The sequence below is a fragment of the Hyperoodon ampullatus genome, assembly GCF_949752795.1.
Source record: "Hyperoodon ampullatus genome assembly, chromosome: 11".
NCBI lineage: Eukaryota > Metazoa > Chordata > Mammalia > Artiodactyla > Ziphiidae > Hyperoodon > Hyperoodon ampullatus.
This window is the reverse complement of record NC_136924.1, coordinates 36,595,158-36,663,258: the sequence shown is the minus strand read 5'-3', so window position 1 is coordinate 36,663,258 and position 68,101 is coordinate 36,595,158. Positions and strand designations below refer to the sequence as shown.

General features: G+C 50.8%; 1 protein-coding gene across 1 annotated transcript; it reads right to left on the bottom strand.

Annotated features, from left to right (window-relative positions):
• Positions 1 to 21,763: 21,763 nt before the first annotated feature.
• FAM83F (family with sequence similarity 83 member F) lies at positions 21,764 to 52,299 on the bottom strand (the record flags this gene model as incomplete). Its single annotated transcript, XM_079714135.1, has 5 exons — positions 21,764 to 22,064; positions 28,153 to 28,835; positions 29,663 to 29,784; positions 30,273 to 30,440; positions 51,811 to 52,299. 5 exons carry the CDS (start codon positions 52,297 to 52,299, stop codon positions 22,015 to 22,017), a joined length of 1,512 nt encoding a protein of 503 aa, XP_079570261.1. The 3' UTR covers positions 21,764 to 22,014.
• Positions 52,300 to 68,101: the final 15,802 nt, after the last annotated feature.

The following is a 68,101-nucleotide window of genomic DNA, read 5'->3' as shown; positions in this document are numbered from 1 at the left end:
TTTGGGGGGAAGGGGCGGGGACTTCCAGGAATTGGGCCACCACCTACTTTTTGCCCTTTTATGGTCAGCCTCAGAACTGTCATGGTGCCCATGGGTGTGTCATTTAGCATGTTTTACAATGAGCGTATAATGAGGCTCAAGGGCTACTGGAAGTTGAATCTTGCTGCCATCCTGGGCCTAATCAGTTCTAACCAGTTTATGTTACATCCTCAATAGCTAAGTCCTTCTTTTAAAGGTTCTGCCCTACCCTCTTCCCTCCTGTCTCATTCCTACACCTTTTAAACAGATTTTCTATCTTACCTTAAGATATTGTGCCTTCTCAACCTCACCCTGCTTCCCATTTTCTCCTTCCTTTCTTTTCCAAACATCTTAAACTACACTCACTGCTATCACTTTCCCTACCATCCATTATCTCCTTAGCCCCTTGTAATGTAGGTCAATAAACAAACACATAGAAATTTGTAGCAATCGACACTGTAACAGGTCAATTATCATCTTGTGAATGTGAGCAGCACTACCAGAGCTTAATCACCTCTCATTCTGAAAACTATCAAGTTCTGAATATGAAAATCCGAGGAAACACTGGTTAGCCAACAAAGTACAGACATCTCACAACTGTACTTAAAAACAATAACAGAATGAAAGATAGCAAGAGCTGGGGTGAATTAGGGAAAAGGAGGCACTACTTAAGAATAACAGGGCTGAGAAAGAGGAATGGAAGGGGACATGAAAGCAAAGAGCTGTTAAACTAAAGAGGTATAAAATGAATGAAAATGGACTAAATTTCCATTCAATGAACCTTCCTTTCCTCACTTTTAGTTGAGAATCAAATTAAACTAATGCTGGTTCAGTGAACCACTTAAAGACTTATAGATAAGTAAAATTAAAACTTCAAGCTGTAGAAGTCGTCTTTCCCAGTACATGTACCTGGAGGCCCTTCTGGGTAAGCCTTTCTGATTTCATCCCTTTCACTGGTTCAGTATCTGGCCCTGTGAGGTGGATCAGCACTGGCCTCGGGCAATCTGGAGGTCATTTCCTTTACTCTCCACTCCTAGATAAGCTTAAATGAGTTACTGCTTTCTAACTCCACCTGAAATCATTTGCATGGTTACAGGTACTATACTCAAGCAACTATATTAATTAGAAGCGACAAGCATCATTCTGGTTTATGATTAGCTTCTTTGAATGGTACTTTATAATGCCTTTATGAATTCAAATGTACGGAATCACAACATTATTTCCAAGATTATTTCCAGTTCTGAAATGTAGTGTAATCTAAGAGTCTGAGTCTGACATGACACAGTTAGCCTGTAGGTCAGCTGTTGGCCCTGTACCCCAATGCCAGCTTTATAAAAGCACACCACTGTGCCATCTTCTCCATATACTAAATATGCTCCTTCGGGCCTCTGTGCAGGCTGTTCGCTCTGCCTGAAATGCCCTCTTCCTCTATGACTTACTGGAAGTGTCATCTTCCCTGGAACACTTTTCTGGACCTCCAGTTGTGTGGACAACTTTCCTTTTCACCCCTGCCCCCTCCCCATATGCCTTCTATAGCACTTATTGCACTAAATGGCACTCATTTGTGTATGTGTCTGCCTTGCCTACTTCGCTGTGCACTCCTCGGGAGCAAAGATCTCTTCTCATCCCATCCTTGTAGTCCTAGCTGCTAACCTAGCATTCAGCACACGGTGTGCACTCAAAACGTTCAGTGAAACTGTAGTCATGTGAGTCCCGACCACATAAAAAAAGTGTTTAAAGGAATTACCATTCTGATCGTTTTTACTAATAAGGATTAAAAAGGTACTCATTAAACTCTACAGTGGGGAGTTCCCTGGTGGCCTAGTGGTTAGGATTCTGGGCTTTTACTGCCATGGCCCAGGTTCAATCCCTAGTCCAGGAACTGAGATCCCACAAGCCACGCAACATGGCCAAAACAACAACAACAACAGAAAAAAACTCTACAATGACTAGATAAAATTTTCAGACAAATTAAAATTTTTCATTACAATATTCTTTCTGTAATATTAAAATGTTTACCTATTACAAGTAGAAACTAAGAAAAAAATAAAACCTGGAGACAATCTAAAATGGAAAGCCCCTCCCTGCCCCCATATATTTAATTTATTTAAACCATTAGAATGATTTTTTTAATTCTATTTTTAGTTCTCTTTCTTAATTTATTTGAAAAATATTCATTCAGAACCTACTATGTGCAATTTACAGTGCTAGATACTGGTGATAAAAATGTGAACAAAACAGACAAGGTATTTTTATTCACATATCTATTTTCTAGCAGGGAAAACAATATACAAATTAAATGATTACTTAATTACAACTATATTAAGTGCTCTGAATTTTTAAAAGCAGCACATCTCCTAATCTGGGGTGGGGATGCTTAGAAAGTCACTACAGAAGTGACATATAAACTGGGCTCTGAGGATTGAAGAGGCATCAACTAGGGTTGGGGTGGGAGGCCTCCAGACCATGCGAATAGCAAGTGCAAGGAAGAGACCTTGAGTGGGGCGGAATATGCATTTCAGGAACCAGAAGGTCGGTGTTGCAAGAGTACAGGCAACCAAGGGGAGGACAGGAAATGTGGCAGGGTCTTCCCTGGGCATTCAGTCAGCAAGACAGAACAGGTGCTTATTCTCATGAAGTTTATATTCCAGAGGGCAGATGGCAGGGTTTTGGGGACTCATTAACAGTTTTAAGTAGGGGAGAAATGTGATCAGTTACACTTGTTTTTAGTTAAATGTTGTATATTTGAGGTATAACATACATAGAACAGATATGTAGTTTTAAACGATTATTCCTGCTGCAGTTTCAACAATTCTCTGAGGCAGAGAATTCTCTACTTACAAAAGAAAAAACTAAGGTTCTGCAAAACTAATTTATTTGAGGATATTTATTCAACAAACATTTGAGTGCCTACAATATGGCAGGCACAGTACAGTGTGTGCATTCATACAGAGATGAATGCAACAGTCTTGCTCTTAAGAAACTCACAATCTGATGGGAGAGACAGATCTAGGAACACTATATAGTGTAGTCCATGCTAGAAATGAGGAAAGTATAAGGGAGCAGAGAGGAATTCAATCTTCCTAGGAAGAATGAATCATTTCATCTCTGTGTTAAAGCTGCATTTTTTTCATACTATTAGTTTTTGAATTCTCAATCATTCCTGTGCTTGGAACACAGTAGGTACTCAAGCATATGTCTATGATACAAACCAACCCAGGTTTTCAACTTCTAGTTCAGTGCCTTTCCAGTAACTAAATATGCCCCTAACTGGAAGAGTATGCATTAATTCCAAGGAGTTCTTCTTTTGAAGCTGCTTTTGAAGCCAGCTTACAAACCACAAAAGAAAGTATCATTAAATTAAAGTCAAACCTCATTTTTTGACCCAGCCTGAAAACCCATAACAATATCTAAACATAGTTTTTTTTGTTGTTGTTATTTAGTTATATAGTTATTTTTTTTAAAGCAAATCTTCATTCAGAAGAAATTCTCCTATGAAGACAATCAAGAAACTGCCATCTAGTCCTTCGTAATTCATGATCTCTGTCCTCAAAGAACTTATATTTTGGTTTCTAATTGGAAAGATAAAACGTAGCACATAGAAAGAATAAAACAAAATACAAGGTAGCATTTGTTCATTGATTTAACATATTTACAGACTGCTTGATACAGGCCAGGTAAGGAGCCATCTTAGGGATGCAAAAATGAGCAGGACAAAAGCCTGCCTTCAAGGAACTCAGTCTTATGGAGGAAGCCAAGAATAACACAGCCCAGGACAGTAAGAGTTGTAATTCAGCAGGTACGCACAGATGAGAACGCAGTTGCCATTGGTTCTAATTCATCAGGCACCTATACCTATGCCTTATCAGTTATTAAATATTTTAACACTACCTCTGATTATAATACAAATTGATAAATAAATAATTGCTATATGAAAAAACAATGACACAAAAAAATTAACATTAAAATGGCTCAGAGGAGATGGTGAGAACTGAAGTTTAGTGATGGTCTTAGGATCCTCCGGGTTTCTCAGCAAGGAAGGTTAGCATATTTGGATAAGGAGCTGGTTGTAGGGAAGGGGAACAGAGTTACCAAAAGGCCAGTGGTGGCAACTACCCAGGTATAGCCCTCCATCTGTGTTGAGGACATGGCTTAGAGTTGTGCTGTCCAGCATGGTAGCCACTAGCCACATGCAGCTTCTGAGCACTGGAAATGTGGTCAGTCTGAATTGAGATGTATTAAATGAAAAGTACACTCCAGATTTCAGAGTTTCACATGAAAAAAAGGATGTAAAGCACCTCAATAATTTTTTTTTTTTTACTGATTATATGTTTACGTAATATTCTGGATATACTGAAGTAAATAAAGCGTTATGAAAATCAATTTCACCCTTTTTTTCTACCTTTCTAATGTGGCTACTAGAAAATTTAAAATTACATGTGTGGCTCACATTTGCAGCTTGCATTCTATTTCTACTGCACAGTGGTAGTCCAGAGAGCTTTAAATAACAAGCTACAGAGTTTAATCCCTTGAGGCAATGAAACACTATTGAATGTTTTCAAACTTAAGTGCTTGTGGTAGATTTGGGGAGGGGACAGGAAACATAAAGCACTGTTTCAGGAAGACTAGCGTGGGGGGCAATCCCTAGCGTCAAGACACTAGAGGCAGTTGTCAATGTCAAAAGGCCAGCAAATGTCAAAGGGTAAGCAGGCTTAGCTGGAAAGTATACAAGGTCTTTAGAAGTCCCACGCTGGGTGTAGAGAGGAGGAAGAAATCAAGAGCAGGGTGAGGTGAGGGAAGAGTAACAGCTGCAAGCACTGACATGAGCCTGGATGACCAAGGTGCACTGCTCAGCGGACTAGCAAGCCCAGCCCTGGTTTAGGTTTAGGTTAGATCTCAACTGGCTCAGTGGTAAAGGCTCCCAGGCGGAGGTGCAATTCAAGAGAACAAAATCCGTGTTCTCTTTAGTGATTTCAGATCTATCTCTATGTGGCAAGACCTCCACCAGGCGGGATCAAATCCAGAGGAGTAGAAAGCAAGGCTACCGGAAACTACAAGACAGCAATAAATTATGAAAGCAAAAGCCCAGACTCACAACACTGCCAGCAAATATTTACTGAGATTTTGCTGTATGCCTGATACTTGGCTTGGCTCTGGAGGCATGGGAAGCAAAACAGACATGGTCCTGAATCACAAACTGCAGTGAGAGCTATGAAGAAAGAACAGGAGCTCTGAGACCTAATTAAGGGTGGATGGGAGTAATGGGATGAGGTCATAAAGGAAAGACTCTCTGAAGAAGAGACAATTTCATCTTAACCCTGAAGTCAGGTGGGTAAAGACTAGGGGGGAAGAACAGCCCAAGCCAGGAGAGTGGTAGGTACAAAAACCTTACAGCTGGAAAAGGCTTGGGTAATTCAAAGAATTGAAAGAAAGGCTGTGTCGTTAGAATGTCAGGAAGGCAGGTGGGCCATAAAAAGGTGAGAGAAGGCTGGAGAGGCAGGCAGAGGCCAGATCTTGCGAAGCCTCAAAGGATGAAAAATAAAATCCTAAACGGGTCTGAGCGCAATGGGAAGCCGTGAGGGGTTCTGACCAGGGAAATCCTGATGGGTTCTAAGTGTTCCAACCACCTATGCTCTGCTCAGCCTACTGAACAGAAGCCGGCTTGGCAGCAGAGGGGCAGGAGCCAGCATTTGTAGCTGAGTAGCAGGATAGCTGGTCTGGGGCAAGAGTTTAATATAAGGCCCTTCAAGTGTTCCAGGGTTACAAGGCTGGGAGAAGGATGGCACCACCAAAAAATATAGAAAAATCTGATGGAAGAGCTGGTTTGGGAGCCATTAGCTGGGAGGCAAAGTTAGGCACAATTCTAAACATACTGGGTATGAAGGACTAGGGAAGAATTCCAGCAGGTATATGGATGTTGTTTAGAGAATGGAAGAGAGATGAGGCATGGATCCTCAGGTTAATAGACAGAAGTGATAGATAGTTTAAATCCCAAAAGTAAATAACGCTTTCAAGGGGTAGAAAAAGAGAAAAAAAAAAAAAGACAACAAAAAGAGCCTGAGTTTGATCCTTAGTGTTAATTTCTCTCTGGGATGGAAGTCAGGAGAAAGGGCTCTCAAAAGGGATAGAGCACGAGGGACTCTTCTGGGAGTGATGGAACTGTTCTGTATCCTAGTTATGGTGATGGTCACATGAATCTGTACATGTACTAACATTCACAGAAACGTACACACACTAAAAGTCATTGTTATTATATGTTATTTAAAAGTAAAAAAAAAAAATTTTTAAAGGGTGGGGTAGTCAAAAGGACTGAGCTACAGGGAGACAGAACAGAACAGGATAAAGCCCGAAAGGATGCTCTGGGAAATTTAACCATTAAATTAAATGGCAACCTTGGAAAACGCCTCAGTGAGTGGTGGTGAGGTTAAAAGCCAGGCTGCAAAGGTTCAAGGATGACTAAGTAGTGAAGGGAAGCAGTCAGTATAGTCTCCTCTGTTAGAATTCTGGAGGTGAAAGGAAGAACAGAATGGCACAGGAGCTCAAACAGATAAGAAGTGGGAGATTAGCAAACTAGCAGAGCCAAACTTCCCAGACTCTATGAATTGCTCCATTTAAGTATTCTTCTAGAACATGCCTTTTGCACATGAGCTGTTCACTTTCTTATTGTCCCATTAAACTAAAACTGCTAAAATGAACCCGAAATCATGACATTTTTAACTCTGTTCCTTAGTCAACTGATATTTACTGTGCTCCTACTATACACTAAGCACCCTGCTGGATACAAAAGTGAATAACGCCTGGGCCCTGGAAGAGCACACAGGATTAATCACGACAGCAAAGGTACTGGAGTGATCTGCATGAAGGGCTCTGAAAGCCTTGACCTCTGAATTAAACACATTTTAATTTATCTTTATAAAAATTAAATAAGGAGGAAATTAAAGCAAAGCTTAGATGTAACACTAGTAAAAATGTTCCCGATTCCTAAAAACTAAGAATGACTTTAATTAATTCTTAAGTTAGGTATGGGGAACGTAATCATCAGTAGCACTTCCCTTTTCCATCCCTCTCTACTTTTCAGTGTGCTCTGCATTTCTTCCTCTGGATAACGTAGGGGGCAAAATGGAACAAGCACAGGCTTTGAAACCAAACAGACTAAGACTAAACCGATGCCCTTGAACTTCCTAGCTCTGTGGCTTTTGCAGGCTCTTTTTCTCATCCATAAAACAGTAATGATACCTACCCCGCAGGCTTAAGGTAAGAATTAGGTAAAAATATAAACAGGTTGGCATACGCAAAACACGCAAAAAATGTTAGCTTAGGGCTTCCCTGGTGGCGCAGTGGTTGAGAGTCCGCCTGCCGATGCAGGGGACACGGGTTCGTGCCCCGGTCCGGGAAGATCCCACATGCTGCGGAGCGGCTGGGCCCGTGAGCCATGGCCGCTGAGCCTGCGCGTCCGGAGCCTGTGCTCCGCAACGGGAGAGGCCACAACAGTGAGAGGCCCGCGTACCGCAAAAAAAAAAAAAAAAAAAAAAAAAAGTTAGCTTAACATTATTACTACCATTTGAAGAAATGGTATTGTTCTGATTTAAAACATTTTTAAGTGCTTCCATTTGAATGAGAAAAAAATCATCTTTTTTCCCCAAGGGCATGACATTTATGTGCTACCTTAGAAAAACAGCTTGGGAATTTCTTCTCCTTAAGTCCTATCAGGAACTATTTTGCTCAAATAATGATGTTTGGGACAAGCACTTAAAAACAGTCAACAACTAAGAAACTATAAAGGCATCATTATTATCATCACGGCATCCCAAGTGGAACAAGCCAGTCTGATTTGTGATCTGGATACTTGCCTTAGTGTATGGACCTACTACATTCACATCTCTCCTACTACCTACCCAGTGTGACACTGCACACTTGTAGAGTTGTCAATGTTCTAAAAGTTCTGCTTTTTAAGAGGCATTTACAAAACACTACCAAAAGAATAAACATAGTTTCAAAGCCAAGATGCTTCTCCAAATCAATAGGAAACTATCATCCTACTGTAATTCCCCACAACCACGAAGGAAATAGCCTCTATTGTTAAACCTGCACAAAATGCTAAGATGTAAGATTTCTATACAACTCATTTCTGTTTGCTTAACTGCTGGGGGGGGGCAGTAATTAATGACGTTTTATTCACTGACCATGGGGAAACATCTCTGGCCAATTTTGCTGTATAATTTTGCTTATATTGTAAGCAAATGGCCAACTTGAAATTCACCTTATCCCTCGCTTCAACCTCTAGCACAGACGCTAAAAAGTAATAAAACAGCTCAAAGATACATGAGAAAGCAAGGAGCCTGAAAAGACCCAGACTAGTTCTCGGTGCCCAAAGAACTGAGGATGGGCTGGTCCTTAAAGGAGCCTGACAAGAGGCTACCTTTACTGGGTGTCTTCAGCCACTATAGTGCATTTAAGCCCACTGTGGAAACCCACTAGTTTGAAACCAAAGGACGCAGGACCAGGGAATGCAGAAAACACTTCGGGCTGGTCGTCCGCTGATATTCCCCTCGCCCTCCTTTCCCCGAGGAGGTTGAATCGTCTCTCGAAGGTGGCCACACACGCAGGGCTCTGGGGTGAGGGGTGGGGGCGGGAGCGGGAGCAGGGGAACGCATTCACTCCGTCACGCAGGTCCTGCACACAAGTGGGGACCGGGAGGCTCCGAGGCCTGCCGCCCCCCTCTGCCACCGCCAGGCAGGGGCCCCGACGCGCCTCCGCGGGCCTCGGCTCTCCGCGGGGACCCCTCCCTGCCCCGAGGTCCCCCGGCGACGGGAAGCGAACTCGACTCGACCAGCCCACCCGGAAGCCCTCCCCCAGCTCACACCTGCCGGCGCGTGACGCCCGGAGTCGCGCTCGTCTGCCGGTCCCGGCCCGGCCATTCGGGGCGCCCCTTCCCCGCGAGCGGATGTCGCCCGCGTCCCTCCCAGCCCCGGGGTCAAACCCACCAGACGCCCGCCCCGCGGGGCGCGCGCCCAACGCCGCCACCCCCGCCAACCCCGCGCGCGCTCACGCCCCTCCCGGCCCTTTCCCCGCCGCGCGCGCTCACTCGCGAGGACACGCACACGCTGCGCCTCAGCTTGACAGGCCGACCCCGCGCCGCGCGCTCCCGCGGGCGTCCTCGCCCACCCGGCCGGCCAGCTCTGACTGGGCGGTGAGCGGGGGAGGGGAAGGGCGGCGGTGGCCGTCGGTCCTCACTTACCACTGAGCCGTGCCGGCTCCGAGTGCGCGGCGTTCCGCTGTGAGGCGATGCGCCGCGATGCGCGCGGTCCCCGCTTCTCTGCAGGCTATGGAGGCGACGTAGTCGAGGGACTGAGGGGCTCGAGGGGGATCACTCCCTCCCGCTTCACCTCCGAGAAACACGGGGACCCCAGAAACTAAAAACAAAATAAACAAACTTTCCCCTCCGCCTCCCTCCCCCAAAACCACAACACAAACACTCGGGGGCCCGCCCAGAGCCCCACTCCATTGGCCGCAGGGAGGATGCTGCCGGCCCTCACTGGCTGGCTTTTGTGCCCGTCAAGCTGCCGTTCCGCCCCTCCAATTTCTCGCAGCTGCCGTCGCCCCTCATTGGTCAAATGCGTTCCGTTTGACGAGCTACGATTGGCTGAGCTATCTGCGCCAATCATTCGGGGACACACCCCCTCAGCATCCCAGAGACCTTTTCCTCGGTCGCAGACTCGGAGAGGCGAAGGGGAAACTAGAGCATGATGGCGGCCGAGCTCACTTGGCGCAACCATCGTCTTTTTCCTTTTATTAGCTCATTAGTGCCTCGCCCTCGCGCTGTTTCCCCTAAGCTCCTTTCTCCATCCAGTACTGCCTAATAACGGAATCTATACGTCCCGGCTCCTTGATTTATCCCCGCCGAAGTGCTGAGTGTGGGCTGGTTGTGAATCATTGGACTGTCCGCATGTCACTCCCTAGTCAAATCTTCAAACTATTGGTGGAACAGCAAGAAAGTCCGTCCAACAACAAGGGCTAATGCCATTGGTTTGTCTCCACTGAGTTCTTTCCTGGTACCTTATTGGGCAAATAGGCTCGTCGGTCAGATCTGGATTCGCTGTGCTGTGGTTAATTGTTTGCTAGGGAGTTTGAATGACTCCCGTCATTTGGCCTGTGATTGACGATAGTAACGATTACCATTTATTGCATGCCCGCTTTGTGCCAACCATGCAGAGTTCTTTACAAGGACTATCGTTTGAGCCTGTGAGCTTTACGTTCTCTAAATTTTACAGTTAGGAAACTGAGGCTCCAGAGACGTTAGGAAATTTGCCCAAGGTCACCTAGATATAATGTAGTTGGTAGACCAGCATTTGGTCCTAGGTCTGTCTGACTCCAGAGCCTTCGCTCTTTTCACTGTACTTTAGTGCCTTTCTCTTAGCCTAGAATCATACCCATCAGCCAACCCAACATCTTCCAAAGCTTTCAATCAGAACCTAAGTTCGTCAGTTAGTTTCTGGAGGTGACATTGCTGGGGACTAAAGCTATGGAACAGGCTGTCATTGCCTCCACTGCATCCTCTTCTCCAGCACCTATTCCTCCCCACCCTGAATTAAACAGTCTTGGTGGTTCCTGACCAGAAGCCTATCTACCTTTATGTTCATTTTCTCAGCTTTATAAATAAATGGACACTTCTACCAGCCTTCTGTTTCAAGCCGACCTTCCTGACCCACACCCATCCATCTCCAGTTCACTCTCTTTTGAGAGAGTTCTCAAGAGCCAGAAACAAGAAGGGAGTCTAAGGAGAGAAAAAGAATAAATCGGTTTAGAAATAAATAATTTACTGTATGCAAACGGAACAGTCCTTCAGCTCCTGGATAGCTTCCAGAGTAGCCCCTGATGCTGTGCAAGACAAGTGCTCCTGGCTTGTGGCCATTGGATTCTTTCTCTGTGGCCGCTTTCAGCAAAGTGAATCCAACATTCCAGCCAGGGGAGGGCAGAATGCTTAGGACCCACTGCCAGAGAGCCGGCCCCAGGCTCTGGGACTGAAATGATCTCCAGGAGCACAGTGCTGGACGATAGCCTGCATTCCGTCTCGGGTAATTAACATTTTACCATCCCAAATCCCCACCCCCTGTAGCTTCAGTGGGATCACTGCCCTTGTTTCGTCTCCTGATCCAAGCTGTTGTGTAACCGCATTGGCACTGCTTTAATAGTAAAACAACCACTGTAAGACAGTAATAGCGCTCAACACTTATAGCCTTTCAGCAGAGGAAGACAAGTGTTTCACAAACATCAATTAAGATTAAATGGCAGGTATTCCTAGGGCAACTGCCAGCAGAAGGACAGAAGAAAATTCATGAGTCAAATGCTAAGAAAGGTGCTAAGAACCTGAATCCTTATAACTACATGCACATACCCCATACTAGCATTCCAATAGGGGGATTCTGAACCAGAAAACAAAAAGAATGAGAAATGGTCAGTGTCCAAAACCTTCCTTATCTTCATAGTTGGTTGTTTGTAACTCTATTTTTAACCCTTAAACTAGTGCTTGGTTTTATAGTTAATTGTTGGACATACCTGTCTCCCCAACTCAGTTTAAAGTTCCTTGAAAATAAATGATTTTTTTCATCTTTGTATGTCTCGAATTGCTCTGATTATAAAAGGTTCCCCCAATAAATAATTATTCAGTAAATATTTATGGAGCTTGTTGGCACTCTCCTAAGGTACAGAGGCTGCACAGATGAATAAAACACGTCTGCCTTTAGGAACCTCGACTTAGTGGGGGTGACCAACAGGTAAACACAGTGCAGATGGCTTGGAGGGACATGGGACTCAATCTTGGAGAGACAAAAATGGCTACCCTGAAGGTGTGACAGCTACAAGGAGAACTAAAGGATGAATTGTGATTACCTAGGCAAGAGACTGGGGATGTGCGGTGACCTGCAATGCTTGCTCTCCGGGGGCAAGGAGCAGGATAGGAATATCCAGGAGTGACCAAAGCCGGTGCTTACTATAACCTTTGCCTTTGAGGGCCTTCAGGGGTCTGTCCACTTCACCTCATTGTACTTTCCTTCCCCAGGAGAAAGCAGGAAGCCAGAAACCCTGTTGTGTTTGCCCACTTGAGAATAGGAAAATAATTTCCAAATAAGATTGCTGCTTTTCTGATCATAAAAGTAACACTGAGTAAGAATTTCAGACAATACAGAAAGTTTTAAAGTAGAAAATAAAATCTCCCTCAAATCCCACTACTAGAGCCAACCGCCATTAAGGAGAGTATCTTCCCAGACTCTTTTATGAATAGACCCACACATGGATTTCTTCCAACAAACAGTGGGGTGTGGTTTAGGGTCTTGTGTGTACTTCGATAGCTCTCACTGCTCAGAACTGCAGCTTTGGATGGAACCTGTTGTCACTTTCTATACTTGCGGGAGGACAGCCAATAAATCAACTAAATATTTATTGTGGAGGATGATGGTTTCAACTTCCTGTCGCAGCAAATGACAAATTACCACCTGTTACAGGACTTTGGGGCTTGCTCAGCCTAGTGTGGAGTTAGTGAATGGTGGGGAGGAAAGGGGTCTGCTGTACTCACTGCCCGAGGGCTAACAGGCTGCTTTGGTGGCTGTGGAGTCGATTCCTGCCCTGAAAAGGCAGCTCAGGTCAAAGAATGACATGCTAGGGTGCTCTCCTTTGCTCTCTTTCTTGTTTCTTCTCTGCATTCTACTTGCGGTAAATATTTTGTGTTTGTTTGTTACAACACACGCAGCTTTGAGAGTAAAAAGACTCGCCAAGCCCTGCACACTCGTATGCAGGCCAAGTGCAGTATGTTCTTGGAGCGCTATACTATTCTTAGAGCTCTATATGTGGTGTTCTATACAGTTGGCTTTTTGCTGGAGGGGAAGGCAGATTTAATGAGTGATAGCTGCCTTGGATGGCTACCAAAAGTGCTCTAAGCCATTCCAAGCAACAGGCCTTCCTTTCTTCCCTTGAGAGATTGTTCTGTGATCCCTGAACACATTGCATTGGCCTGGACAAAATCCAATACAAGGGGAATTTCTGCAAACAATTCTGCAATGACCCACAAGCTTGGGGTGACATAGCCAGCTGGATCGGCTCCAGCTCTGATTTCTGTGGCACAGGAGAACTCCCTTTACCCTTTGCACTGGCCTCTCATTTCTGTGAGACATTTGGAAGTGTTTATAATGCAGTCTCCAGTTCTCAAACTTATAATCATGGGAAGATTCCCTGTCAAAGAACTAACTCCAGAAGACAAGAGGACAGCTGACAGCTGATCTGGCTCACTTGGGAAGTGGGTGTGGCCACAGCCAAGGCCAATAGCACTGGGGGAGGGGAACTTTCTAGAGGGTGCTGATTACAGAGGACACGCTCATAAGAATTTATTACGTTTGGTAGCATTTATTGTGCAACAAAGCCCTTGTGACAGAAGCTGTGCTGCCTCTAAATCACCTCTTATTTATCACAACCACACTTCCTGAAAAGCTCCTAGGGAAGCAGCAAACACTGGACCCCTCCTGTGTGCTGGCCAATGCTCGACCCCCAGGAGGTTCACAGGAGAACCAGATGTGCTGTTAATAACACCTACCCTTTCGTGAACACCGATGTGTGTCAGACACTGTACTGAGGGCTTTACATGGATCATGGCGGTTAACCTTCACAACAACCATGGTTATCCCCATTTTCCAGGTAGGGAAACTGAGGCTCTGAAGGGCTGACTAACTTGCCCCAGGTCGCCACAGTTAATAACCTCACAGCTGAACCCAGGCCCTCTGACTCCAATGAGTCAGCTCTTTTCCATGCTGCTATGTTGCCCAGAGGCGTCTACATCGGATAAGCCACAGTGCCGCTGGAGAGACAACCAGCCCCCAAATGAACAGTCGCCCTCATAGCCTTTATGAGCTCAACCCCATGCTCTTTTCTCTACAGACTCAGGGAAAGAGGCGCACCTCTTCCTGGCTAAATTACTGCCTCTGATGGTCCTTCCTCTGCATCCAGTTGGGATCTGGCTCCTCTCCCACCCCCTTCAAAATAGGCTTCCTGCCTGCCTGCCTGCCCTTTTCCCCTCTTTTTCCTTTTCTCAGCGTCTTAAATAATGCCCTGTGGCCATATCCACCACTGCTGTTCCGTATCCTGGCTTCCAGCCCTAACTCTCTACTGAAACTCATTTCTCTGAGCTCACCTATGACCTCTTTGTGGCCAACATCCAAGAGACTTTCTTAGTCCTTGTTTCCATGGCTTCACCACTATGTTTTACTCTGAAAATCTTCTCTCGGTTCCTCAAAATAGCCAGCTCCCCTCCTACCTCTACAACTGTTCATGCTCTTTTTCATATCCCCTCTTTCTCTAAGCTCCTTCTAAGGAGTCTCTCTCTCTCCTCTCCTTATGTTGCCTTCCGGGGCTCTCGGGGTTGGGGGTGGGGGGTGGGGAGTGGGGGTGGAGAGCCGGGTCGTTGTCCTGCCTTCACCTCTGAGATCGTGATTTTCATTTCTCTGTCCCCAGCCTTCATTCTGCAGGCCACTTGCTGTGTGATCGTGTGCAAGTCACATAAACTGTCTGAGCTTCAGTTTCCTCATTTCTAAAATAAGTGTACTGAATCCGATTTGTTATTCTAGACTCTAAGATAATAATAAAACCTCAAGTTTGTAAGCACGTGCTCTGCCAGGCAGGCCTGGCGGCGCAAAATGAAAGCATGGGGCTCCTCGTTCCAAAATTATTAAGAACTTCAAGACAGCAACAGCAGAGCATTAAACCAAATGTGGGACCCTTTGCCTTCTGGGTGCAGGTCCCATGGGAGCCCGCAAGTTGCATGCCCATGAAGCTGGCCCTAGTGCCAGGCACTGCTGTAATTATATAGGTATTGACTTACTCAGTCCTCATAACAATCTTATGAGGTAGATACAGATGAGGACACTAGGGCAGAGGGAGGTTAAATAACTGTCCAAGGTTGCATTTTTTAATTGGTAGGGCTGAGAAAAAGTACACCTGTTGGTTGGAGTACTTGTGAGATTCATACCATGAAGGATGGTTTCCTCCCCGGGGTCCCCTCAGGAGGACTTCCTGGTGGCCTCTCAGCGGGCCCATGCCCATTGCTTCCTCAGTGAGTTTGCCGGCCCTCGGATGCCCCTTTCTCTGTCCCCTGTTCCGAGGTCTACACTCCCTTCAAAGCTCAGTTCAAGCCCCTTTTCCTCTCAGGGACTTCTGGAGCAGAGAAGCCAGACCCACATCTCCTTCCCCCTAAATTCTCTCGGTACCCTGTGTAGAGTCAGACCCAGCCCTGGCCCGGCCATGGGGGTTGTTCATAGGCATGGGTGAAAACTAACAACTCCAGAATTTGTTAGGAAGAGGGCTCAGCGGCAGCAGTCTGGTTGGGGGAGGGGTACTGGGGGAGTCCTCTTGGCAGGACAAAGTAGGGAAGTGGCAAAGTAGGGAAGGGTCCCAGGTGTGACAGTTGGGGGTTAGCGCTGGGAGCCTGGAGGAAAGTGGCCCGGGGCCAGGGGTCCAGCGGCCTTGCAGGCCAAATCCAGCCACTGCCTGTTTTTGCACAGCTCTTGAGCAAGAATGATTTTTACATTTTTTGAATGGGTGGTAAAATTAAAAGATGAGTAATATTTTGTGACACACGAAAATGAGACGAAATTCAAATTTCAGCGTCCCCAAAATTTCATTGGAACAGCCACGCCCACTCACTCGTATCGTACTGGTGGGCTTTAGCGCTGCAGCAGCAGCAGCGGTCGTGACAGACTCCGCATGTCCCCAAAGCCTAGAACATTTACTATGTGGTCATTTACAGAAAGTTTGCCGAGCCCCGGCCCCTGCCTTCTTTCTCTACTCTGAGGAGGAAAGCAAGGCGCTGCGAGCGGCCGCCAGGTGTCAGCATCGCCCCGCGTGCTCTCAGCCCCGCGCTCCGCGGGGACCCGCAGCGTCGGGCTCTGCGCCCCGACCCGCGCCGGTCCTGGGGCTCCTCCCGGTCCATCCGGGGAGATGCCGTCTGTCGTCGCCGCCGGCGAGTGCGCAGAAAGGGCTGGAAGAAAGCTGAGGAGGCTCTGGAGCCGCACGGGGTTCAGGACTGGCTCGGAAGCCCGGTGCCTTGGCGCGGGTCGGCAGGCTTTTCTGATGTGCTATTTGTTTGGTTTGGGTTTAATTTGTATTTTATATACGAAGGAGTCTCCAAACAAACAAAAATTGCTTATTGTTACCCAAAACTATCCGTCAAGAAAAGTTTGGGACTTTTGCACAACCAGATAAGGAGGTGGCCCTCTTCCAGGCCCCCTGATAACAAACCTACAGAGCTGAGGAGGGGCCGCGGGGGTGAGAGGGCACCGGCGTAACTCAGACCCTGCTGAGCTGAGGGCTCACAAGTGGCATCTCTGGAAAATTTCTCCATCTTTCTTTCAAAACCAGGGCCTTGAAACTTCTTCCAGGTGGATGAGCATTTAGGCCGGTGTGCCAAGTACTGGACATGAAAGTGTCAATTTTCCCGGGAGGGAGCAGGGGAGAGAATCCAGGAGAGAATGTCCCAAGAGGGAAGTGATAACCCCCCATATAACACAGCGGAGGCTTCAGCCTTTACAGAGCTCCTCTTCTACATCAGCCACTGTGCTGAGTGCTTTACTCCCCAGGGCCTCTTGAGGGTGTACCAGGATTATCCCCATTTTACTTGGAGGGATGTGGAGCAGCGTGCAGGGTCATTTAGCTAACATGTGGCGGAGTGGGGAATCCAACCCGAGCCTGCCCGTCTGCACTGTCCTCTTGCTGCCACAAGCCTCAGCTAAGATCACAGCAAGCAGGATGCCTGCCTCCCTGCCCCCACCCCCCGCCGCTGCCCTAAATCCGAGACGGCCTGCCTCACTGTTCATCCCCAGGCCTAGTGCACAGTAAATATCTGCAGTGCCTCTCCTTGTTCAATCGCCCAACTTCCAACGCCTTCCAGGAGACCAGCCAGGGTGTCCAAGCCGCACTCAGGAAATAAGGGTCACCAGGCACGGTTCTTGGCTCAGCACAGGATGGGATGTGCTTTTCCCTTGCTTGTGCAAAGAGGACCATAGCCTCTGCAGGCATACTGCCTGTCTTGCCCTTTCCTCCCTTCCTCTTCCAGGCTCCCCACGCACTTACTGGCTTCCGTGGCAGGTCCTAGTTGGTCCCTGTGACATGGACATCTGTTCCTAGAGCTGCTTTCTAGTGGCTGCAGACAGTGCCTCACTTCTAGCCACTTTTCTGATGCAAACTTGTCTCCAGCTGGCTGTCACTTGGAGAGGCCACATGATGCAGTGACAGTGCCCCTCTAGAGGGTCCGGATAACCAGGTTCTAGCCCTTCTCATGACTTGCTGAGTGACTTTGGACAGGTTTCCTCACCTCAAGGCCCATCTCCTCCTCCCCTGCTTTCGTGCTGGTCTTTGAAAGAAGCATGCAGACAGGGTCATCCGTGAACAGCCAGAGGCCTGGAGACCCGGGTGACTGGGAAATGAAGACTGTCTGCTGAGGACATGTGCTGAAAGGAGAAGCCTTCCTGGAGGAAAGGATTTGATAAGGAAGGACTTCAAAGTCCTTAAGAAATGAAATCCTGTTTGGCTTCCATGTACAATTTCAGGAGTCAGGAACAAAAGTGAAAGGGTCATGATCAATTGCAGAGCCTCTGACACCGTCCACATTGATTAGCCTGACTTATTCTCTGTATCACACGGTTGTCAAGTGTTCAATCATTTAACGAATCGTTATTAAGCAGATACTGTGGATACGATAGTGAGGTGGAAAGACAGTGTCCTGGTCTCCAGGCACAGAATGGGTATCTGTCGTGGAGACAGCAGCATAAGCTGTCAGAAGCAGGGCCTTCCTCAGTTCAGAGCTGGGCAGGCAGAAGCTTCGCAGAGGAGGGGTGAGAAGTTCAGGCCCGCCTAACTTTTCAAAGCCTTCTGGCTGATCCAACGATGACTCACCCTGAGAACACCCTCACATCTGCACCTGCCACCTCTCAACCTTTCCCAAGGTGCGAATCCTCTCAACCTTGGTCTGGCTCAGCTTGCTGAGCCCGAGGTGCCTGTTCTGCACCAGACCTCCTGCCACTGGAACAGCAGTGCAATCACAGTGACAGCCGCTGGGTCCTCCAGGGAGGGAGGAATGACGGTGGTGCACAGCCAGGTGATAAACTATATGCACAGTGCATGGCAGGGCTCAATAGCTGCTAAAGGGGCTTTGTCAGAACGGAACGTGGTTGTGGTACCCCAAGTAGCGATCCCCACCTGGCCTGCGTTGAGGAGCGTGGAAGTCTCCCTACTGTCGGCCCTGGCTGCCTTTTGAGGTGGGGACACTGCTGGGCATACATGGGTATGTCCAAGGGTACTCTCTGTGTAGGACTTTAACTGAGACCGAAGGAACAGAACAGATTGGGAGGGAACGTGGCAGGGCTCTGGGTGGAGTAAGACAGATGTGTGCACATAAACATACCTGTTCCGCAGGTCCAAGGCAGGCAAGAGCTAAGCAAGGTAACCAGAACAAAGATGGAAGATGCCATTGTGTCAGTCACAGAAAGCAAAATCTTTGGCAAGTCAGCCAGCCTCTCTGGGCCAAAGAGATCTGTCAAAGAGAACTGTTTTGCAGGATGTAAGCACAGAAAGCAGCTCAGGGAGGAGCCCATGGCCCTTCAGGGCTCCATGCAAAGAGCTCTTTCTCAACTGGGGCGATTCAACCCCAGGGATCTCGATCTCAACCCGCAGGGACACTTGTCAATGCCTGGAGACATTTTTGGCGGTCTCATCTGAAGGGGTGCTACCGGTAGTTGGTAGGTAGAGGCCGGAGGCGCTGCTAAACATTCTACCACGTGTAGGACAGCCTCTCCTCCCACAGAGAATTTTGTGTCCGAAGTGTCGCTGGCGTTGAAGGCAGGAAACCCTGAGTTGGAGGGGCAGGCTAGACCTGCACTTTATGTGCTGTGGGATTTGGGGAGAACAATGCACCTCCTCATCTGAAAAACGGGGGTGGTAAGACCCAAGCTGCTCATCACACAACTTTGTGAGGCTCAATCTCCAAATACACAGGAGAACTTTTTGTTAACTTTGTAAAGGGCCTTTTCCTGAGCTTTTCTTAGTTTGAAACCTGCAGGTGACTGAGGAAGGCATCTAGCACGGTGACTAGCATATAGTAGGTGTTCAATAAATTAAAAAGAGGAAAGCGTCATAGTAAAAAAAAAAAAAAGTCCCCCCCGTAACCCCTCCCCTCCCCCCGGGCCCGTTTCCTCCATATCTCAAGGCTGCCTTTGTGGTCCAGCCTTTCCATTAGGGTCCAAACAGGCACGGGGTAGTGCTGTTGGCAGAGGCAGTCTCAGAAGCACCCCTGAAGGATCAGGGCTAGGGCTAACCGTACCCCAAGGACTGCTGACAATGAGACTGGGAAGTTTTGCCAATGTCAAGGGAAAGCCTCCCAGCTCCGTCCAGGGATCCTGGGCTTCCGGCTCCTACGGGGCGAGGTCTAGGGTGGCAGCAGCCCTGGGGTCTCAGCTCTCAAGTGCCTCTGCTCATCTGAGGTCGGCCTCTCAAGGAGCTGTGCCATTTGTTGGCACTCAACCTACAGAGGCCGTACTCAGAAAGTGGGCAGCTTGGCAGTGGGGTGAGATGGGGCCAGAGAAGCCAGGCCCCGCATCTGTTCCTCCTGGAGCCCTTCTGATGTTACCAGCCTTGCGGAAGCTGCTGCAGAGGGACCAAGGGCATGATCTATCCTTGAACTTGCCATCCAACTGGGAAGGCCAGGTGTCCCCTCGAGATTTGACGACAGAGAGACTATTTCACAAAGCATGTGCAAAGTGCTGGAACAGAGGGCAGACACACTTAAAAGTGAGAAGCCAAAAGGCAGAACGGAGGGGCTGGAGTTTAGGCAGACAAGCTGCATTTTAGGTCTTCAGGATCCTCAGCCACCTTTGAACTCTCGTCTCTTCCCGAGCACCTTAGAGCTGGAGGGGGTCAGAGGCCATCTCGCCGAAACCTCTGTAAGGAAGGGGAGAGGTGTCCCACCTCAAAGGCCGGCACTCTTCCCGTGACACTGCGTTGCTTCCTTTTTAACACATGGTCTCCCATCCTGCTTGGTTTCTCTGAAGAGAGTGAGAATGACGCCACGCTGGTGCAGGGAGAAGCCGGGGCAGGACAGACAGCCAGGCTCAAGGCTGCAGCGACTTGGAACTTCCAGTCCAGAGCCTCCTGCATGTGAAGGCAGGGGAGGAACCGGGCTTGCTCTGGGTCAGGAGATGGGAAAGGGATTCCGTGGGCCTGCTTCTCTCGCAGGGGAGGCACAATTGCTTAGGAGCTTGTCCCCGCCTCTGGCCTCCCCCGGCCCCGTGCCCCAGAGGTGTTCACTCTGCTCACCAAGAGTGCTCTCTCCACCCAAACACTTCGAGCTGAGGTGTAACCCCTGCCCCTGGTTTTCCTCCCCCCTCTCCCTTCCCCTCCAGAACAAGCAGGGCCACATCGCCAGGCCTTGGTGCATAAGGAAGCACCTCCCAGCAAGGGTTTAATCCTCACAGATGCTCACAGAGGTGGGTCAGGGTCCCTCACCCCCCAAGAACCAGGTTCACCCTTCCTTCCTGCCCCTCCCACCACCCACCGGGGAGGCCAGGCTCCTCTCGGGGTGCTTGCTGGTCCCCTTGCTCCCTCTCCCGTCAGGTGCTAGCAGGCACCGGGGCCCCTTGCCAAGGTGCTGCTGGTGCCCCAGGGTTTTGCAGAAGGAAAGATGTGAGGACGAGAGTTTGGCTCAGAAGTAGGAGGCTGAGAGAGGCTGAGCGTGGTGCTTTCTCAGGCGCTGCAGTGCCCGGCTCTCCAGGCCTCCAGCACCCGGCCGGAAGCAAGGCCAGCCACAGAGCCTGCGGTTTGGCAGTTTCTCTGTTGTCCATTCAAGATCTCTCTCCGCAGGTCCTCTCAGTCACATGCATGACGAGGGGGTGGTGTGTGATTTTCAGCTGGTCTTCCTGGCCTGGCATCATGGCAATTAGGCCAGGTCCCTAAGAAGCCAGGGAGGCTGAGGCTCCTCAATACAGTCTGACTTCGGCAGGAGGCCAAGGCTGGTCTTTGGCTGACATATAACTAGAGAAGGCACGTAAGTCCTGGCTGGTGAAGGGACTGAGGGCCATCTCTGAGGTGGGAGGAGGGCAAACGCTCCTGGTGACACAGGGCCCAGCCTCCAGCACCATCAGAACATCAGCCAGGCTCTCTCTCCCTACTTTGGGCTGCAAATCAAGGCAAAAAAACGGGAGGGAGCCGCCTCAGGTAAAGGCACTAGCAGAACTGCCAGATGGGCTTGCAGCAGGCAATAGCCAAGGAGGCCCGGACCACTCAGGGCAGAGCCTGCCAGGATGGTGCTGGGGGAGGGAAAGGAGACTTCAGCACAAGGGCTCTCAAAATGGCAGGGTCAAATTCTGCCCTCATTCCATTCAGAGTCCACTGCAGCAGTCTGAGGGACAGGCCAGGAAGGCCACAGCAGCCAGCCCCCAGCCGTCCTCGCTGCATCTTCCACCTTGACTTCAGAAGCTCAAGCAAGACTGGATCCCGGGCTCAGAGCCCTGTCCTTGTCCCTTCTGTTCCACCAAACCTCTTGGGGGACCAGCAGCACCAGGAAGCCCAGGGAAGGAGAAGCCAGGGGGCTGGGGCTGCCCCGGAGACCCCATCACATTAAGGTATAAAGACATCGACTCACCCCATCTGGGGGCCTGCAGGGCAAGGCTGGCCCAGTGGAGGGAGGGGGCTGGGCATAAAGGAGACCGGACACTAGTCAAGCTTCCACTTCATGTAAACAAAGGGTGATCCCCTGCCCGGCCACGACAGTCTTGTGGAGGCGTGTGATTGTCTTGAGATGCTGCAGACCCTCACACCTGGGATACAGGGTCCCTGAGGCCAGGATGGAGGCTGCAGGGGCAGGAGGCCAGTAGGTGTCCGATGTGCAAATTGGTGCAGGGTTTGACCTGTGTCTCCACAGGACAGGATGGGGGCATCCACAGGTCCTGCCAACAGCTGGCCCGCAGCTCACAAAATCACACAATTGCTGGCCTTGGCAGGAATGGAACTTGTTTTACCTGCAGAGACAAGGGACACAGGTGAGGGAGGATGTAGGTAAAATGCTCCCTGGGCTAGCCTCCAGCCCCTCTACTATGCACCGCCCACACCGCAAACTTGGGTGCTAGGGTCACTGTCTCCCTCCCAAGCTGCTGAAACCAGGTCAGCAGGTCCTCAGAAGAGCAAAAGTAAAGATTCTCCCTGTCCTGACGGCCTCAGCAAGACCACCACTGGTTGGGGCATCAGGGATCTGCCATCTTCTGACCTCAGCGGTGCGATTCACCAGTTGCTAATACCCTATGCTGCGTCACAGCTCACAAACGCGACCGCAGTCACTGTCAGTGACCCTCAGCGTGGCCCTGCCGCAAGGGGGCATCCTCGGCCTGACCTGACAGTGGGGGGCAGAGGGGCCAGTAGCCCCCAGAGCCGGGCAGCGCCTGCGCCAGTACCCGCTCTGCCGAGCCCCATCTCAGCTCTTCCCACCACTCAGGCCGCTGACGTGGAAGGGGCAAAGCGGTGCCTCAGGAGGGGCCGGTAGGCTGACCGGGAGGGAGCCAGGCATGGTGGCACAGACCCCAGGCTTAGGGGCGCGGGGCACACCCTTCACAGAGAGGAAAGGGGTGGAGAGGCACAGCTCTTCTCTTCCCAGGCCCCTTCCATCCGTGTCCACTGCCTTTACACCCCAAGCAGAGGCCGGCTGTGTGTCTGCTGCAGGAGTCCTCCTGGGGCGCTGGCCGCCGTCTCCTGGGCGGCTGCTGACCTCTTTCCTGCCGGTTCCTCTCCACACCACCAGGGCCAGGGTCATCTCCTGGCACTCACACCACCTTCCCGTATCACCTCAGCTGTGAATTTCATGGAGGTGGTGTCGGCCTCCTCTCCTGGGCCATTAGCAAGAGAGACGCTGAACAGGCCTGAGTAGGGCCCTTCCCTGCCTGGCCAGCGGGACCCAGGCCTCGGGACTTGCTGCGGGACCAGCTGAGCCTCCCTGGAGGCCATTCCGAGAGCAGCTAGAGCGTCGAGGAGGTGGGAGGGGAGCCAGACGATGATGCCCACCTCCCTGTGGCTCCAAGGGCCCGGAGGTGGGTCAGCCTCCAGTCTCCTCGGGTGCTGAGGCTGCCTCCGCTGCCCTTCCTGTGCCACAGTCCCCTGGCTGCCACAGGACACGTCCGTCCCCACTTCCTGTCCTCAGCGGCTTGCTGTACTTGCTTGGCCTACTGAGCAGATGCCGAGTTTCGCCCCAGAGGCAGCAGAATTTTGGAGGCAGGTGAGAAAAGTCCTCTGGGCTCCCGAGGCCAGGGAGGAGTGGCCGCGTGGGCTGGGGGCAGCCGGGGCAGAGCAGGTTTGTGGCCAGCTCCCCACACTCCCACCCACTCTCCGAGGCTGGATGCGAGCCTGGACACGGACCTCTCACTCAGAATTCACCTCCGTGCCTCTGACGGGAGGCCGGGCTGAGGACTAAGCCCTCGAGCCCACCCCTCCCGCGGCGCACATACCGGAGCCCGCTGCCGCCTGCAGCAGACGCTGTGGCCAATCACACCTGCTCAGATGAGTGGAGGAGAATATATCAACAGCCTCACATTTCTACTTTTTACAAAGTATATGTGGCACGGGCGGCCCAAAGGAGGCTCATGAGAGAAAGTCAAACTTCAAAGGAAGAAGTGAGACTGGACATAGGGGCGGGAAGTGGAGGAGAGGCGGCCTGAAGGAAGGCCTGGAGCATCAGGACCTGGTCCGATGGTCAGGACCTGGCTGGTCCGGCTCGGCAGGCAAGAGAGGGGACAATGGTATAGACGGCCATGACAAGGACAGTGAGCTCTACCTCCCTACAGGCTTCAGGACCTCACACTCCCCTTTTCTGGAAGATTCTTCCCCTGGATGTCCACATGGTTCTCTGCTTCCCATCATTCAAGCCTCTGCTCAGATGCCCCCTTGCCAGAGAGGCCTTCCGTGATCACTCTTCAGAAGAAGGTCCTCGCCCTCCCTGTCCCCCTCCCAGTACACAAGAGCAGGGGCAAGCTCACTTTGTCCACTGCTACACCAGGAATTTAGGACAGTGCTTGGCACAAAGCAGACACTGCACAGACAGACATTTGTTGAAAACAATGAACGATCAGGCAGCAGCAAGCTACGTAAGGGTTCATACCAATCTAATAGCAAGAGCAACTGCAGTGGCATCAGTGGGCGGTGACTGGGTGACGTACGTGCCCTCCCTCACCTAGATGGTGACGGAAGCCCTGGCCAGGCCCAAGAGACCAGCAGGGCAGGGGATTTTGACATCTGCCAATGAGACTAAGGATGCCTGCCTCTTCTCTGGAGCCCAGTGGGATCAGCTCCTCAAAGGATGCCCCCTCAACTCCCCTCATCTGTGCCATGTGACCGAGACCTTGGCTGGTAACAGTGCTCATGTTTATGCAATCAGAGCACGGCCTGAGAACATCAGCTGGGGTGTGACCTCAGGGGCAACACTGAGTTTTGGAACTCCATCTTGGCAAGACAGCTGTTGAATAGGCTTACCCTGGAACTGGAGGCCCACAGGTCCCTTATGGAGCTCTGAACCCCAGCAGCACCTCCCCAGCCTTCCATCCCAGGCAAGGACCCAGACTTCCAGGAGAGAGATCTGAGACCTCCACCCCAGGGATGACACAGGCAAATCCGAAGTTCCCAAATCCAGGAGCCAGCGAGCACAGCACTGGGAGCCAGACCACACTGCCAGCCAGGGTGGCCCATCCACGCACCACTCAGGGGAACCTGGGAGAGTTCTGGCAAGGCAACCGTGGCTGCAGTCACCGCAGAGAACTCTGGGAACAGAAGCGTGGGCTCAGGGGCCCTCGGAAGGTGGTGACCCAGAGGCACTCTCCTCTTCCTCTGTATGGGGGGGGCGGGGGGCGGGGGGGAGTCATTCATGTACTCAGGCCTCTGGCCCTTCCAAACAGCCTTTAAAGACGTAGGCAGCTGGTGTCAACCCTAACCTTCCAGAGATGGCCATAACGCTCTGGCAGTCCCTGGGAGGCAGCAGAGCCCACTGCCCTTTTCTCACTCATGACCGTGGGCACAGGGCCTTGCCTCTCTGCACCTCTGGGGTCTCGTCTTGAAACAACGTCATCAGGCAGCGTGGCTGTGGGTTCTGGGTGAGAGCATTTAGCACCGTGTCTACCCAGCACATGCCAGGGGCTCAGCCAAAGTCTGTGCCTTTCTTCCTCCTCTTACCGTGCACGAGAGTGTTGGCCTTGTCCCAGGGATTTCCCCAGGGGGACCAGGAGGGGTTTCAGGACATCACCTGGAACCCCCTCCCCCAAACTGGCAGCCCCCGAGGGCAGAGCCTTGTCACCTAATCTGCTGCTCTGAGGACCCCTACGTGGGAAAACGCTCGGGGAGCTCGTTTAAAATGCAGATTCCTGAGCCCAGCCGAGCGGGACAGACTCCTCACTCTTTTGACAAGGCTCTCCAGTGACTGCTGGTCCCTGAGTTTGGATCTGTGCCCCAGAGTCCCGAGCTCCTGGCTGGGCACAGGTGGCCGGCTCAGGAAAGGCGCCAATTGCAGGAGTGAGGACTCAGCTGAGAGAAAAACCAGAAGGAGAGGGTGCTTGGCTTCCACCAGTAGGGGGAGCTGTGAGCCTTCAAACTACCTGGCCGCCCCCCGGCTGGACTGCCAGACCCAAAGGAAGGGATTTCTGAAGGTTCTCCCAAGGGCCACACTTGGGTTTGCAAAAATTTGCATGCTGTTTGACAACTATATACTTCTTATCAAGTAATTGTACAGGCTGTCAGCTCTTAGTTTTCCTATTTTTCTCTCTTTTACCCACCCTGTCATCGGCCTGGATTCTCCCTTGACAAGAGGGCAGCAGGGACAGAAAGGACAGTCAGAATCAGAGCTCAAAGGGACCTCTTGAACCCTCCCTGGATCAACCCCTCCTCTTCTCAACCAGGAAACAGCCCTGGGGAGGTGAAAAGATGTGTCCAAGGTGTGGGGAACAAGGAACTGGGAGCTGAGATCCATCCGATGGCTGTTCTGATGATGCTCTGAACCTTCACTGTAGGACAGGGATCCTTTCCCTGGATGGGGCCCTAAGGGAAGAGCTAAAGTGATTTCCTCCCAGATGACAGTTCCCAGTGTACTAGGATTGCTGGTTCCAACCTTGGGGACCCCCATGCTGCCAGGAACCTGACCCTCTGGCACACAGAGTCCTGCTGATAAGCTTCTGCTGCCTGAGAGGAGGCACTAAACCAGTCAAATATTTGGGAGGCTGGAGACCACAAAAAGGGCCTTTGGGGAGGGGAGTCTCTGCTTCTTGCCCTGCCTTCGAGGGAAGAAAGCAGCAGGGAGAGGAAAGGTCTCTTAAAGGACTTGAATTCCAGGCCCTCGGGGCTGGATGCCCATCCAGGTACACAGAGGCTGTGCTGGACGAGGCCACCCTGTGTGTTTCCTGATGACGGAGCAGGAATAGGGTGATCTTGAGGGCCATCCCTCGTGCGTGCCGCTGCACTCATGCACTTGCCCTTCTCTCTCTGTCTCTGACTCTGTCTCTCTGGGTGCCAGGCACTCAGGAGACGAGCTGGTACAGGGCACTGTCCCTGGCTGTTTGGCTGGCTCCTGGCACCCCATGCAAACACTCAGGGAGCAGCAAAAGTGTCAGTGATCTGTTCAAGTCATCCAAGCAGGGGAATCTGATGCTGAGACTCACTAAAGGAAGCAGTAAGGGATAAGACAATGGCCTTTTGTTTCTATGGAAACAGCACCTCAGGGTGAGGGGCTGAAGGAAGAGAAAGCTTCTACTTCACTTGCAGTCAGGACGTGGGAAAGAGCTCCTTTTGTGGTTGGGCTCGCCCCTCCCCCTCTCTTCCCTGCCAGGTGTTCACCATGGCAACCCTTCTTCCAAACAAGAGGTGCAGGGCAGCAGAAGCATCCGGTGCTGGGGGAGCCAGGGAGCCCAGGGGGAATGGGACGGGCCCAGCTACCCCTCCCTGACAGGACATGGGCCCTAGCCTCGGTTTGCGTCCCGGCCCCACTACCACTTACTGTGCCCTGGGACCACTTAATTCACCTCTCTGAGCTTCCATCTGCCACCTCCGTGGCCCCTGTGAGGGCCAAGTGAGAGAGAGAGCACCTAGTGAAGGACCCGGCACACAGAGGCGCTCAGTAAATGCTTCCTGGCCAAATGCAGCTATAGCCCTGGCACTGCTGCTGTGCCCAAATTCTCGGAGACTCCAGGCCTGTCCTAACTTTAAGAGGCACAGACTGAGTGCGTCAGGCTCTCTAGCAGGGCTGGGGCATCAGTGTTTGGGAAGACTTGCACTCCAGCCAATGTCAGGTCAAAGCTGGGGCCTTGAGGAACACAGGAATTCTGGAAGCACTCAGGCTGCCCAAGGTAAGTCCCTGCCATTACCTACCTGGCCAGCCAGGGAGCCCAGCCTCACCACTGCAAAGCCCCACAGCCATGGGGGGAGAAACCCCAACATGGAAACCCCTTTGACTCAGCAATGCCAACATGAGAAAAGGTGCCAGCAGTGGCCCTGGCTGTCACCACCAGCCAGAAAAGGCCACTCTGGAGACTGTCCCAGAGAAAGAGATAAAGGCAGGGATAAAGGCAGAAAGATACCACCACCAGGTACAATCTCTCCCAGAAGTAAGCAGCCTGGCAAATACCACTCATCAAATAAACACAGGGAGGAGCCACGTCAAACTATTTACAACAGAAACAAGGAAAAGTGGGCTAGGGCATTGGTGCGGCATGTTTGACCAGGTCAGATCCTGACGGCAACGGATCCAGCAAGGAACAAGGTTTGCTGGAACAAGCCCTAGAGTCAGAGCCCTAGTCTCAGGCTACTCTGTGCCCAGCACTGTTCTGAGCACTTCATATCCTCAGAACAGCTGGGCGAGGCAGGCATCACTTTCCCCTTTTAGAGAAGAGGAAACTGAAACTCCAGCCTGCAGTGGCTGGCCCCAGGCCACACGCAGGCAAAGGCCAGAGCAGGATGGGAACTGAGGACCATAGGGCCCAGAGCTGATGTGCTCTCCCTGCCAGGAGGCGGCCTTCTTGCAAAATCAGCAGTACTCCTGGACCAGGGCCAGAGGCCTGAGGAGCCCTGGGCCCGGTGGGAGGGGCTCACCTGAGACGTCGCCACTGGAGCCCTGGTTGGGCCTCTTCCCCATCATAAACTCCGCTTCGGCCAAGGCCTCAGGGGAGAGGGCGCTGGCCGTGCTCTTGGGCGCTGCGGGCCTCTTGGACCAGCGGTTGAAGAACCTACTGCTGAAGCACCTGCCTTCCTTGGCCGCAGTGGCCTCCCCATTGGCAGCTTCTCCCCTGCCACTTCGGGCAAGGGCCTCCCGGAGTCTGGGCTTCAGGTCCACACGCAGGTGGGAGACCACCCTGCCATCCTGACTCAGCTCTCCCGAGGGAACGGGCTCCACGGGGGGCAGCACCTGCTCCAGCGTGACCAGGTCGTGCAGAAAACTCTCCAGGCGCCATGCTGACTCATTGCCCTCCTCCTGCCCCTCTGCATTGCTGCTGGCCTCCCGCTGCTGCCGGGCAGCCCAGCGCATCATCTCCCCAGGTGGGTGGCGGCTGCCTGCCACCAGGGTGTACTTGGGGTTGATAAGCTTGCGAGCCACGGTGGAGGAGTAGTTGAGGCCCAGCCTGCCAGCGCCTCCTGCCAGGCCCAGCTGCTGGTACAAGTCCACCTCCTCGGAGATGGCGTACAGCTCCCGGAACTCCACGTCGAAGGGCTCCACGTTCTGCCCCGTCAGGAGGAGGAGAAGGTTCCTGTCCACATGGGAGGAACTCCAGGTGAATCTGGGAACACAGGGACAGAAAAGCAACATACATGTGCCCGGGTCTGCAGCCTCGCCCTGCCAGCCGCCCCTCGGTGAGCCCATCTCAAATCCCGCTGCCCAGCCCGACCTGCTCCACCACTGAGGCTGGATGCCTTGCTGCCTTCGTGCTGGGGTGCTCTCCCTCCACAGACCCAAATCCTCCCTTGGTCCAGGGCTTGGCCTCAAATGCAGAAAGTAGGCAGTGGGTGCAGGGCAAGGGCAAGAGAAGTCAGGCCTGGATTCAAACCTGCTTTCTGCCCTGTGTGCCTTGTCAAATGGGGCTTGTAAGGTGTACAGTCACAGAGTTGTTGTGAGGCTCAAAGTCCAATAACAAATATAAAAGGTTTCGCTCAGTACCTGGCACAAACATACATTTAATAAGTAGTACCTATAGCTGCCACTACTGTTAATGGTATTCCATTCCTTAATAGTTCTTCTCTGAATTTTTAGAGCACTTAGCGTCTGCAAAACCCCATACTTTAACCATGTAAGAGGACTGACGCCATTTATTAATTGTTTCATGTGCTCGGGTCTCTTCCAGCCTCAAAAGGCAACCAGTTGTTGTGGACCATGAAAGGCAGGCAGTGCTTAATGCTCAACAAAAGTTGACCCTCTTTCTTGAATAATCCATTAGCCAGAAAGTTTGAGGGAAGGGACTGGCCAGGAGGCTATTCTTTGCTATCAGAATAGACAAGAGCTCTTAAACTCATGATTGTGGAGGCTCTAGTCCAGCATCTTTCTGAACATGAACACTTCTGACCATGAACAAAGGCCTCCTAGGCCCTTCTCTGACCTGGCCCAACTCACCTGTAGGATCCAGTGGCTACTTTGTCACCATCTACCATTAGGAACTTGGATGACAGGGTCCCTTTGATCTTCCCCATGGGCATGTAAAAGCCAACACCTGTCACAGAGCGGACACGGATGTTCTGTTGAGAAGAGGAGAAGGGCACTGTCACTCAGGTTGGGGGCCTAGAGGCTCTAAGCTGAGTCTCTGCGTGGGTGGAGGATGAATCCTCTTGTCCATGGGACCCTGACTCTGCTTCCTATGGCCTGAGGAAGTCAGCAAATCTGGCTTTGGGCTCTGACGGGCCCAGGTGGCCCCGGTCTGCTCTGAAAGCTCTTCAGAAGAGAAACACAGCCCTGCCTTCAACCCTGACAGTGACTCTGTGGGCTGAGCGCCCGGGACTAGGCTGGAGCTGCCTCCTTAGCCTCAGCAGCCTTGGGATAAAACGTAAGCTGGGCATGTAGTTAGGGTTATCAGTTCATGAGGCAAGGTTTTAGACAGAAGGAAAGGGGTTGAGAGTGCTGTTCACCTGGGCCCCTGAACTGGGGAGCAGGCAGAGGGAGGGGCAGAGGCAGTCTCCATCCCACTTCCTTCCCCCCTCCCACCCCCAGTCCCAGTGATACAACTTACCCGAATACGGAAGTCAGCGAGCTTCAGGCCCTGACACATCTCCAGGAAATACTTCACGCCCGCCTCGTCCAGGATGATGTACACTGGCACACGGCGCTTGGAGGCAGCATCCACAATGTCCTGGAAGATCTCACCATCAGTGAAGAGGTCCATGACCACAGCAATGACCTGGACGGGGAAGGGCACTAGTGAGGCACGTGGTGACTACACACAGAGTCACACTGCGGCCCACAGAGGACCAGCTGGGCTGGGGTAAGTGCTGGCCAAGAGTCAAAAATGCCATCTGCACCACTCCTGGGTTTTGCACATCCCCACCCACCTCCGAGCACATGTGAGCAGGAGATGGGCTCCCTGCTCTGGGAAATGAAGACGGTGCAGAGGGTGCAGGCCACGCTGCTTGTACTCCATCCTTGGCAGATTCCCACTACCCACCCTGGGGATCTTCCAGCGGCTCTTCAGAAGCCATGTCAGTGGAGATCTACGAGGCTGAGGAAAGTTGGTTCTGGTGACTTCGGGAAATAAGCAGGTTCAAGGAGCTGCAGTCACTGAGAGGCATGAAATGGACCATTTCCACAAGCTGCAGATCTGCTCAGATACCACTTTCTTTGCAGACCTGGGTGCTTTGATCTCCCTGCAGCTGTGCAAAGCCCTGTGCTTCCCTGAGCACAGATTCGGGCAGAGCTCCAGTTAGCTCGGGCTCCCTTGGCCTCCAGGTGTCCAGACCATCCCACTTCATCCTCAAATCAAGGTCCCTGCCTAGGACCCTTGATTTCCAAAAGCCAGTCTTGATTATCCATCCTGGAAGGCGAGGCCTTCCACAGCCTGAGGCAGATTTGCCTTTCTGACCTCAGCCTCCTCCACTTTCCTACACAAACCTTCTGCTCCAGAGGCAGGGTTTTCTTGTTGGCCCCAAGCACTGTGCCCATGATGCAGAGGAAAGTATGTGCTTTGGGGTCAGAGAGATCTGATTATAACCACTTTCTATTTATGTAACCTTAGGCAAATCCCTTAACTTTGATGAGACTCTGTTTTCCTCATCTGCAAAGTGGGGATACTCTGTACTTGATACATTTGGCATCAGGATTAGAAATAACATCTGTAAGCATCAACAATGCCTGATATGTAGGTAAGTCTTCAATAAATGGTAACCATTTTATGGTCGAAGGAGTCTGCTTGTCGTTGCAACTGAAAGCCCGAACGCTGAAGCCAGGCAGACCAGGCCTGCTTCACTAACTCCACTGCTGACTCATCAGTGCCCCAGCTTCCTTGGCAGCAAAATCGAGCTCATAGTAGCACCTGTCTCAAAGGGTTGTTGAGAAGGCTTAGAGAAGCAAACTGGGAAAGCGTTTAGCACAGTGCCGGCACATGTTAAGCTCAATAAGTGTATCCTCCATCACCATCGTCATCATCACAATCACCATCACCTTCACGTGTGCTCTGCCATGATCTCTGCCTCTAAAGACCACCCCCCAATACCATTTACACAATATCACATAAGGCCCTTCTTACCTCCTACATTTAATACCCAGTCATTCATACAAGTAACATTTACAAAGCCCCACAGGCAGAGGGAGGATCTAAGGACAAACTATAGTCCCTAACTTCAAGGGGTTAATCCAGTTGGAATCATAAGACATTCACACAAAATAATAAGACATAAGATAAAACGAGATAAATGCCTTAAGAGATGCACAAATGATGTGTGATGTGAGTTCAAAGGAGGGTGGTAGGAAGAGAAGGAGGGACTTAGGGAGGGGGAAGATTGAAAGATTACTTTCAGCCAGGGGAGAACAGGAAAGGTTTCACCGAGGAAGCTGAAACCTGAAGAATGGGCGGCCTTGGGTGCCATGAGAAATGAGCAGGGAATAAAACCAAGCAGGGAATAAAACCAAGCAGGGAAGTGGGCAGGGCTGCCATGCATGGGTATGGAGGTTGTGCACTGCACACAGGCACTGGGCTGATGGGGGTGAGTGGGAGCTATGCCTGCCTGAGGAAGAGATGCCTTTTCCTAATCTGCACACAGGTGCCACATGGGCTACCAGGGGCCTAGGAGGTGAACATTTCAGGCAAAGAAAACAGCACAAGCAACGGCACTGAGGACAGGCATGACTGACAAAAACAGATGAGATGCAAATAAAATACTGAATGAAGAAAGAGAAATAACTACAGATATATTTACTTTTTAAGAAATTCTTACTATTTAAGATATCATCTCAGGGCTTCCCTGGTGGCACAGTGGTTGAGAGTCCACCTGCCGATGCAGGGGACGCGGGTTCGTGCCCCGGTCCGGGAAGATCCCACATGTCGCGGAGCGGCTGGGCCCGTGAGCCATGGTCGCTGAGCCTGCGTGTCCAGAGCCTGTGCTCCGCAACGGGAGAGACCACAACAGTGAGAGGCCCACATACCACCAAAAAAAAAAAAATTTAAAGGGCCTCCCTGGTGGCGCAGTGGTTGAGAGTCCGCCTGCCGATGCAGGGGATACGGGTTCGTGCCCCGGTCTGGGAGGATCCCATATGCCGCGGAGCGGCTGGGCCCGTGAGCCATGGCCGCTGAGCCTGCGCATCCGGAGCCTGTGCTCCGCAACGGGAGAGACCACGGCAGTGAGAGGCCCGCGTACCGCAAAAAAAAAAAAAAAAAAAAAAAAAAAAGATATCATCTCACACCAGTCAGAATGGCCATCATCAAAAAATCTAGAAACAATAAATGCTGGAGAGGGTGTGGAAAAAAGGGAACACTCTTGCACTGCTGGTGGGAATGTGAATTGGTACAGCCACTATGGAGAATGGTATGGAGGTTCCTTAAAAAACTACAAATAGAACTACCATATGACCCAGCAATCCCACTACTGGGCATATACCCTGAGAAAACCATAATTCAAAAAGAGACATGTACCAAAATGTTCATAGCAGCCCTATTTACAATAGCCCGGAGATGGAAACAACCTAAGTGTCCATCATCGGATGAATGGGTAAAGAAGATGTGGCACATATATACAATGGAATATTACTCAGCCATAAAAAGAAACGAAATTGAGCTATTTGTAATGAGGTGGATGGACCTAGAGCCTGTCATACAGAGTGAAGTAAGTCAGAAAGAGAAAGACAAATACTGTATGCTGACACATATGTATGGAATTTAAGAAAAAAAATGTCATGAAGAACATAGGGGTAAGACAGTAATAAAGACACAGACCTACTAGAGAATGGACTTGAGGATATGGGGAGGGGGAAGGGTAAGCTGTGACAAAGTGAAAGAGCGGCATGGACATATATACACTACCAAACGTAAGGTAGATAGCTAGCGGGAAGCAGCCGCATAGCACAGGGAGATCAGCTCGGTGCTTTGTGACCGCCTGGAGGGGTGGGATAGGGAGGGTGGGATAGGGAGGGTGGGAGGGAGACGCAAAAGGGAGGGGATATGGGAACATATGTATATGTATAACTGATTAAATTTGTTATAAAGCAAAAAAATAAAAATAAAAAATTAAAAAAATTAAAAAAATAAAAATAAAAAAAGAAATGGTAAAAAGACTAGGAATATTTACACATTGATAACTTTGAAAATGAAATTGACATGGATAAATCATTAAAAGTGAATTAAACTTATCAACTATAGTTGTTTTTTAAAAAGTAAATTAAATATAGTACAGCATAATCAAGTAAGGTTATCCTAAAAATGAAAGGATTATTCAACATCAGAAACATATCAATTTATAACATTTATAGTGTCAAAGAGGGAAAATCATATATTATCTTAATAAGTTTTTAATAAGTATTTGATAACACTATTTGTGATTAAAATTCTCAGAAAACTAGGAATAGATGGGACCTTCCTTAATGTCATAAAGGCTATCTACTAAAAACCCTCATGAAACATACTTAAAGTTGCATTCCCTTTAAGTCTTAAGCAAGTCAAGAATATTCACTTATCATCACTGCTGTTCAACAAAGTATTGGCGGTCCTGACCAATGCAATATGACAAGAAAAAGAAATGAGACAGAAGGATTAGAAGAGACAAAACTACCAGTATTTAAGGATGATATTAAAAAAAAAAAAGTAGAATGCAGAGAAAAACTATTAGAAGTAATAGGAGAATTTGGTAAGATTGCCAGATACAAGAAAAACTTACAAAAACCAACAGCATTCTTCTACTACAGCAATAACCAATTAAAAAAAAAAGAAAATAAGGTCCATTCAAAATTGCAACTTAAGCACATAGTATTTAGGAATTAATACCTTTATGGAGAAATTGAGAAAACTCTATTAAAGGACAGTTACAAATATTTGAATAAATGAAAAGATAAATTTTGTTCATGGATAACATGATTAATGTTTTAAAAATCCAGTTCTCATATTAATAAAATCCAATGCAATTCCAGTGAATGGTCAGTAAAATTTTTTGAGGAGTTCAAATATTTCTAAGCTGTGAGGAAGAATGAAGATTCAAATAGCTAAATTAATTTTGAAAAAGAAAAGCTAAAAGGGGACACTTGTCCTACTAGACAGTAAGACATACTGCAGAGCCAAATTAATAAGAATTGCGATACTGAGATAGGAAGAAACTGACAAACAGACCATGGGACAGGATAGAGAGACCAGAAATATACAGGTACCTACACACATACATAAAACTTTAAGTTAACTTAAAGTCTTAACTTTAAGGTAGAATCACAACTCAGTGGAGAAAGGATGCTGTTTAGTAGATGCTATTGAGACAACTGGCATACTAAATAGAGAAAAATAAAATGGATCCCTACCTCACACCATATATGAAGGTGAATTTCAGGTAGGCTGTATACCTAAATGCAGAAGATACAACTCATAAAGGAATTCACGAAATATAGGAAAATATCTTCATGGCATAGGTAAGATAGGATATCTTAAGATTCCAAAAGCATGAATCATAAGACAAATAAAATTTTAAAAGAGGCATTTGGCAAGTTAGGGATTTTCTGTTCAAAAAAAGATGTCAATAGACAAAGGTAACTGACAGGGAGAAGATATCTGCAATGTCTGCAACCAAAAGGAACTAATAATACACAAGAGATGCCTGCACATCAGCAAGAAAAAGACAGAAAACTAATTAGAATAATGGGCAAAGGATATGAATAGGTAATTCCTAGAGGAGATACCTGAATGGCTAATAAGTATGTAAAGAGAAGCAGACCTCATTAGTAAGCAGAAAGATTCAAATTAAAGCAAAGAGATAGTAATAACTGCAAATGAAGTGTAACCTTTAAAAATTGTATAAAAAATTTTAAATAAGTTTAAAAAAAGCAAAGAGATGAGAGATACCACTTTACAACTATAACATTAACTAAAAACTAGAAAGTTGGATAGTCCTAAATGTTGGCGTGTGAGGAAAGGGGAACCCTCATTCACTGAGGGTGGGAGGGAACACTGGTACAGCTATTTCTTAGGGCAAGGGGCAGAGCTTCGTGGATTTAAGGTTGTGCATGCCTGGAAGCCAGCAACGCTACTCTTGGCCACACACCCAGGGAACCTCTTGGATCTTTGCCCAGGTCTATAAGGGGGCAGGAACAAAGACATTCACTGGAGCTTCCTTTGGGATAGCAAGGAGTTGGCAACAACTTGGACGTCCACCTCTAGAAGAAGGGGTGTGGAGAATGTGAGGGACGCTCAGGACAGTGCTCTGCAGCAGACAGAAGCAATGAACGAGTTCCATGTGCACAACCTGGGTAGTTCTTTTTTTTTTTTTTTTTTTTTGCCGTACGCAGGCTTCTCACTGTTGTGGCCTCTCCCGTTGCGGAACACAGGCTCCGGATGCGCAGGCTCAGCGGCCATGGTTCACGGGCCCAGCCGCTCCGTGGCATGTGGGATCTTCCCGGACCGGGTCACGAACCCGTGTCCCCTGCATCGGCAGGTGGACTCTCAACCACTGCACCACCAGGGAAGCACCGCTGGGTAGTTCTTTTTAAGATGAATGTTAGAGATAGAGATCTATAGCCTAATACCATTTATGTAAATAAAAACACACTACATAAAATAACTCTGCATGTTTTTCAAGGATACAGACATGTCCAAGGACATACACTGAATATAGGAGGGTGGCTGCCTATGGAAGGAGAAAGGGACAGGAGGGAAGGAGAGAGTAAAATAAGAGGGGCCTTCCCTGGATGGACGATGGCAGTGGACCATGAACTGAGGTTCGCAATCAGCTCTGCACTTGAGGTCCAAAACAAACAGACAAACAAGCAAAAAACAATTGGCCTGGAACAGTTCAGGGTAGATGTAGCGTAAGGACAACGGGGTGGGGCTGGACAATGGGGCAGGGCTGGATCACGGAGGGTTTTAACAATCCACTTTAGGCTTCATGCCAGCAGAACACAGCTCCCACCATCTCATAGGCCTCCTGATGGCTTCCAACTGCTGCCTGCGGCCAGAGTCTACTGTTTGCTCATTTCCAGACTCTCCACAGTGTCCAGCTCAAAGCTGACTCTCAGTATGTCACTGGGGAGGGCTCGACTGGCTCAGGAAAGCGCTTCTGGATTCACTCTTGCTCTTGTTTTGTAATTGAAAGCACAGGGAGCCTGCTCACCCTCACCCCCACCCCCACCCGACAGAGGATGTGCTGTGAGAGCATCACAGACTAGAGGGAGAGACGTCCCCAGGGGCCCTGCTTTCGGGAGGCTTGGTCTGCAGCGCCCTGGTGAGAGCCAGCCATCTGTGTCACTACCAATTAAGCAGTGAAATATCTGTAGTAGGAAAAAAAAATCAATTGCTGGCTGACTCCTGCAATCTCGTTGTGGAGGAGAGGTGATAATTACCCTCCGCTTTGGTCTCTGAGGCCCTGCTTGACATTAGTATCCACGGCATCAGGCCCAGGAAAACCAGCTCCCCACTGCCTCCGCTCTGGTGTTTAATGTGTCACGTGATCCTACGTGAGCCAAATCTAACTTCAAGGCTCCCAGTATAAATGGAAAATCAGGTTTTATAAGAGAGACATCAAAGGCACAGAAGCCAGGGAGCCGCATTTCGTCAGGAGGGGAAAGTCACCCCGGCCTCCCGCAGGCTCCTTTACCTGGTTACCCACTGACCTGTGGCACCCGCGGAGAGAGGTTAATTTGAGGTGACAGGAGTTTTCAGAAGCTGTCGCAGGCTCTGGGAAAGCGGTTCTGATGCTGTAACACTTCTCATCAGGTGTTTGGTTAGCTTACCACCTCCTCCTTTGATGTTCGGCCTCAGTGGTGGGGTGGGGGAACAGCGTGTGTTAGGGAGCCTCTGAATTCCCCTCCACCTGTCACTTATCTTTAATTAAGCTGCCAGCTTTTCACATTCTCTTCCTGGACTCCTTAATTACCATTAGATTAACGAAATTAACGAAAAGGACTTCACCTTCCCCATGCACTCCACAGCAACTCTACTCAAGACAGCCGCGGAGGGGCTTTCCCGGTGGCACAGTGGTTAAGAATCCACCTGCCAATGCAAGGGTTCGTGCCCTGGCCCGGGAAGATCCCACATGCAGTGGAGCAACTAAGCCCGTGTGCCACAACTACTGAGCCTGAGCTCTAGAGCCCGCGAGCCACAACTACTGAGTCTGCGTGCCGCAACTACTGAAGCCCGCGCAGCTAGAGCCCATGTCCGCTACAAGAGAAGCCAGGACATGAGAAGCCCGCGCGCCACTACAGAGAGTAGCCCCCGCTCGCCGCCAACTAGAGGAAGCCCGCATGCAGCAATGAGGACCCAACACAGCCAAAAATAACTAAATTTAAAAAAAAAAAAAAAAAAGACAGCTGGGGACTGACACCCCTGGTGTGTTTGGATGACCCAGTCTGGACGGCCACTGCACTGCCAGTCTCCTTGTCACAGAGCTATGCTCTGTGGCCCTCTGTGCTATGCCCTGGAGGCCCTTCCAAAGTCAACGTCCTCTAGGTCACCCGGGCCAGAAGCCCGAGTCTGCTGGCCTCCTCCTCCTCCTCCTCCTCCCCACGACCAAATCCAATCAGCCACCGACGCCAGCAGGTCCTCCTCTGTGCACCTTCTCTGGGTCAGCTCCGTTCTGTTCCTACTGCACTGCTGCCCTCGCTCGGGTCCCCCTCATTTCTCACTGAACTTCTGGAATAGTTTCCTAACTAGTCTCTCCTCCATCTCTGTGCTCCAATTCTTTCTCCGTAGCAGTGACCCTGCCAAAACAACAGACTGATGAAGTGGTGGGTCCCACAGCCAAACTCCTTAACTTGGCATTGAAGGGCTTTATGATGGCCCCTTTCCTCCTCTCCAGCTTCATCTCGGACCATCTCACGTCTGCCTCTTGTTTTCAGCCGTGCAGGATGACCTGCAGTTACCCTAACTCAGGGTTTCTCCACTGTGGGACTTCCAGGGATCTAGGGACAGTATTCCTTGCTGCGGGGGGCTGTCCTGTGCATCGCAGGGTGCTTAGCAGCATGCCAGTAGCGCCACCCCCACTGGTGACAACGAAAAATGTTTGTAGACATCGATAAATATCTCCTGGGGGCAAAACTGCATCAACTCCCCACCCCCTTTTGAGAACAACTGCACACATCAGGCAGTTTCCAGTTCTTCTGTTCCTACCCCTCCTGTACTCCTGTAAAACATCTACGCATCTTTCAGGACACAGGCAAGAATTTCCTGAACTTCTCCCCACCCGATATTGTTCACCACTCCCTGCTTCCTGCCCACGTTGCGTTCCGGGCACATAACAGAGGTCCTTGACATTTTATTGCAACATCTGCTGGATGGCTCTGTCCCTTACTGGGCTGTGGGCTCCCAGATGGCAGGGACCATCTGACCTCTCAGAATCTCCACCCTCAGGGGACATCTCAACACGAAGTCAGTTCTCCATGTATGTGGAATGAATGTCTAAATGGAGAGTGTTTCACGTCTACTGTTTTATTTGCGGGGTGTGGACCTAGCTCTGTTGTTAACTCTTTTATTTCATTAACGACTAGACATTTTGGTGGAGGGACAAAAAAAAAAAGAATGCTGAGCAAGATTCCTGGTTAGATCATCCTGCTGGAAGGCAGAGTTGAAGTTCTTCCTCAAGGGCATAGAGAAGGGAAAAGAAGTGGGCGCCTTTTGGGACTGCTGCCTGAGCGCCAGTCCCCGGTCTGGTCTTCCTCTGTTCCACCCACCCAAGGTCTTGAAGGAGCAGCCAGCCCATTATTGAGGATAGGACTTTACCAATGGGTAAAAGTCCACGCCAAGAACATCAGACCAGGAAGCAGAGCTGCCACCAGCACATAGAGCCAGCGCCTCTGTGCAGATTATGAACGGGTACCCGTCCTCCCTGTGATGGAATGCAAGGCAGCAAGTGGAGCACCGGCTGCAAGTCAGCCCTACAAAGCCCCTGAGCCAGGCTCCAGTGCAGGCACAGGCTGCATCTCTGCACTCGGCCCCTGCACTGAAGGACATTCCAGATGGGCAGAACCTCAGAGCTGGGAGGAAATGTATCAGCTACAGCCCAGCCCCAAGGTTAAGTTACCCAGCTGGGTCTTGGCAGAGGTAGGATTAAAGCCCAGGCTTCTGACCCCAGTCCAGAGCTGTCACCCCCAGATGATGTGGTCATGGGAGGCTCTGGGGACATCTACTCTGGCTAGGACCTGAGGTCACTTCTGGTCACACAAAACCAGGATGCATCCATAGAGCCGGACGATACCACCCTCTCCGTCACTGGTTTCCCCAGCTCTGCTGATGTGGAGCTTAGGCACCAGGGTGGGCGTGGCTGCTGCTGACAAAGACCCCCCGTCTCGCTCAGCACCACGGTGGGGAAAAGGCAAGATGCCCCAGGCCAGGCACGCTCCGTGCAGGTATGTGCTGGAGATGGTCACTTTTTCCTGGGGAGGGAGGGAGGGAGGGGAGCCCACATGGACAGCTCTAGTCCCCACTTGCCCACTGATTACCCATGTAAGCCTGGGGCCTGACTTTTACCTTCCATGCCTGCCCTGCCTGCCTCCCAGGGCCGTTGAGGGTTTCAGATGAGATCATGCCCATGAAATCCCATGAAAAAGCTGTGCGGTTTTGAGGGGCTATCACCAAACCAGGTGAATGGGGCCAAAGGCCCACACCTCCAGCCCTAAGGTGCCTTGGGGTAGGAAGGGCAGCACCTGGGCAAACTGGTCAGCTGCTGCCTCCCAGAAGGCCCATCTGTCTGGCAGCCCAGGGGAGTCAGTGCTGGGCAGGCCAGCCAGCACCCGGCTCACACATCCCCAGCTGTGGATCGCCTTCTCTGATTTCCCCAGTGAGCGATCTAGGTCTCCAGGGCAGTGGCTGTCAAACTCTAGACTGAAGAGGATCAGCGGGTGCGGGGCGGGGTGGGGCGGGGTGTGCCCGCTGAATGTGCGGATGCTAGGGCCCCATCCTCAGAGAGTCTGACTCAGTGGCTCCTGGAAACGCGTTTTAACAACACCCTCCCCCCCTCAGGTGATCTGAATGCAGGTGGTGGAAGGGTCACACTTTGAGTGACGCTGGTGGTGGGAAGAGAATCTACTCTCTGGAAGCAGAAAGTCTCACTGGTTGTGGGGCCTTGAGTGAGTGATTTAATCTAAGTCTCCATTTCCTCATTTTAAAATGGGGCGGTGGTCCCTTCAGGGTTGTTCTGAGTTTTAAATGAGATAATGCAGCGGCACAAGGAACACAGTGCCTGGCCTGCTGTGAGCTGTGGGTCCACGTCAGCACCCCCTTCTCTCCTCTGATGGAACCCAGAACAAAGGGGCCTCACTTCGGAGGAAGCTCCCAGGGAGCCAGCAGCACAGAGCTGCCCACCAGCCCCAGACATCAAGATGGAGATGTTTTCCTTTGCCTGATACCATGTCCAGCAGGCCCAGCGCATGGTGATTAAAGCCCAGGCAACACTACACTTCCAGGAAGGTCAAAACTTGAACTGAGGGGAAGGGCAGCTCAATCAAGGGAAGAGGAAGTAAGTCTGTACAATGCACTGTCCCTCGAGTGAAGCTGGGCATCAGTGCCCGCACACCGAGCACAGAACGCACCGCTAAGAAAACTGCGGCCCTGGGAATTCCCTGGTGGTCCAGTGGTTAGGACTCTGAGCTTTCACTGCCGAGGGCCTGGGTTCAACCCCTGGTTGGGGCCATGAGGCGCAGCCAAAAGACAAAAGAAAGAAAGAAAGGAAAGAAAACTGCAGCCTGAGTGGAGAGCACCTCCAGGTGGGCTCGGGACCCAGTTGGCACGGCTGCCCCTGAGCACGGAGAGGTGCTGCTGGAGGATGGAGACAACTCATGGCGGAGGTGCCAGTGCTCCCGGCACACCGCAAAGGCTTTCTTTTGTCATCAAGGCTGCCACAGGCCCCATCCAATTTCTGCCCCGGTGGGATGTGAACAACTGGACAAGAAAGCTTTACCTTAAGCTTCCTGTCTGTGCTCCCTGGGGTGAGAGAGAAGAGGAAAGCCCAGGAGAGGAGGCCTGCATGACTGCCCGGGGAACACCCACGGACGCTGCCTGGCCCTCCCCCACCTGCCTTGCATCCTCCTACCCCTGGACACCAGAGTCATTTAGTTGAATCCCCAAAGTCCAAGAGCATCCTGCAGTGGCTGAAGCACAGACTTTGGAGTCAGGGGTCCCACAGGGGCGGTGAGACCACGGGTGTTACTTGACCCCTGGGAACTCTCCCTGTAAAGTGAGGCTGACTCATGGTTCTTGTAAGGATGCAGAGAGAGGCAGTGATGCCTGGAGAGCATCTGGCGCTGTGCTTCCTCCCCAGAGCGCCTGGCACACGGCTGGGGGGCGGGGTGCTCAGTGTGCTTCCAACCCACTCCCTCCCTTGACGATAAACTCCTCTGCGGTTCTCCAAACACACCCAGCAACTCCCACCCTGGTGGCTTAACTCACACTGTCACGACCTTCTCCCTGTGGTGATGGGAACGTCCCTTCCCTGTTGAGGTCCTTGCTTCACCCTCCCCCAGGCTGTCCCAGGTTCATTCTCATCCTGGGTCCCCAGCCCCCAGGGCAGTGTGTGCCCTTCCCAGGAGGCACACCTGCTCAGGCCTGTGTCTCTCTGAGCACATGGTGGGGGGGCAGAGACCTGTCATGCCACCCTGCACAGGGCCTGACACGCAGTGAATGTCTAAACAGAGTACCTCTGCAGTAGGGGGCTTCCCTTGGGGGGCTGAGGAAGCAGTCTGGACCAGAGCCCTGGCCCACCGAGAGGACCGAGCCAAGACCACTGGGGTCTTGTTCTCTGCCTCGAGGCCGGGCTGCCCCCAGCCCACCAGCCGGGCATCTGCGCTTTGTCAGCTGAGGCTTCCCAGCTGTCTGAGGCCATGTTTCAGGCTCACTAATTAGTCATCATTAAACACCAGGCTCCCTCCTGCACTGGCAGCCCCTGGAGCCCAACTCTGCCAGCCAGGTCACTTCCTCTCCCAGACCCCGTGGCCTCTGTGCCAGCTCTGTTCCTGACTCTGCTGGGCACCACCGGGGCTCACTCCCTGTCCACCTCTCATCCTGATGAGGCACTCCTGACACCCATTCCCCAAACTAGGTTGATGAAGGGGTGATACAAAGGACACTCGGGCTGGCTCTCCAGAGAACAGACTGGATCCATGTGAGCAAGGTCAACTAATTCAGCCGTGAAGAACCATATGTGATCTGCCAGACAGTAAGAAGAGCAATTCTTTTTAAGATCCTAGGCCAGCTTTTCCCTGCCCCACGGCATGCTTCTGGGATGACTTCCCTTGCACTAAGTTGTTGTTAATTAGTGAAAATTATCTAATGCAAGCTCATTTTAACATTAGCTTAAAGCTAAACATAATTAGGAAGATAAATCAGCTGCTAAGAAAAAAAAACCCAATGAGGATACACAGATGATTTTTAGGATCAGCTGCTGCTTTGGGTTACTGGCCTGGAGCCCTGAGCACCATACAATGTTACGTGGGCAGAGTAAGACAGGACTCAAGAAGTACCTTCGAGGTCTTTCTTGATTGATCAATCAGGGCAAGACAACTGGAGTTGACAGCTTGCCTGGGAGGTTCTGAGAAGTGGCAAGGAGAGGGTGCGGGGAGCAGGGGAAGGTGGTCAGGAGGGGCTGGGCGATGGGAATAGTGTGAATCTGTGCACTCTGAGGCCTCCGGCCTTGCACACCCCGGCCCTCTGCCCACCCTCCCTTCCATACTGGCTGCTTCAGCCGTCAATTCCCAGGAGGCCTCTGTGCCCCTGGAGCTCAGTGGGATTCAGACTCAATCTCAAGTTCCCATCCAGCTCCACTATTTACCAGCCCTGTGACCTTACCATCTGTAAAATGGAAAGTTGCTGGATTGTTGTGAAAGTTAAATGAAATAATATATTTTAAAAGGACTAGCATGGTCTGGTATTTAAGTACTCAACAATTAATAGCTATTGACCCGCTCCCTCCAACCTGTCCTGCAGTTTATTTTCTTTTTCAGCGTCCACATTTTATTCACCTGTATATTTCTGGAATGTGGCACATGTGAAACATGGTGAGTGAATGAGCAGAAGTGGGGAATCTCCAAGCAGTCTGGGAACCCTTCCGGGACGGGGAGTTGGTCCTCAAGGACCCACAAAAAGGTAAGAAGCCCTGGTCCCTGTCCCTGACCCCGCCTTCTGCTGGCTCACTGCCAGAAAACAGAACAGAAAGAGCATTTATCCGGAGCCTCCCACATGCCCCACCAGTGCTGTGAGAGGCCCAACTGGGTGACCACTGTACAAGATGGGCCGGGATGAGTTAACAGATGACTAGAAACTCGGGCCAGAGAGACCACTAATTAGAAAAGCTCTTTTCCTGGGCTAAGATTCTGGGATCATTAGCAAGTCTACAGACTCCACAAATTCAGAGAAGGAAAAGAAAACGGGGGAAGGCAGCGGCCCCAGCTAAGGCCCACCAGTCATGCATGGCCCCTGGGGTAGGAGGTGTGGTGGGAGGGAGGGGGAGGGGCAGGGATCACTAGAGTGACTCAGTCTGGGAGTGGGTGTGGTCAGGACAGTGCCAGGAGCAGAGGCAGGCGGTCAGCCAGGACCCAGCCCTGCTCGTTGGTCCTCTGCCCTGCTCCTCTCTCCCCAAAGATTGGAGGCCTGCCCCAGAACAGGCTCTGCCCTGTACACTGTGAGGAAGAGGAGGCGTATCTGACCACCAGCCAAGGTGAAGCAGTGAGGCAGCATCCTGGGGGTGCACCTGGACAGATGGGGCGGCGTGGGCGTGGGGTTGCTGGCAGGTCTCCCATTAAGGTCTCAGTTTGTCAGTGAGGGCCCACGTCCCAGAGGGCCAGCAAGTGGCCAGCAAGGGGACAGTGGTCGGGGAACTAAGATCCCACAAGCCATGTGGCATGGCCAAACCAAAAACGTCCCTGGAAGCTACCTATATCCAGCTTCCTGGTGACATCTGTGCCAGTGCCACCAGGCAGAAAGAATCCTCTCCTCTCTCTCTCCCACCAAAGTAGTCCTGTACTTGTTTGTTTCCAGAACTAGTTGGTGAGCTTCCCAGAACCTGGCTGGCAACAAATATACTTTGCTTCTGGAATTTCAGATGGAAGTGGTGGCCACAGGGGCAATCCCCAAAAGTAACTGCATGTGTAGGAGAAGGACACAAGCCTTGAATTCAGACCTGGGTGGAGTCCTAGCTTGCCTCTTAAGAGATCTACAGCCTTGTGCTTTCCCTGAGCCTCTGGGAAAACTTCATTTCCCTTGCAAGGTGCTAAGGATTGAATTAATTAAAGGAAATAACATGCAGAGCACCTATCTTTCAACAATGTTAGCTCCTCTTAATATAAATCCCTTTTATCTGCATCTATTAGTCATCTTTTTCAAAATGCTGTCTCATATAGTCTTGCATTGGAGTCTCAGAGCAATCTTGTGAAAGTAAGCAAGAAGACAAGAATGATCCCCATTTTACAGATGCAGAGATGGAGGCCTAGCAAGGTCAAATGATTTGCCCAAGGTCACCTGGTAGAGGAGGAAAGACAGAGCAAGAATGAAGACACCCAGGCTCCCGGCTGCCAACTGTGTACTCCTTCCCCTGCAGTGACCTGGCCTCCTGAGACCACTGCCCAGCGAATCTGGCTAAGCTACCATGAGACCAAGAAGTCATGAAGAATGCACCCCTTTACTGAGGCCCCATCTTCTACTTTTGAACTCCCCGGGAAACACCCATCCTCAGAGTTTCAGGGACCTAAAGTGTCAGATTTCAGAGGAACCAAGCCTCAGCCTCCCTCTTCTCCAAAGACAGAAACACAGCCCACCCCACCTCTGTGTCCCCATGCCCCAGCGCCTACATGTGCAAGCTTTAGTCCTTGAGGAGTCCTTCCAGACTGCCCTCGGGCTCTTTGAGCTGGCCCTTCTGGATGACTCTGCAGGGGAACGCCCTCAGGGACCCCTGATTCAGGGACCGGGGAGCCTCCGTGCCTTCCTGTCTCATCTCAGCCTGTGGCAGATCCTAGAGAAGACCCTTGGCTGAGTACTCCGTTACCACAGCCCTGCAGACGAGAGGCACCCTGGCAGATGAGAGCCGCCCTGACAAACGGCCACGTCAGATCAAGGCAGCTGAGAAGTGCGGGGGGGTTGGGGGGAGGGGAGGGCAGGTGGAGCTGCTCCTCTCACCCAGAGGAGGAAACAGGAAGCGCACCTGCACAGGGCCTCCAACCTGAAGACGAGAAGCAACCCCTGACCATCCTAACTCTGATCTCCTGGCAGGCAGCCCCCACGTCCTGAGAGGAAGCTCAGCCACACTTCCCTCCCTGCTCTGAGAGGGGAGAGCGACGGCAGCAGCACCTTTCCAGCACAACTGATGTTCGTACGATACTTTCTTGGTATCCTCTGCTTTCATACATTTTCTTCCTGATTTTTCAAAACCATCCAGAAATCTAGGTAATGCCCTCCAATTTTGCAGGTCAGGAGTCCCAGGGAGGGAAGTGATTTTCCCCAAAGGAACACAGTTTATAAGTAGCCAGGTCAGGACAGAAATCAAGACGTTTCAACTTCAGAGCCTATTCTCAGTCCTTGACGTGAAGCTGGGTCTCCATTGCCCAGAAACCCCACCTCCCAGGATCAGTGACTGAGCATAAAAGACAGAGACTCAGAATCCAATAGCCATAGAGCCAAGGGCTTGGCAGGGATGCTGGGACAGGCCGAGGCAAGATCCTGGAAGGACTGTGAAGTGCTCAGTCCCTGGAACTGCAGCTGCGTCATTATCCGCCAGCCTCAAGGGGACAAGGACTCTGGAACTGCCCCGCGTCTCGGAAATAACGCCCGTGAGGAATGGTCACTCAGGGAGGGAAGAAGAGTTAGGCAAGGGGGACAGTGTGTTGGACCCACAGGTCACGGGCTGCCCTGAGAGGTCTTTTCTTGCTCTGCACAGTGAATCAGGCTTTTCAAAGGCAGCTCAGGAGCTCTAGATAAAGCCTCTGACGTGGAACGGTAGGAGAACAGGGAAAGGTATTAGGCGAGAATCGGGACCAGCTCTCCAACAAGGCTGTGAGGTGGCTGACGAATGTACCGTCAGACTCAGATTTCACAAACCAGCGATATTTAAGTATATATATATATATGTAAACTGTTTATTTTGTTTCCTCTCTCTTTTTTTCTTTTTGAATCTGCTTCATGTCAATATCCCAGTGCCCAGCATGGTGCCTGGTCCAGGCACCTGGTACAGAGAAGGTGCTGCGTGCTATTTGCTGGATGTATCTGAATGAGGGAGGAGCCAATTGAGGCTAACGGGGCGAGACAGTGGCAAAGGCTGCCACCCGAAAGCTGAGCCTCCTGGTGAAGGGAACTGAAGCCTCTGAGACTTTGCCACATCCCCTGGGCATGTGTACCCAGCTGTTCACCCCCATCAGCTGCCCAGACCTCTAACCAAGGCTGCTAACCTGGCCAACCGTGCCTCCTGCCCTGGAGCCTTTCCCCAAAGCCCTCTGCACCCCCCTCCTCCCAATTTAGAGCATTCTCCTCTCTGCTGCCAGGTGGCTTGTAACAATGGGGATTAAAGGGGTCCCTCGGTAATGTGCAGTTCAACTGGGGACTCTCCAGACACTTGCTTCCCTAGAGGGATGGAGAGGGGAGGGTGGCCAATAGGAGGCAGTTTCCAATCAATTAAACAAACATCATTGGTTGCCCGTGCCGCTGGGGCCCTACAAAGATGACGGAGAGGTGTAGGAGGGAGCCTTAGCTCTTCCAAAGCTGCTAGTCCCCAAGGATAAAATGGGCTCTCCTAAATCGAGCTGTGTGCCAGGCACACGTGTGGCACAAACAAGGAGCCACGTCTGAGCACAAAAAGTCGCTTTTGGATTGAAAATTTGATAAACAGCCAAAGAAGGGTTAGCCTCTGAGCCAGACCCTGAAGGAAAGGGACCAACCATTGACAGGCAGAGATGGGGTAGGGCTGGGCCTGCTACCCATGCCCCTCTGTCCCCCACCAACCAGGTGGGCCTGTTCCTCTCACTGCCATAAGAATAAAGAGTAGCAGCTCCCAGTTAATCAAAGCTTCCCGGCCCAGAAGCCACCCTCTCCTGGGCTGTGTTTATATCTACATGGGGTCATTGGTAGTTCTGACCAGGGACCTGGGGAAGCTGTGTCCTCTCCTTGTCCTTGGTCTGAAGACAAATCATTAGACCCTTCTGGACCTCAGGGTCCTCCCCTCTGCCTGACACGGTTTTTGAGGCCCAAAGGAAATGCTGGGGGAGGCACTGTGGTAAGCAGTGAGGAGCTGGTATCCTGGAGTGTGGGGCTCAGGAACGCAGGGGCCAAGGGTCAGTCTTCAAGGTGGGTGGCCAGCAGGTTTTCCTCTGCTCCTGGAGCACAGGCAGTACTCTCTAAACCTACTCAGTAGACTCAAAAATGGATGCCGCTGGTCAGAAGGGAGCTGGGGTGCAAAGATGGGTGGATGCTTGGTGCAATTCCACCTTTCTCGCTGCATTCAGACACGCTTGTAGACAGGCCCTCAGCACCAAAGGTCCTTCCTTAACCCGGTGCAGGGGCTGGGTCAGTGCCCCTCCTGCCACGCCCTCTGTTAAGCACCCATCATTCTGTATTAAAATGATGGTTCATTAGACTATTAGGCTATTTAAGAGCAGAGGTGTGTTTTATATGTCTGTTTTCTACTGAAGTGCTTAGCGCATAGTAAACCTCGAAATATCTGTCCAATGACCAAATGCACTATTCTTCCAAATCGCAGTTATTTGGTCCCCTCGCTCTGCCCTTGTAAATGAGAACCAGCCGTTTCCTTGTCTACACACGGTCTCGATTTAAGTCCAGTCCCCCCTGCCCCCGCCCTGCAGTTACAGTGGTCACAGCAGCCCAAGCGGCAGCAACCTCCCCTGGTCCTCTGCCAGCGTGGGAGAGGCCACGGACTCACTTCTGGGTCCCTGAAGGCACGTTTTCCGCCTGTACTTTAAGCAAAGTACATCGTTCAGTGACACTAAAATAAGCAGATCACCTAAGGGGGATTAAAACGACAGGAAAAACCGCCACCCCACAAGGAACCAGGGCCGAGTGTCTGAATGCTGGCTCTCCAGCACAGGAGGGCGTTCTGCCATTTGCAGAGGCCCAGAGAGCAGATAGCTGAAGACTGACCAACTCAAAGGCCTCCTCCCATTCCACGTGGTCCCACCTCCACCCCTGCTGGGCTGTTTCCCCACTGGCCACCACCCTCTGCCCCTCCTCCCCAACCCCCAATCATATTTTCAAAGTGTCCCCTAGTTAGGCTCCTTTGTCCATAACCGGGAGGCCCAGGTTCAAAACCCTCACTGGTCTGCGCCTGTGGGCAAGTCACAGCCACTCCCCCTGAGGCTTGGTTTCCTGTTTTTCATTCGGGAATAAAAATGACAGCCCCTCACGAAGTTATTCTGAGGATTAAAAGAGATAAAATATGAAATTCTGGCACACAGCTGGACGTGTGTACTATGTCCTTCTGACCCCCCCACCCCTTCCCCAACAGTCACCTGTGTCTCTGCGTATAAACCATCTCAGTCTGTCCCACCCAGCCTCACAGCAGCCAGACTCTCCCTGGAGACAAAGGAAACTCCCTCCAGAGTGTTTCAGGGGGAAAAGGAAGGGGGAAGGATCTAGAGGGTTGCTTGCCAGTTGGACAAGCTGGGGTTGGGGAGGTGGGCAGATAGTTGTCGGAAGGCATAGCCTTTAGGGCGGAAGCTAGGGGTCTGGGTCTTTCCATAACCAACCACGTGACCTTTGGGCAACAAGCCCCTTTCCTTCTTTGCGCCTCAGTCTCCTCACCTGTGAAACAAGGTCAACCTCTCTGCCCTGCCTACTCACAGGATCTTTGGGAAGAAGGTGCCGCACAGATGTGAGTGGCAGGGATGAACAGTCGGGGTCCAGAGGGCTTGTGGGTTTCGGGCACAGATGGGGCCAGAAGCTGCTTCTTCCTGAGGGGTGGTCACCTGCTTTGGACCCAGTTTTAGGACCAAGCTCTAAACACCAGGCCCCCCACATACTCAGCTCCCACCACAACAGCTCTTTCCTCTTGCCAGTCAAAGCCACTTGCTGTTCTGAAGGGAAAATCTCTCTCCTGAGTCTCTTAAGGAGAAACTGCCCATTCCAGTTTCCTTCTCTCTCTCCTTTCAACTCTGCAATTTACGTCCCTTGGGAAGCCCTCCCAGATTAGGCATACCCAGCCTCAAAAACTGTTTTCCTTCCAGCACATCCCCTAGCATTTGAATTAACTCTTGGAGGGCCAAGGCCACCTTATATCCTCCTATGGCTAGTGCCTGGCACACGGTAGGCACTCAGGAAATAATTACTGGTTTAATATGTATGCATTGGATAGGTTCACAGTTGTTAAAGTTTCTGTTGTTAAATATTCAAAGAGTTAAGAACACTCCACTACACAGGAGATTCCTGACATCCCATATGGGACTAGAAGTTCTAGTGGGCAGGGCCCTGTCTCCCCCTTCTTGTAACAGGGGTTCACAACCTGCAGCCCAGGCTGTGACCAGACGAGTTCCATTCCAGCTCCTTGGTTTAGTCTGTTGTACCATCATCCGACAGCACAGCAGTTAAGAAGAAGGACTTTGGTGTTTGAACCCTGGCTCGGCAAGTGACTTAACTGTTCTGAATCCAAACATAAGGAAAACACCCATCTTACTCCGTAGTTGTGAAAAGCAAAAGAAAAAATGCATGTAAATCATTAGCACAGTGGCTGGCACATATTAAGGATGCATAAATCAAGGCTTGTTAGTATTACAGCGTGAGCCCTGACCCCAGCTGCACCCTGCTGCACAGTATTGTCACCCACGTCCTTTCTCCTCCTCTGTCCAAACTTGTCTTTCTCTTTTGCAGAATACAATATACAAAGAACGCTCAGGTAGACAAGCTGGAATTCTTTAGAGAGGGAGGGTGGAAACATGGACAGTGAAAAGTTAACCCTTCCTTCTGGCAGCCAATCTAGCCAGACTTAGCAAATAAAAATACAGAATGTCCCCATTAATTTTGAATTTCATAGAAACAGTGAATGACTTTTTTTTTTTTTTTTTTTTGCATTACGCGGGCCTCTCACTGTTGTGGCCTCTCCCGTTGCGGAGCACAGGCTCCGGACGCGCAGGCTCAGCAGCCATGGCTCACGGGCCCAGCCGCTCCGCGGCATGTGGGATCCTCCCGGACTGGGGCACGAACCCGTGTCCCCTGCATCGGCAGGCAGACTCTCAACCACTGCGCCACCAGGGAAGCCCGTGAATGACTTTTTAGCATCAGTATGTCCCAATGCAATATTTGGGTCATACTGAATAATACCTAATTTTTTCTTGTTGTTTATCTGGAATTCAAACTTAACAGGACAGCTTATATTTTATCTGGAAGCCCTACCCAGGTACCCCTACCCAGGTACCCTACCCAAGGGTACAGAGTAAATCTTCCCCCTGCCCTATGAACTACTGGCCCCACCAGTATTAGAATACCAGCCACTCTGGAAACATCACCTCCTTTCAATCCCCAAGTAGAGTAGACGCCGTAAGTAGGAGCTTCTTCTTGACCTGCTGAGTCCAGGGATCTGCCTTGTCAAAGCACCCAGCACAGAGTCAGGTACGTAGTAGGTGCTCCCTTAATTCATCCTAGACTCCTTGAGCTCTAGCACTGGGCCCTGAGCCGGAGTGAATGTCAGGGGCCAGAGGCCAGGCCAGCCTTGACTCTGGGGGACCTCCTAAGAGCAGCATGGCTTGGGGTGGGAGGCCACACCACACTTCCTGGGGTTGCCTGAGGATCAAATGAGAAAATGGCCAGGGATATGTTTTGTAAATCCCTGGGTAGCACATAGGTTATTATCAAGACCTTTGAGTGGCCCGTTTTACCACAGGACTCCACAGCCCACACTCTTCCCTGGGGAGAGAAACCAGACAGGGAAACAGAAGCACAGAGCAGAGGAAAGCCAGCGCCTCTGGACACTGTAATGGTGACGACAAGCAACTGTCCCAGCACCTTGTAATCTGCCAAACACGTTCACATCCATGCTCTCCAGAGGACTCACCAGCCCCACGGAAGGGAGGGTTCTTGGACCATTTTCCAGAGGGTGGACAGGGCGGCCAGGCCCAGGGCTTGCCTCGGAGGTGGCGCCTGGTCCAAGGGGCCAGGCGTGCGGGGTGGGGGGGCCTACCTTCTGGGCCTGTTGGATCATCTGCCGGACCACCTGCTTCAGGTGGGGTGCCTTCTCCTCCTTAGGCGGGTGAGTGAAGAGGGTGACGCGGCTCACGCCGCGGTAGAAGGCCACTTCGGTCCAGCCCAACTCCAGCGGGGGCACCTCGGTGTCGGAGCGGTCGGGCCAGTAGGCCAAGGACTCGCCGGACTCGGCTGCGGCCTGCGTCGGGGTCTCGGCCTCGGCCTTGCCCCGGGTGGCGGCGGCGGCGGCGGTGGCGACTTCTTCGTAGGGGCTCCAGGCGGCGCCGAGGGCCTGACGCTCCTGGCTGGAGAGGAAGTCCCGCAGCTGCTCCGCCTTGACCCGCTCGCGGTAGGCCTGCTCGCCGCCGCCCAGCAGCGCCTCGAGCGCGGCCCGCCGCCGCTCGCAGTAGTAGAAGGCTGCCTGCGCCGCAGTCACCCTCTCGTTCACGTGCGCCTCGTCCAGGCAGCCGAGCTGGGACTCGGCCATGGCGCCCCGGCCCCGGCCCGGGTCCTACCGCCGCACCTGGAGCCGCCGAGGGGCGGGGCGCCTCACCTGGGCGAGAGGGCGGCCAATCGGCGCGGGCGAGGCCGTCGGGCGGGGAGGGGCAGCTGCGCCCTCCGCCTCTGCGGGGCGCGAGCGGCGCAGAGGGCCTCGGGGGCTCGGCTGGGGACGCGACGACGCCTAGGCCTACGTGGCCCAGCCCGGGGCGGGAGCCCCGGAGCGGGCCGGAACTTGGAGCCGGGCCGTAGTTAGACCCACGTGCGGCCTCTGGCCCGCTTTCATCTCCTGGCCCCGACCCTTCGTTGGGGGAAAGGTTGGGGACCTAACCCTTCCTGTTGCCGGGCCAGCCAGACACGTCCCAGCGCGTCCATTTTCCCTGCTGTTAGGGCCCCGAGCATGTGGTCTGGCCAGGGTGCTTCTGGGGTGGCCGATCTGACCACTCCTCGGTTGGGGGTCCGGGGGCCCTCTGCTAGGCCAGATTGTGACGGCCTAGCAGGGGCGGTTGGTGTGCAAAAGCGAAATGCTAATAAAACCCCCAGCTCCTGGCCCACGTCCACGTGTCCCAGTCTGAGATCAGAGGCCCCTCCAGGGGCTGTCAATCCAACACTTTCACCAGGACAAAAATTTCTTAAAAAAAAAAAAAAAAAAAAGCCACCCAGATACAGCAAGGGTGTAAGCAGCAGCAGTGGAATTTTTTCCCCCCATTTTAATTTGAAGTGGTGTGTGTGTGTGTGTGTGTGTGTGTGTGTGTGTGTGTGTTTGGGCAAGATAGGCTGCCAGAGGCTTGATTACTATATTAGTGATTTAAAATATATGTTTGAACTCAAGGGAGGAAGACACACACACACACACACACAACCAGCAGCAGCTCTGCTGTTTCCCATTGGATCAAGTACAATCTTCTTAGTCATTAACATATTATTTTGTTCATGCACTGCTGTACAATTTGATTCTCCACATTCAAAATATTTTCAGATCATAACAACCAAAGGTTCACATTTCTCTCATTTTATAGCACGGCATCTTAGAGCTGGAAGGAGCTTTAGAAGCTAGTTCAACACCCTAGAAACATGTGGTTTGCCCAGGTCTCCCTGTAAAGGAGAGGCAACACAGGGGACTATTAGGTTCTCTGTGTCTGGGAGATCTTTGCCCTGCACCACGGCCACCTTTGCCCTTTCTACTTCTCTTGTGAAATGACAGAAGGTTACTGGGGACATGGTTTTAACCCTGGGGACTTAGAAGAGATCACCTAATATTTCTGGGTCTTCCTTTGATGGCCTGGAAAAATGAGGGTTAGATTTTCAAATATCTGCAAATTTTGTGACAGTAGTCAATTCTGGCATCCTGTGTCAGGTCAGGGATGGTGAGCAGAGAGGTGTCCATCATCTCACTTGTGTCCTCTGCTATTCTTGGGAATTGGAAGGCCTCACTCCTAGTAACACTCTAAGTATAGACAAATTTCATCTTTAGATGGGACAGCATTTAGTTTGTTTTCCGATGACTTGATGCCCTATAAGATGCCAAACTCTAAGCCCTGAGTATACAGAGGAGCTCAGAGCAGTGGGAGGAATAGAAAAACACACAGGAGAATAAGACAGGTGTGATGAAAATGCTTTTAATAAACTCAATCAGCAATGCATTGGGAGTAAACATTTACTCAATGCCTACTATGTGCCTGGCACACAGTATGTACTTAGTACGATTTCTTTAAAAAAGAATGAATTAGGGCCAAGAAAAGGGTAGGTGCAAGGAGCTGTGGGGACTTTGAGGGAAGAAGAAATTAATCTGACTAGTGGGATGTAGATAAGAAGGTCTTCACCTAGCAGGAAAGGATCTTAAGTGGAGCCTAAAAGGAGGAGAAGAAGTCAAGGGGAAGAGAGGGAGTGAAGACATTCCAGGCAGAGGAAGTTGGGATTGGGTGTGGTCAGAACATCATGCTGGCATAAGGCACTCGTGGGTTCAGCTCAAGATACTCAACCCTCAGAGCCTTAAGTATCCTCATCTACAAAATGGGATAACAGTGCTGACCACCCCACCACCCTGTGACCTCCCAGATTATTGTAGGTATTAAATAAGATCACATGTTTGATTTAATTAGCAGTTGTGTCTGACTGATGGAAAGTAGTTGGCAACAGTACTTCTAAAACTTTACTGTGCCCAGTAGTCACCTGGGGGGATCTTGCTAAAATGCAGATTCTGATTCAGTTGGTCTGAGGTGAGGCCCAGGAGTCTGCATTTCTATGAAGCTCCCAGGTAATGTTCGTAGTGCTGGTCCATAGACCAACTGGCATAGCAAGGATTTCAGAAGCCAGTGAATAAGAGCGTGAACTTTCATGTCAGAGAGTCCTGGAATGGAATCCCACTTTCTTGGTGCAAGCTGTGTGTCCCCGGGGAAGTTAATTCTCCTTTCTGAGCCTTGGCCACATCATTAGTGACATATGGGCAATAATAAGTCCTACCTAATAGAGCTGTGCCAGAAGGGAAACAAATTAATGGATATACACCACTTAGTGGAGTGTCTGGCACAGCGTAGTAGCCTGTAAAGAGTAGTTAGTGTTAAAGTGTGGGAAGATGGGACTGGAAAGAGAGGGACCTGGAGTCCAAATTGTGGGGACCTTGATTTTATTTTATTTTTTGGCTGCGCCACACGGCATGTGGGATCTTAGTTCACTGACCAGGAACTGAACCTGAGTGCCCTGCGGTGGAAGCGCAGCGTCTTAACCACTGGACCACCAGGGAAGTCCCTGGGGACCTTGACTTTAAATCTTATTCCGTAGCTAGGGGAGCCATTGCAGGTTATTAAGAGACTGATATGGTCATAAAAAAATAGCAATTACTATGTGCCAGGCACTGTGCAAAATAGGTATCTTTCAAATAAATTCATATAATCCTATTAGAAAAATTATTATTATCCTCATTTTACAGGTGAGAAAACTGAAACACAGAGAGGTTCAGTAGCTCACTCTAGGTCACCCAGCTGCTAAGTAGAAGAGCCAGGATTCAAACTCAGACCATCTGACTCCAGACAGGCAAGACCATCTTGCCTGCCAGCCCACCTTGCTATACTGCCTTGGTTGATAATGCTAGAAAGGGACATTAGAAAGAAACAGAATTCCCCTTGTTTAATAATTTATCCATTCAACAAACATTTGCTGAATGTCTAGCATTGTGCTGAGGGTCAGAAACCACTCATTCATTTACCAAATCCTTATTGAGTTGTAACAAGCACAAGGCCCTGCTCTAGGTGCTGAGGGTACAGCTCTGAACAAAACCAAGTTCTTGCCCATGTGGAGCTTACATTGAAGTGAATGACTGAGATAAGGATTTTGCTCTCAAAATCCTTATCTCAAGGACACAAATATTATGTGACACAAGTTAGAATAGGACAGAAGGTTAGAATCAGAGTACACTATTTTAGTAACAGTTCGCAGCGGAAAAGAGCTTTCTTAGATCTAACTGCTATGAAACACACAGTGGTCTTTTCATGATAGTTCCCTTTACATACCAATAACTTATTTATTCAGCCAACTTTTTTGAGCAGTTGACGTGTACTAGATAACATGCTTGCCACTGAGAATAAAAAAGAAGAATCAGACGTGATCGTTAGCTGCTCTGGTGGCTCCCTTGGTTTAGCTGGGGGTCAGATACCCACAGCCTTCTTTACAAGGCAGGGTGACGAGTGACACAGTGGCATTCACAGACAGGTTATAGGCTATGGAGGCACTGTCACGTACAGTTATCTAATTTGGTCCCCCCGATCTTTGGAAGTAGGTTGTGAAAGGGACTAGTGTAAGGTGCTGCAGATGAACAAGTTGAGGCCCTGGGAGGTGAGACAGCCTCTTCAAGGTTATCAGCCAGTGGAGGTGCTGGGACACACATCCCTGAGGCCTGATCCCCTGTGCATTATTAGTGAGTTTTTTTTTTTTTTTTTTTTTTTAATTTATGGCTGTGTTGGGTCTTCGTTTCTGTGCGAGGGCTTTCTCCAGTTGTGGCAAGCGGGGTCCACTCACTATTGCGGCCTCTCTTGTTGCGGAGCACAGGCTCCAGATGCGCAGGCTCAGTAGTTGTGGCTCACGGGCCTAGTTGCTCCGTGGCATGTGGGATCTTCCCAGACCAGGGCTCGAACCTGTGTCCCCTGCATTGGCAGGCAGATTCTCAACTATTAGTGAGATTTTAAAAATACCTTACCAGCCCAGAAACTGATTTCTTTTAGACACAGGCCCAATTTACCTTGTGTCTGTGGACATCCCATGCGGTGGTGACTCCCTAGGAAAGCCTCTGGTCCTCTCCCGGTCCCTCAAGTCCTGGATCTGGCATTTCCCTGAGCTGGGGGGCCCATCATGGTTGCATTTCTTCCAGCTTCGGAAGCCACCTTGCCCAAGGTGACTGGGCCTTCCTGAGAAATTGTGCCTCCTCCTCCAGTTCCCCTCAGGCCTCCTTCTCCTCCGGAAGACACCTCCCCCTCTGCCTGGGCTCTTGATGTCACTCGCCTTCCCCTCGCCCCGCGCTCATTGCCGGCTGGGTGTGCAGTTGAAATCTGACCCCTTGGCGTTTACAGTCATTGTAGCTGCGTTCATCCCTGTTTGCGTCTATTTACCTAGGGCCTCCTGTGTAATTCCAGTCACAGAATAACCCACCTCATGATATATTCTAAGATAAGCTTCTCAGGGCTGACTTTTTTTCCTTCTGCGGCAATTCGTGTCATGAAGACATGTTATAAAACTTAGGGGGCTTTCTCACGCCTCTATGAGAGTCATGCTTTGCTGCCTATTCCCGGAGAGGATGAAAGAGGAAGAGGAGGTGATTATAGCTGGGGCCATGGAGGAGGGGTGTAGATCCTGGTACTGAACTAGCTGAGCCGCCTTCACCTCTGACCCACTCTGCAGCCCAGAGAAGTGAACACGCCGAGGCTTCTCCCCTGCCATTCACAACATATCTCGGGCTATCATCTGTTCGTTCAGGAGTGATTTATTGCACGCTGATTTTGGACTAGGCAAGTACCTGCCCTCCCCGACCTCCAGACTTGGGGACTTGGTCGTATCTGCAACTTTGGAAGCCTATAGGCTCCTCTCTCCGCCGCTTCACAGCTGCCCTTGCTTCCCGACACCCCGACTCCCTGACCTCTCTGCACCTCCCGCCACTCCTTCTCCACCTCTTTTGTCCATCCCTTCAACGCTGGCGTCCCTCAGCACTCGGCCTTGGCCTCCTTGTTGTTTAGACCTCACACGCTCCATGGGTGCTCCCATCTCCCCAGGGCTCGAAGGACTCTCCCAGTCCTCTCTCAGCTCCAGGACTTTCTCCTCTGCTCCATACCAGTTGATCAGGCTGCCTGCTGGTCATCTCTGCTCAGACGCCCCCCAGGCACCTCTGAGGCAGCGTGTCTCAAAGGACTCCTTCACCCTCTCCTCCTCTACCTTCTCCCACTACACGTCCTTCTGGGTCCCTCTCCTCCAGAATGACACCACTACCTGCCTGGTGGCCCTAGTGGGACACACGGATGCATTTGGACTCTCCCCCCATCTCACAGCCACCAGGCCAGATGAGGATCCTCTATGATGTCTCCCATCAGCCCTTTTCACTCCATCCCTGTTACCACTCCCCCCCATCCCAAGCATTGTTACGAAAGCCTCCTAACGAAACAGAGCAGGACCCTATGGTCCTTGCCCCTGCCACCACCATGTCCTCAGCCTGCCTTTTGTCTGTGGAAAACCTTTAGCCAAAGAATAAGTTTAATCAGAGAAGAGAGAAAATGCAGAAACAAAGGAAAACCGTCAAAGGACACCAAATAATCGCTTAGTCATATAGTCAAGGACCTTTTGTTCCTCCTCAAGGGCTGTGGACAATATTCTGAGCCATGTCCTGCGAGCTGTCTTATAGATACTGAAACTCCCACCAGGTGGAAGAAGTGAACTACATGACGACCAGACTGTAGCCATGACATAAGCTGCCACAACTCCGAGAAATGGCCTCAAAGAAATGGAGGCCAAACCGAACCTGGAACTGAAGATTAACTGTACCTAAAACAAGCAAGATGAGGCCGGTCAGACCACCAATGACCAATTTCAAGATGACTGTCAGAGCTGACTGTATTTTTTCTGCATGTAGGCCCCTCCCCCTGTCTATAAAAGCTCTTGCCCCCTGATTGTCGGGGGCAGGGCGTCGGCCTTTGGACAGACGTCCACACCCACCCACGCCACCCATCCCCGGTTGCCGGCATCCAAAATAAAGCAAACTTTCCTTTCCACCAAACTGGTCTCTTTATTGTCTTTTGAATGGTGAGCAGCCGGACCTGGGTTCGGTAACACTAACTGGTCTTCCCAACTCGAACTTCTCTCCCCATATCCTTTCTAAAATGCAAATATATTATGTCATTTCCCTGCACAAAACTCTTCCAAAGTTCCCTATTATCCCTACGCTACAAGTCAAGCACCTTGTGGCCATTTACGATCCAAACCTGTTAGGTTTCTTCTCCCCCTTCCTCAATATGTCATGGCTTTGCTTGGGGACTTCCTGCTGCTGAAATGCTTTTCTGTTCAGTCCATGTGCTACTCTTCTGAATCCTTTGTCTTCAGCCTAGTCAATTCCTCCACAGCATCTCTCCTGGCCCTCTGGGTCTGGGTTAGGGCCCCTCACTTCATGCTCAGCCCCTGTTTAGCACTCAAGCTCTGTGCTGATGGCCTGTCTCCCCCAGCAGGTGGTAGGTTCCTGGAGGTCAGGACTGTCTTATTCAGTGTGGCGTTCCCAGGCATTATACCCTAAACACTGGACTTTCACCCCACTTTCCCCCTTTTCCACTATCGTTTTACTTCAAACTGACCAGGAATTCCTTCTTAAAAATGGGTAAGTAAAATAGATAGCTAATGGGAAGCAGCCACATAGCACAGGGAGATCAGCTCAGTGCTCTGTGACCACCTAGAGGGTTGGGATAGGGAGGGTGGGAGGCAGACGTAAGAGGAAGGAGATATGGAGATATATGTATATGTATAGCTGATCCACTTTGTTATAAAGCAGAAACTAACACACCATTGTAAAGCAATTATACTCCAATAAAGATGTAAAAAAAAAAAATGAGTAAGATTTTCTCTCTTCCTCAGCATAGATGAAGTAAGAACATAGGAATAAGAACCTGGAACAAAAAAGGCAACTCAGTTGAATGTCCTTTCAGCCATTCAATTACACAGCTGAGAGAGAGAGAGAGAGAGAGAGAGAGAGAGAGAGAGAGAGAGAATATGTGTGGTAGGGTACACTTTAAACATGAAGTCAGGGGACTTTCCTGATGGTCCAGTGGTTAAGAATCTGACTTCCAATGCCTGGGAGACGGGTTCGACCCCTGGTCTGGGAACTAAGATCCCACATGCCGCGGGGCAACTAAGCCGGTGTGCCGCAAACTACAGAGCCCACGCGCGGCGACAAAAGATCCCGCATGCTGCAACCAAGAGCCAACGCAGCCAAAAATAAATAAATAAATAAATAAATAAATAAATAAATTAAAGATGAAGCCGGATTTTGCCATCCACATCCTCCTGGGAGGTGCAAACGGAAGGGCAGGTGGGGTTGGGGGCAGGATCAGGAAGGGAGCAGAGGCCAGAGTTCAGCTGAAGTCCTGCCTAGGAAGAGGCCCAGGGGATGGTGCTTTGCCCCACCTGGAGACTCCTCCCCTGGCCCTTCCCCCTGGGGCCTGGCTGCTGCGTTCCTTGTCAGAGTCAGACCACTGTGCGACCTGGGATGCAGTGACCTAGAACAAAAGCTGGTCACTGGACCAGGTGGCCATGGCAGATTAGCTTGAGTTCTGCCCTGTGGTCTTCAATGCCTCGTGCTCCGGCTGTTTCTGCTGGTTTAATATCAGAAGGAGATTCCTGACCACGAAGTAGGTGGACCAAGGCAACCTTATGCCCCAAACCAGGCTTTTGACCCCCCTCATCTCTCACTGCCCGGGCAGAGGCACTTAGCCTGACCAGAACGGCCCCATCCAAAGGGCTTCACACCCAGAGTCAGAGGGCAACACGATCGCAAGCAAACATGTTGCCTCCGCTGTTAGATTAAGTTTCCAAGGTTAGGAACTGTTGTGGTTTGCTTTGTGTTTCCTATAGTATCTAGCCAGAGTGCATGCACTAAATATTTATTGGACTGAATTCTGAGTATTGTTATCAGTGAATACAATGATTCTATCAGCAAACATACATAGAGCATTATGTTACAGGGGACTTAAGTAAAAACACGGACACACTCCCAGCTCAAAAGGAGCTCAGAAAACAAAGGGACTTCCAGAACCTGTCTCCCCTGCTGTCCTTGAAACATCGAAGGAGGCAGGATTTCTATATTATTTCAGGCCAACTGAATACATTCAAAAGACTTCAAAAATATTGACAAGGTTAATAGTAGGATAGGGATCATGATCCAAATAATTATTTCATTTCTAGAGACAAAAACTCAGATTCAACATATTTTCTAAGCATTTTCTAGGCTCCAGGCATACATTTGCTCATTTCATCTTTACGTTTATGTGTTAAAACCTGTTCATGATGTAACTGATAAAGCTGAGGCTCAGAGAGTTCTAGCAACCCAATCAGGGTCACACAGCTAAGGATTCAAACCCAAGTCTACTTGCCACCAATTTCGTGGGACCCAAGGGCCAGAAGGTTTTACAGTAGAACTGCACTGTCCAATATGGTGGCTACTATTTAAATTTAAAGTAGTCAGAATTAAATAAAAGCTATTAGAAAGCTGGCTGAATAGTAAGTACTTTTGGAGAAGTAAGAAAACTGTGCTCTTCCCATTTGCATCCCAGCTTTAATATGGACCTGGCACCAAGGGAATGTTTAATGGATGAATGAATGTATGAATGAATGAGTGAATGAATGAGTGAATGAATGTAATGCTCAAAGCAAATACAGGTTAAACAACAAATTAGTTTTGGTCATGTAAGTGTGTATATATGTGTGCGTTTATGTGTGTATATAAAGTGTGTATTTGTGTGTATGTATGTGCATGTATATGTGTGTGTGTGTATAAGTGTGCGTATGTGTATGTGTGTATGTCTGTATACATGTTTGTGAATATATACATGTGTGTGTGTTTCAGGGATGGGGCAAGGATGGGAAGAGGGATGGGCCAGAGATATAGGTTGCCTCATGAAAGTTCTTGAATCTTTTAATCTTGAATCTTTGAATTCTTTTTTTTAAAATTAATTTAATTTATTTATTTATATTTGGCTGCGTTGGGTCTTCGTTGCTGCGCGTGGGCTTTCTCTAGTTGCAGCGAGCGGGGCCTACTCTTCTTTGTGGTGCACGGGCTTCTCATTGTGATGGCTTCTCTTGTTGCGGAGCACGGGCTCTAGGCGGGTGGGCTTCAGTAGTTGTGGTGCGTGGGCTTCAGTAGTTGTGGCTCGCGGGCTCTAGAGCACAGACTCAGTAGTTGCGGCTCACGGGCTTAGTTGCTCCATGGCACGTGGGGTCTTCCCAGACCAGGGCTCGAACCCATGTCCCCTGCATTGGCAGGTGGATTCTTAACCACTACGCCACCAGGGAAGTCCCGAATCTTTGAATTCTTGAATCTTTGAATTCCAAGGTGAGTTTGAACTTAACTCTGTTGGCAGTTGGGAGCCATGGATGGTTCGTGAGCTGGGAAATGACAGGATGCAAATGGTGCTCGAGATGGATGTGCCTGGCAGAGGGCACAGCACGGGCCAGAGGCAGAGAGAGCCCGTGGTGGACGACATTAGGTGTTAGAGGAAGAACTCTGCTCTGAGGCTGGGAGGCTTTAGGAGGGAAGCCGCAGGGAGGGACGGAGCCCCCTGTCACTTCCTCTTGGCGGCAGCACAGACGTGGGGAGTTCCTGGAGCAGCACACCTCGTAGGCTGTAGACGCAGGGCAGACGTGGGGCAGCGTGGGCAATCTTCACCCCTGTGGGCAGAGTGCTGCGAAGCACCTCCTCTTCCCAGTGGCCGGCAGTGCTGGGAACTGGGGTGTGTCTGAAATATTTTTAGACAAATTTTATGACAGCTCTGACCCAACCAAGGGACCTGGGCTGGAATTATTTGTTTGCTTAGTATCTGCTCATCTCTGTCTTTGGGGAACTGGAACCCCCGAAGTCACAGGGCACAGGCTTCAAGGGCACACATCCCTCCAGGGCAAGGCCAGAGAGCAAGTGTCAGGAGAAGTTTCTGCAGAGGGAGAGTTACTCCAGGCTGAGAGTGGAATCAAGGAAATCAGTCAAGGAGGTGGCATTTTCCCTGGCCTTGCAGGCTGGCTAGCATGTGCACAGAGGTAAATTGAAAGGAAGGGGAAATTCAAGTGGGGACCTGCAGGAGCACAGTCTCCAAAGAAGGAAATGCCGGGCAACGTTCAGGGCAGAGGAGCCCAGACATCCTGCCTCCACCTTCCCCCTGCATCTCCGGGAGGCTGCTTGAACCCCAAGCCAGGCATGGCAGGAGAAAGGTTTTCCAGTGCCCAATCTGGGTAGCAGAGAGCCTGGGGGCAGGCAGACCAGCCAGAGGAAGTCATGGTGGCTGCGGGACACCTCTGCCTGGCCTGGCATTCTCCTTTCAAGAATCACTCCTTCATTTGTCCAACACCCTCCGTACTTTGTCCCTGGTGGGTCACTATGGCGGGGCAGCCGTCACCTGGAAAGGGGTGGGTGAGGCCCAGGGATTAGAGCTCCCCCAACGTTGATTTACTACATCAGCAAGTTATCAGCTTGATAGGGGCGGAGAGACTCACCCCAGGGGGCTGAATACAGGGCAGGTAAGTTTCAAAGCAGAGGAGTCCTTTGCAGCAACATGTCTGGGGTGGGGTGGAGGCGTGAGGAAGCCCATCTCTGCCAAGATGGCAGGGGTGGGGGGCTGACCACTGTTTGCTGGGCCCTCACCAAGCAGTTTCTATCATTCTGCTTACTTCTCATGACAACTCCGTGCTACTCTCTCCAGTTCTCTAGAATAGCTCAGAGAGGTCAAGAGAGTTGTCCAGGCTCAGGACTCATCAGGGGCAGAGTCTGGACTGGGGCCCAGGTCTGTCTGACTCAAAGCTTGTGATTTCTCGGCTTTTCCACATTGCCTACAGGAGTGTTAGAAAGAAGGCGGAACTGGGTTGCATGACTCAAGGATGGGGCTTTCTCTGCCCGGCTGGGAGGGTCTAGAGTGCCCCAGAGCAGAGCTGGCAGCTGAAAGGCCACTGGCCCTGACCACCCCAGTAGTTCTCATTCCCTGTGCACAAGGTACTAATGCCTCCTTCTGCCCCCAACCGGGGGGAGACTCTGTCGAGGGGGTGGAGAATGCTCCCTGATCTGACTCCAGCATCCTGGGGCACATTCAGATGTGATCCTTTACGCCGTGTGTGCATGGCAGTAGGGAAGGATCGGGTGTGGCCAAGACTTAGAACTGGACCAGGAAGGCAGGGTCTAGGAGGAAGGGGAAAACACATCAGCTGCTTGGGGTAGGATGGGGTCACAGGGACCACCTGTGACAACGGGCATTGCATGGTGGTGGTGGCGGTGGCATGCAGCTGGCACACCAGGGGCTTCGGCACAAGGTCACAGGAATGCTGAGGGGTGAAGCAGCCTGCGGTATTTGGAAATTCAGGTGGGCAGACAGGCAGGATGGCGGCGGGGTTAGGAAACTTCAGTAGGAGGCGTCTGGATTCTGGGAGGGGGATTGGCATGAGCAAAGGGCAGGGGTGGTGAGGAGCTGGGCCCTGCAGAGGTCCCAGCATGTGGGCCTGGGTGGGGAGCTGGTTGCAGGGAGCAGGGAAGAGGGTGGGACCGGGTCTCAGAATGAAGGCAGGACCAAGTAGCAGACCCCAGAGGCTAGTGCAGAGCCCACGCTGTAGGAGTCGCAGCTGGCCCCAGCAACCTGGGGAGGGCTGGGCCTGTGGCGTGGCTCCAACGGGAAAAGAAGGACCAGTAGAGCCCAGATAGGACAGCATGCTTTAGCAAGCTGTGGACCCTAAGGGGACTTCTTTAGGAAGTCTGGGTTTGGAAAAGGACCCGGGGAGCCCCATGGACTTACGAACATCGATTCCAGAAGCTAAATTTCTGCCAACAGAAGGAAGATTCTCTGCAACTTTTTTTTTTTAACATTGTGTAAGTTTTTTTTTTTTACTTAATTTATTTATTTGTTTTTAATTTTTGGCTGTGTTGGGTCTTCGTTGCTGTGTGCGGGCTTTCTCTAGTTGCGGTGAGCGGGGGCTATTCTTCTTTGCGGTGCGCGGGCTTCTTATCATCGTGGCTTCTCTTGTTGCGGAGCATGGGCTCTAGGCTCGCGGGCTTCAGTAGTTGTGGCACGTGGGCTCAGTAGTTGTGGCTCACGGGCTCTAGGGCACAGGCTCAGTAGTTGTGGTGCATGGGCTTAACTGCTTCACGGCATGTGGGGTCTTCCTGGACCAGGGTTCAAACCCGTGTCCCCTGCATTGGCAGGCGGATTCTTAACCACTGCACCACTAGGGAAGCCCTCTCTGTAACTTCTGCTTTTATTTATTTTAAAATTTATTATTGTTATTATTTTTGGCCTCACCGTGCAGCATGTGGGATCCTAGTTCCCTGACCAGGGATCCAACCTGAGGCCCCTGCAGTGGAAGCATGGAGTCTTAACTGCTGGACTGCCAGGGAAGTTCCAGATTCTCTGTAACTTTTATGTGTCCTAATGGAGACACAGGTTTGCTAGTTTCTCTATTTTACTTTAAATGCAAATAACTCAACCCATTCCTTTTCTGCACTCATGTTGAGTCATTCCTACCTAAGAGGAATCTGATGATCAGTGTTTATTTAGTTTATGCTGCCTGCATGTGTCAGCGGTTTAGAGAGAAAAGAGACCCAGCCTCTCCTTCATTTGACTGACAAGGAAACTGAGGCCCAGAGGGGTGAATACACTTCCCCAAGGTCCAGTGGTCCAGAGAGAGTGAGGGCAGAGTCCAGGCTGAAGACTCCTGGCCAGGGCTCCCTTTCCTTTGCACATCCCAACTCATCTGGACTTGCCATGGTAGACAGGCCTCCTCGGCGTGGGAAGCAGAGGCCGCATAGCCGTTACCTAGCAACTCCCCATAACCAGGTCAGAGCTGGAGTGAGGCACCACGCGCTGCTCACCCTGGGGAATTCAGACCAGTCAAAATGGGGTCACCCACATCAGACCGTGGCCAAGATGACCTTGGCTAGAGCCATGCCTGGAAGCACCTGCATGAGGGAGTCTCACACCAGGACCAGAGAGTTGCTGGGAGTATGGCTCAGACCTGGGCTGGCTGGGGCCTCTGTCCCCACAGCAGACACAGGGCCTTACTATGTACAGTTCTGGTTACTTTGAACAGCATGGAACCTGTCCCCATTGACATGTTGGCTTAATCTGCACCTGGGAATCCATAGAGGAGGGCTGATGGCAGGGTGTGTTTGTGTGTGTACATGTGTGTGTGTCCATGTAGGTATTTCAACCCGAGAGGGAATCTGGGGAGCTGTGTTCCCTTGCACTGCCTTCTTGTCCCTTAATATCTCAAGAATTCTTATGGAATGGCCTGGTCATAAAATAGGTGAATCTTATTCTAATATTCCCTGTAGACTGGGTCTTGACAGCCATTGCCCACTGCCACCCTACCCCTACCTGCTTCTTCCACGCGGGCAGAGTCCTGCCTGGGTTCCCAGGTTCTGCCTCCTGTAGGGTCCCACTAACTGGCCTAAGCCAGTCACGGTGGTCTCATCCCTTGGAAGCGGTTGGTTTAAGTATGGCACGTGATCTAGTCATTGCCGCTGGGATCTGAAGAAATGGCTGCTGAAGGGCTTCTGGGAAAGGTTTTTCTCACTAACTAAAATTGGGAGGGAATGTGCCTCTTCTTCACTGGACGTTGTCAGCCTGCATGTTATGCCTGGAACTGCGACGGCCGCTGAGGAGGGACACCGCTTATGCTCAGAGGATGCCATCGTTGACCATTGAATTCAGCAAGCCAGGAACTGCCCTCCTTTCTGGACATCTGATGTGGGACATCACAAATCCCTGGTTGTTTAGGATACTTCCGGTCAGGATTCCATGTTCTTGCAGGAGAACCCTCCTAACTGATACCCTTGCTTCCTAGCCTCAGGCTCACCCACTTTCCTCTAATCTGAGTTGGGCGCTCAGTAGTTTCTTGGACAAGGCTTGGTATTGAAGGTAAAGGACCCAAAGGAAACAAAAGTCTCTCTTCCTGAATAAGTCAAAGACATGACACCTCAGTCTTTTATCTGATGGTTTAGAACTGAAATCAGACCTGCAGCTGCATGCCCAGCTTCTTGCAGGTCTGAATAAGCTTCTTCTTTTTTTTTTTTTGCGGTACGCGGGCCTCTCACTGTTGTGGCCTCTCCCATTGCGGAGCACAGGCTCCGGACGCGCAGGCCCAGCGGCCATGGCTCACGGGCCCAGCCGCTCCGCGGCATGTGGGATCTTCCCGGACCGGGGCACGAACCCTGCATCGGCAGGTGGACTCTCAACCACTGCGCCACCAGGGAAGACCTAAGCTTCTTCTTAAAGAGCCTGAAGGCATCTCTTATATTTCCAGCGTCTAGCACACTTCATTCATTCTTTCATTTATTCATGCAGTGGTGTGGTGGCTGGAGCAGGCTCCTACCACCACTGGACTGGATTTGTGAGAGCCAATCCTGCACATCTCTTCCTCAGTCTGAGTTCAGTGATGTCATGTTGGTAGCTTGAAGTCAGCCATGGTGGGTTTTTTTAAAAAATAGACTTGATTTCTGAGCAGTTTAAAGAGTAGTTTTTAGAGCAGAAGATAGAGATTTTTCTTATCCTCCCCATCCCTGCACATGCATAGCCTCCCCCATTTTCAATGACCCCCACCACAGTGGTCCATTTGTCCCAGCTGATGAACCTATATTGATACATCACTATCACCCAAAGTCCATAGTTTATGTCAGGGTTCACTCTTGTTGTGGGTTTTGACAAATGTATAATGACACGTAGCCACCATTATAAAATCACAGAGATTAGTTTCACTGTGAAGCTCTAAAAATCCCCTGTTTCACCTATTCTTCTCCCCAGTCACCCTTGGTAACCTTTGATCTTTTCACTGTCTCTAGAGTTTTGCCTTTTCTGGAATGTCATATAGTTGGAATCATACAGTATGTAGCCTTTTCAGATTGGTTTCTTTCATTTACTAATACGCATTTAAGTTTCCTTCATGTCTTTTCATGGCTTGATAGCTCATTTATTTTTAGTGTTGAATAATATCTCATTGTCTGGGTGTCCGGCAGTTTATTTATCCATTCACTTACTAAAGCACATCTTGGTTGCTTTCAAGTGTTGGCAATTATGAATAAAGTTGCCGTAAACATTCACGTGCAGGTTTTTGTGTGGACGTAAGTTTTCAGCCCTTTGGGTAAATGCCAAGGAGCATGACTGCTGGACCATATGTTAAGACTAGGTTTAGTTTTGTAAGAAACTGCCAAGCTGTCTTTCAAAGTGGCTGTACCATTTGACGTCATTCATACCAGCAGTGAGTGAGAGTTCCTGTGGCTCCACATCCTTGCCAGTATTTGGTGCCGTCAGCGTTTTGGATCTTGGATTTTCTAAGAGGTGTGTAGTGGTATCTCATTGTTTTAATTTGCATTTCCCTAATGATATATGATGTTGACCACCTTTTCATATACTTGCTTGTGATCTCATTATCTTCTTCAGTGAGGTGTCTGTTCAAGTCTTTTGCCCATTTTTGAATTGGGTTGTTCATTTTCTTATTGTTGGATTTTAAGAATTCTTTGTTGGGCTTCCCTGGTGGCGCAGTGGTTGAGAGTCCGCCTGCCGATGCAGGGGACACGGGTTCGTGCC